Source organism: Gymnogyps californianus, chromosome 2 (genome assembly GCF_018139145.2).
Source record: "Gymnogyps californianus isolate 813 chromosome 2, ASM1813914v2, whole genome shotgun sequence".
NCBI lineage: Eukaryota > Metazoa > Chordata > Aves > Accipitriformes > Cathartidae > Gymnogyps > Gymnogyps californianus.
In genome coordinates, this window is record NC_059472.1 from 53,369,310 (window position 1) to 53,430,257 (window position 60,948).

Genomic DNA, 60,948 nt, shown 5'->3' on the forward strand with positions numbered 1-60,948 from the left:
GGCTGGAGCACTTGCCGGTGAAGACTGAGGCAAAAAAGTCATTGAGTACCTCAGCCTTCTCCATATCCTGGGTAACCAGGTCTCCCCTTTCCTTCCGGAGAGGGCCCACATTTTCCCTAGTCCTCCTGTTATCACCAACATACCTATCGAAACTTTTCTTGTTGCCCTTGATGTCCCTGGCCAGATTTAATTCTATCAGGGCTTTGGCTTTCCTAACCTAATCCCTGGCTGCTTGGACAATTTCTCTGTATTCCTCCCAGACTACCTGTCCTTGCTTCCACCCTCTGTAGGCTTCCTTTTTGTGTTTGAGTTTGTCCAGGAGCTCCTTGTTCCAGGCGCAGGCCTCCTGGCATTTTTGGCTGACCTCCTCTTTGTTGGGATGCATTGCTCCTGAGCTTGGAGGAGGTGATCCTTGAACATTAACCAGCTTTCTTGAGCCCCTCTTCCCTCCAGGGCTGTATCCCATGGTACTCTACCAAGCAGATCCCTGAAGGGCCAAAGTCTGCTCTCCTGAAGGCCAGGGTAGCGCACTTGCTGTGCGCCGTCCTCGCTGCCCTAAGGATCTTGAACTCCACCATTTCATGGTCACTGCAGCCAAGGCTGCCCTTGAGCTTCACTTTCCCCACCAGCCCCTCCTTGTTGGTAAGAACAAGGACCAGCACAGCACCTCTCCTCGTTGGCTCCTCTGTCACTTGGAGAAGGAAGTTATCATCAACGCATTTCAGGAACTTCCTGGATTGTTTATGCCCTGCTGTGTTGTCCCTCCAACAGATATCAGGGTGGTTGAAGTCCCCCCTGAGGACCAGGGCTTGTGAATGTGAGGCTGCTCCTATCTGCCTATAGAGGGCCTCATCTGCTCGGTCTTCCTGGTTGGGTGGGCTGTAGCAGACCCCTGCTATAATGTCACCTGTCCCTGCCCTCCCTTTAATGCTGACCCGTAAGCTCTCGGTCGGCTCCTCATTCAACCCCAGTCAGAGCTCCATGCACTCCAGCTGGTCATTGACACAGAGGGCGAAACCCCCTCCTCGTCTCCCCTGCCTGTCCTTCCTAAAGAGCCTGTATCCTTCCATTCCAACACTCCAGTCATAGGACCCATCCCACCACATCTCCGTGATGCCAATAAGATCACAGCCCTACAAGTGTGCGCATGTCTCTAACTCCTCTTGTTTATTCCCCATGCTACATGCGTTTGCACAGAGGCATTTAATTTGGGCTGCCCATGAAGCTGACTTACTGGCTGGAATTCCTTTGTGCTGCTCTTCAAGTGCTCTCCTGATGACCTGTGATCCTTCTCCAAGCTCTGGACATCTGTTGCTGGCACTGGCATCAAACTGGTAGGATTGGGATGGATTGAGGTTCCCCTCTCCCGGCAACTTTAGTTTAAAGCCCTCTTCGCCAGCTTGGCAAGCCTATGACTGAAGATGCTCTTCCCCTTCTCTGACAGATGGACCCTGTCAGCCCCCAGTAGACCAGGTTTCTCAAAGCAAGTCCCGTGGTCTAAGTAGCCGAACCCCTGGCTGTGGCACCAGTCCTGTAACCATTTGTTGATTCACCAGATTCAACTGGCCCTTTAAAATCCCTTCCCTTTGACCGGGAGGATTGAGGAAAAAACTACCTGCACTCCAGAGTCCCTTACCATCGCTCCCAGGGCTCTGTAATCCTTGATACTCCTCAGACTGCTCCCGGCTGTATCACTGGTGCCCATGTGAAACAACAGCAGTGGATAATAGTCAGTGAACTGTACAAGGCTTGATAGCCTCTCGGTGACATCCCTGATACGAGCCTCCGGTAAGCAGCACAACTCTCTAGAGAGTGCGTCGGGTCAGCAGATGGGTGCCTCCGTACCTCTCAGAAGAGGGTCGCCTACTACTATCGCCCATCGCCTTTTTTTAGTTGTGCTGGTTGTTACACGGGGAGCAGATTGAGCTGTCTTACTCAGCTCCAGCGTCTCTCTTGATGTGACGGGTCTTTCCTCTTCAGTCTGCAGAGCAGTGAAGCAATTCTGCAAGGGCACCTCAGGCTTCAGGGGAAGTCTCTTCCTCCTGCAGGTTCTTGCCGTTGCAAGCTTCCATTCTTCTACATTATTGCCCCCTCTTCCTTCCATGTGTGCCAGTAGGGGAGTTTTTGGCCGTTTGGCCGTGGGCTGTGGGTCCACTGCAGACTGCGCTTGGAACCAGCGATCTAACTCCTTCTCAGCCTCCCTGATGTTATGCAGCCTTCTCACGGCCTCCTGCAGCTCAGCCACCTGCTGCAGGAGGTCCTCCACCTGGGCACACCTTTTGCAGGCAAGTAATGGTGTAGTAAGACATCATTTCAAAAAACTGATTCCATACGTACAACACCCTTTATTTCAAACACATATACACTTGTATTGCCTGCTCAGAGCTACACTATGACTAAAACAAATGGACGATCACATTCAGGAAATCTTTTTAGTCATACATCTTGGCACCATATACTTTGACAAAGAAAATACCTTAGCTTACTAAGAACCTGCCGTAACATTAGTGTCAATACGGAACTGAAGCGAAGTATCTTAAAAAATTTGCTCCAGAATGATCTAAAGCCAACTGAAATAATTGGAAAGACTTTCACAGTCTTTCCTGAACTTAGTCTTTTAATCCCCTCCGGCAATCACAGTCTATCTTGTATTGATACACCCACCTAAATGAAGTTGAAATATTTGTGCATCAGAGAACAATTAGTCTGAGAAAAGCAAGAACAAAAAAATACTTTCAAAGAACAGTTTCTACTAAAAATTTAATATTAATATTTTACCACTAGGCTAAAACACCAGAGAAAACAGCATATTATAACCCTGAATGGTGACATAAGAAATCCATTAAAATCCTAATTAAAGTGCATTCTGCATAACAGCAAGTCTTGGCAGTGCAAGTCATCTACCAAACACTATGAAATGCATTTGGATTTGGAAACAGCATGTGCAATTCTTTTTAAAAAAAGATATAATTTAGCTCAAGAGACAAGGAAGTTTAATAGCATTTGACTTGCCCAACATTTTAAGTTTGCCTGAAATTACTCATTCGTCATATAATCTGGTCCTTATAAATGTTATCCTACCCAAAGCTATCAGGCTATCAAGCTTGGGGTCCCAGTAAACTGGTACTCTACAGACATAGACAAGCCACAGCTTTTTCCAGAAGGGCTTAACACTTGTAGCTCTGATCCAACAAATGCTCTCCACCATAATCTCTTTGGCATTAATAATTTATTATACTTAATGAGACTTCTAACATGCAGAAAATTAGACAAGTCGTTGTGTCTTCAAAGGATCATTTCCTGCCAGGCAAAAGTAAGAAAGCAGCAGACACAAGGTAGAGGAATGATCGTTCTGGCTTAGACAAACAGCTCACTAATTCTTTTTTTAAGGGTATGAATTAATCATCTCCAGTTACCTCTTACAAAGCCATTGTTACTTAGTTTTTATATATAACTGTACATCTCAAATCTTTTTTTCAAGTGTTGCACATCTGTCAATTAGCATTAACATGATTCAAGGCTCTGTTAAGGTCTGTTTGTTTGACAGGCCTTTTAAAAGCTTGAAGTAGTTCATTTCCTCTCAGGTTGCTCCTCAGTACCGAGCCTAACTTCAAATCAGTAAAATCACTCTTCTCTCTCTTAAAACTTCCTTCGTTAATCTCTTTGTCAGCGGCAATTCTATTTCCTTTACACAAATATTAGTCTCTCTTGACACCGTGACAGCCAGTTCCCACAGCAGTAAAAATATGGTCCTTCTCCTCTTCCACTGCTTCTTCCCTTCCTTCTCATCTCATGTGCACCGGACTGGAGCTGGAGTTAAAGGACCTTCTCCAAGAGACTACCCCAGACATCTTTCCTGGGTAAGGCTGACTGGTTCAGACTAAAACCTCATTCAGACATACTCAGAAAATTGCTCTTGCTTGAGCCAGCTCATCTCAGTCACACATAATCAGAAGAGGAAGTTGTTCTTGCCATATAAGAAGGGTTATTGCACCCTTGTGAAGAAATTTTAAGAACAAGGAGATTGAAATATCCTACCAGAGTCAACACCTGTTCCTAAACCTTGAGACTCTGTGGATACGAGCACAAACATAAATTTTCTTCTGGCTCCAAACGCAGATGCTGCTAAAGGCTGGCAAAGCAGTAAGCACGGGCGCTGCAGAGCACTCTCTTGACTTCAGATCTCTCTTCCTCTGAAAAACAGTGAACTGGAGACATTCAAACTATCAACAAAGCTGAGACACAAAAGCTTCCAGAACATCTCTGAAAGCAGCAAATTACCCTTGCAGGAGAGATCTGAAAAAAGATGTCAGCAAAGGACGCTGCGGGTGCTAACTTTAATGGCTTTGTAAATATATTCCCATATTCATCTGCACAGAGGCTAAATCAGCCTGTGCACTTGTTGTGTTGTCTGGGTTTGGTTTTAGTTTTATTTTAAAGTGCAGCATACTCAATAAACCAGATAAAAGGAAGCCATGAGAAAAATGGGAAGATGCTAAACCAAGGTTGAGGTCAGCAAAGTACAGATGCCAATGTAAGAAGGTAGGCCAGTTTTAGAAATAATAGGATATGGATTTACACTAGGAAAACAGAGTATGGTAGGATTAAATAATGCAGATGGGTATAAGACTCAAGTGCATGGATCTTAGATTTTTAGCCCTTTCTTATCTCCAAAAGACATTAATTTTCAGGGTCTGATCTGCTTTCTACTTTTCCATTCAAATATCACAGATCCAGGTCCCACTTCTTCTTTAGGCTGTGGGACCAGTCTGTGTGAAAGGAGAAATGTGGGAGATGAAAATGGTCTTTACCACTGTAGAGACTAAATATTGGCTCAGAACTGGCCACTATTTTCTTAAGGGACTTTGGAGGAAGAGACTGCAACCAAGATACAACATTCATCTGGTTTGTTTCAGCATCTTACACGGCTCCAAGACAGCGCAATTTATAGCATGTGCAGAAATAGGAAAGATCTATTGAGTCACTAACTTTTGCCATATTTTCTGACCAGCATGGAATCAGTGTTACATCTTTTTTGGGTTTGGTTTTTTTTTTTTTTCCTTTTGGGCAGGGAAGGGGATTTAGCATCTGGGATGTTTTTCTTGTGTTATGATTTTTTTAACTACTGCATTTGCAATGTACCAGAAAGAATGTAAGTGTCGATGCTTCTTCTGGTTTCTTCTGCATTTACCTTTTCTCATTAGAATTTATCGTAAAAATCACACATTAGTCTGGGGTAGCAAAAACGTGTCCTTGTTTCTGTCAGAAATATTGCACTCAGTATGCAAAGTTGTTTTTAATCTTCAGATTGGTCTGCATACGTATAGATAGCGCCTTAAGCATTGTTTTTGCAGCCTTAATGGGGAAAATGTACGCACTGGGGCAAAGTAATTGGATTTCAGCTGAGAAGCAGCATTTGAATGAAATCAATAAAGATTCTGTCATCTAATATTTTAAGTTTGGTACAATGTGTATACTGCAGGTCAGTGTAAATTCATTAAAAAGATCAATGTGATGGAATTTGTCTTGGGTGCCTTGAAATATCCTAGGGTGACTTGGGAGGAAGTTGCCAAGGAAACAGGAGATGCAACTCAGAGAAACAGTTAGGTGTTTTAAGTTGATGGCTGAATTCTACTGAGTTTATAAGATAGTATAATATAGGAAGTTGTCATGGAAACAAAAATCAACAAATGGTTAATGAATAGCCAAACTGGGCAATTCCTGCAGGTGGCTGTGCCAAAACAGTTTGGGCTAGAACACCCTTAAAAAATGTGAACTCTCCACAGGTTCTTGGTTGTTGTTTTTTACCCTAGATAAAAAGAGCAAATGGTGCTTAGGCACCAAAATGGCAGATGCATTAGCAAAATTATTAACAGATAGACTTCTTTATAGCTGGGTTAATTTTGGATATTATAAATCATAACTCCTTAACTAGCATCTAGAAGCTCTGCTATAGGTAATAAACCTGCTTTGAATTTCAAATATACTTCTCTTGTATTATTGTTCATATTAAATGAAACATTTTAATTAGAAATACTTTTAAAACTCGGTTTGTGTCTTGATTGGTGTCTTTACTCTGCCAAAGGCTTTTTGTTTGCAGTGACGTTTTGGTTTTGCTTTTTTTTTTCCTGGTTTTCAGTCCCACGTCTACTTTTCTTCAATAATAAATACTTGCTGAAGTTATTTTAATTTCTGCAACACAACATAACAGTCATTTTCCAGGATCATGCAGGCATCAATGTTTTTCTTCCCTTATTATTCCGTTTCAACTTCTCAATTTCCTTTCTTATTAGGTACGATGCATTTCTTAGCTTGTGTACAGTGCTTTAGGGTCTCAACACTAATGTGAAAACTCATAACTTTCTATCAAATTCAAAGAAGAAATCCAAGAACATATACAGTAATACGCAATCCATATTCTTTTTTAATGTATTAGAGGAAACCATGACATCGGCACTCTCAGGGAGATTAGCTGATACAGACACTACAACTGAAGATGCAGAGGGCGTGCTTTCATTCTCTCAGATACAGACAGACTACATCTAATGTATAGACAAGATAGGTAAGGTAACACTTCTGCATGGAAATTCCTTTCCCAAAGCTACTCATAATTTACAATAATTTTACTTCCCCAATGAAATCCCATTTTTAGCCCTCAAATACTTGTTTCTGGGAAGTTTTTCCTATCTAACACTCATCCTAAGAACATCATGCTATTTAATTTGCTAAAAAGCTCCTGGCCATTATGTTCTAGGATCAGCCTGTCACTTGTTAAAAATAACAGCTTTTTGAGATGTTTCACAACATTTTTGTCTGCCTTAAATAGCAAGGAATTAAGATGCCAAATACTGTATAACAGCATTTGTAGCTACCTCATAATTTTAATTTATAGCTACAGTTATAAATTTTACATTATGTCATTTCCCCCAGCTCCACACACACACACACACACACACACAGATTGTACATTTTGAAATGTATCTGTGCTTGCACAGGAATGGGGATAAAGAAAGCTTGTGCCATTTGCTTGGCCAGTAGAAATGCTGTATGCATTTGATGAGGTTTAGCTTTTTCCTGAACATACAAAAACCTTCCCTTTGACCCTTTCACCCCCTCCTCACCATTGTACCCCAAGGGTGACGTAGGTTGGTGGAGCATCCACACACCCTGCGGTCCTGTCTGCCCTCCGCCTGCTGCCCCAGGTTGCTCCTTACCCTGTGCAGCATCGCCTGCACCTGCACTGATGGCTGACAGGAGAAAAAATAGGAAATCCAATCCAAAAATGCTAAATTTTCTAGCCCAGCAAGACCTCTCTGGTTTCATGTATTTGGACCTAGAGAAAGGCAATGTAAGATGGAGTGTTACATTCACATCCGTCCTCACATCAGCCTCACACGGTCCAGACGGATGCTTGGGTAGAAGAAAAAGGAGAATCTAGCTTTCACGATATCATTAAAAGTCGAAAATTCAGCACTTCCCCAGACCTTTGAATAATGATTTCCAGGAGAATCTCAGCTTTTATGTAAGTTTCTAGACTTCATGGTCATGGAGCAAAGGTGTTTAAAAGGTTTAGAAAAAGAGGACAAAGAAACTAACCCATGTATAGGATTTTTTCGTATGCTTTTTTTAACATCTCTGTATTTTTGAGAGGCTTAAGTCATAATACATGAACGGTTGGGAATGGTCAAGAATTAGAACTCTACATGTGAACCATTTTTAGCATGCCCTTGGAAACCACACACAATTTCTTTTACCATCATTCCTCCTAGCAGAAAAACTAAATAGAACGAGGATTTCACCGAGCACCAGATGCTGTCCCTGAGCTATGAAGGGTACAGTAAGATAGAAACAAGCAAAAAATTCATTGTCATTTGCAACGTTGTAGTTAAGCCTACCTTGCCCTTAAATATATTTTGCAACCTGTATGATTTTGTAATTGTACAGCTTTGTGCTAAAGATAATAAAATAACCTTGAATTGTGCTTCATTGCAACACAGTCAATTAACTACTTACATATCGACAAATACTTGAATATATTGTATTGCGTCTGGATGCTATGTTGTACTTCTCTCGTATACTGCATTCAATTAACTCAAGGCTGTTGCTAGTTCCTGAGCATACTGCAGAATCAAGTCCTTTAGAGAAAGGGCATTTGCCTCTTCTGCGTCAACATATTCAAACTTTCAACTTGAATGAATCCTCTGAAAGTTTTATTTCAACTCTATTAGTGCTAGAAAGTCTCTTTTTAAGGCCTGTTGCAGTTTAAGGCAGCTGAGGAAGCAGATCAGACTCTGGCTCATTGCTCATTGCCCAAGGATGGTGCAGTCAGCTGGATAAAGGCAAAAATGTGTCTTTTTCTTTTCCAGGTTTGCTACGAAGTGAAATGTCAGATGTTCTCTGTTTTTTTATAGAATTTATTAGAAGTTATTAACTTCTTGAGATCTTAATTAAAGGGGCACAGGAATAAGAAACTTTATTTTTTATTTTGTTTTCTCAACTATTTGCATTAATTAAGTAACAAGAGAAAAAACCAAAAAGCTCAGTTGTAACAGCAGTATTTGCCCAGCAACTGATTTTACCTGATGCTATGCAAATACAAGCTGAAGAGAAATTGAAGCCCTGGGAACCCTGGGATACACAGTTATGCTACTTTAATAATTGTCTGTCCTTAAATGCTCATATGGGTTAGCACTGGCATCACTGGGGCTTCTTGCATCCTTTGTAATCACCAGTGCTACTAGATTCACTCAGGGATAACAAATTGTGCTTTATCTAACTAATACGACAAGCATTTCAGATTTTGGTTGCTCACAAAAGGCTATTTGCATCCCTCAAAAAATATTCATGCTGAAATACGCACAGAAATTTAATGCATGTACCTGTGAAATTTGCAGCAGGTCTATAAAGGAAAAGGCAAAACTCCTCAAACAATTCCCCATGAATGATCTTTCCAATTGTAAATGTGAAAACTGAACCTTAAAAAAATCAACAGTCCTTTTTTCATTAACATAACTTTCAAAATGAACAGGTTTGTGAGCTTTTTATTCTTGAAAAACACAGCTGAACCAACTAGAGAGGCCAGAGCTGTCTTCCCAGGAGAAGTCTGTTAAATAATAAATATAAAAACCAATAACTTTCAGGCACTTCAAACCAGGCGCAAAATACAGAAAACTCACAGTAGTTAGTCAGTATATCAGAACCAGAGATTCAGGCCGTTTTTATTCACTTGTGCAACTTAGAGCAGCTTGTTTCTCACTGAAGTGCTGTTCACACAAAGCATCACAGCAGAGAAACATTTTAAACATCTTGTGTATGGAACTTCACATTAGGAAAAACAGCTTGTGATATGGCAATTAAACAAAAAAGAAATTAAATATATACATGACACCCTCAAAGGAGGAGCAAAGGAAGGTGTCGTCTTCCAGTGCTTTGAGGAAAATCCTCCCCTTGCTTACATGCTCCTTCAGAAGTTTTCAACTCTCTTCTAATCTGCAGACCTCCCTGCATCTTCCCAGTACGGACTCATGGGCAAATTTAAGCCTATGGCCACAAGACCTAGCAGGGATTGAGCAAGAAAAGGCCCATAAAAGGGTGCAGGTTGGGACAGAGAATCCAGTCAGTCCCTTGGGTAGCATCAAGACACCCGTCTTGCACTGCAGGACGTGAGGGTGCACACCCGTGAGCTAAGTTTATAGCAAAGTCAGTATGGTCTGGCCTCAGTGAGCGGCGGTGGGGAGGGAGCACAGAGGTGAGGCTGTTAAATGCCGGTTGTCATTTGCTGGGGGGCTGCAGCCTCCGGGGTGGACACCTCCAGCAGTGGCACCAGCTTCTCCTCCAGTTGAGAAACCAGACCACCTGGTCTCAAACCCACCTGGGGCGGGGCCTGCCAACCCCACTGGTGGCATCCTTCATCCCGGGGGGAGAAATCCTGACGTCTTTCATTCTCTCCCAGCACTTTACAGCCATTCTCTGTGCCAGACTGGGCAGGGCACAGCTGCATTGCCGAGTTGGACATTCAGAGATCGCCTTTCAGCAGCACCTTGGCTTTAGCCTGTGTCCCTCGCTGGGCCAGCAGACATCTGTTCAGAGCTCAGATAAGCCCAGGTGAAAAGTTTAAGTGCGCTGCTGACAGAGAGTTTTGTACTAAAATGTGGGTGGGAGCCTGAGTTAAGCCTGCAGTGAAGACATGCTCTCAGCCTAGATGATTCATCACAAGAGTGGCAGATCCAACATGCATCAATGCACATTTACTGTCCTAAATCACACTGTTGCTAGTGTCAGGAAAGAAAAACGAATAAAGTAGAGAGAAAATACCAGGTAAGGACAAAACGCCACGAGTGAAAATACATATGTACATCCATAAGCACATGGGCACACCCCACACATACACTGCGTAACGTAATTGCATTTCCCCTGATAACACCTTCAGGGAGATAGTTCAATTTCAGCCATAAAATATAGCTCCAGTTTCTTGGGTATGTCATAGACTTCAAGGGCTGTAGTGTCTAACTACCAGTTGATAGTTTGGGGTTGAAAGAATCACCTTCATTCATTTTGCTGAGAGTAATCATGGTGTGCAAAGCCGCTGATTAAAATGATAACCTAAAAGAGGGCCAGAAGTGAGAGAGAACCTCTCCGCTCCCTCCTGCCTCTACTCGCTTCCCACTCCTCGGCGCTGGATTCCTTAACCTTTGCCACAACTTGCTGGTAAATAGTCTGGGCTAAAATTAGATATATAGCAAAGGGTAGGTGTTACCATCTGCTGCATGTTGTTAATTCTTGATGGCCTGATAACATCTATTTTTGATGTTCTTTATTAGCTTTCTGGGGAGAAGAATAGAGGGATAGGCCTCTAGTGCCACCATCAGTGGTTTTCAGTATTTGCTGCTTTTCTTCAGTTGATAGCCGGCTTTGCTACAACAGAGGGTTTTTAGAAGAACATGCTAGGTAGGACAGGAGACCATGGATACTCATCTTGAGCACACAGTAAAAGAACTGGCAGTGACATCTGGATTTGCTTTCAGTTCATTCGGTGACCAGCACATATTCTTTCATGCAATTGTGGACCGTTTTCTCTGCTGGGATCTTTTTGTTGTTGTTGTAAGCAATAGCCAGATTAGAACTGAGCAATAATAGACTGTCCATCCATCTTGGTTGTCTGGCAAGACAAAACCTCTGCTGGACACTGAGCACATTTAAAAACCTATGCACACTGCAAATATAAGCTTAGACTGGCAATGAGTGACTGATGGCTATATTACCTGTTAAGCAAAATAAAGTTCTCAAGCAAAATAAGTATTATTCTGTTCTATTAATTGGCTGAGGAAGTACCAACTGTACCTGCTAAGCATTTTTATTGTTTAGAGCTAAAGAAATACAATACTCTTGTCTCAGCTGGATTTTCAAGAGTCAGATGACTATGTTTTGTGACATTCAAAATTACGTGAAAGCATAAGTAAATCTCAAGCAAATCTAGGTCTAGCACGACATGAGACCAATTGCTGTGACCACCACAACATACCACAACACTGTCTAATAGAACACTGTCCCTTTAAATTACATTATTTCAGACATTATCCTTCATTGCAGTGTTTTGAAACCATCACTTCTGCTTTTTCTCATCATGTTCTGGACCCTCCATTTTCATTCTTCACCTATAATCACGGTCCCAAAGATGGAGTAAGTAAACCAGAAAAGTGACTTAGCATACATGACTGAGCCTCTTACTCGGTAATGAGCATGTGAAAGGTGGTTCTTTAAAAACAACAGCTGAAGGCCTGAGTTGCCTTTCCTATCTTTTCCATTATACATGGCTAAGCATTTTGCATCATGCACGGCTGAGCATACTGCCAACATAAACTGGGAGGAGAAAATAACTCAGAAATGAGCTCAGATCACACAAGCTAAACACAATCTTCATCACAGGTAAAATTTTCAAGAAGTAAGTGAAAGGTTCATTAAATATTTTAAAGGTTAGTAGTGGAGACTTTCTCTTTTAACACAAGCTTGGCATGCATTACAAGTTTTCACCAGGAATCCTAACCTGTATACTGACCCTTTATTTTGGAATTGAGACTTTATGTAGACTTCTTACTTTTCTCTTGGAGATCCTCACAAAAGCTCCCTCATTGCATGCTACCAGTCATCTCTTCCTAGAGTCCCTGTTGATCATACTCAACAATTCTCTTTCTTCTCCTAGGTGCTAGAGATTCAGTCTGACACCACCCGTGACAGTTAAGTGCTTCCTCCTCTAATGAACCAGACGACGCAGCAGTCCAGCTCTTGCTCCTGTTGAGCTGCTGTCCTGGCTGGGTGCCTCTGCCATCCTGACCCGTCTGCCCAAAGCCCTTCCTGAGAAGGCGTACTTTTGTCCTTCCAACTGCATGAAATATCCAACCAGCCAAGCACTGTTATCATCGGGACTGGCAAGTATATTTGTTTTCAGCATCTCTGTGGTAAGTCAGTGAGACAGATGTACTCTTCAGGGCTAGCGAAGTCGCATTGCCTTTTTATGAATAGCTGAGGTATTTGAAACTGCAAAATAACTTCCCAGAGGAGGCGGGTGAGCCTCAGCCTGAGATGGCTCAGGCCCTCCTGGAAGACTCCCTTCCTGGAAATGTTAGAAGGTAAGAAATGGCAATGGCAACTGTAAATGTCAAAGAAGAGACTTACTACTCACAAATGATACATTAAAGATCCCCATCCAGTGGGAGAACTGTATGTGATATTAAGCTCTCCCCAGACATAGAGCTCTGTTAGGCAGAGCTGGAATACTTGTAACCATGCTGCTTTGGCTTTGCTGCTTGTAACCAATGCTTTGGCTGCTTTTAGAAAGCCTCCTGAAATATTTGGTCTTTTTCAGTCTAAACATATTTATATCTCAACATGAACAAGCTATACTAGGACAAGCAGATAAAAGGAAATGTCTGCAGGTGAAAGTGTTACCATAAAAGAGAGAGCATAGCTCCAACACACCATTTGACCTAGTAGTGAGAATTGCTAGATACTTAGCTCAGTATTTCTAAAACTGTGGTCTGTGATGTTTCTAAGGGTCAATAAAAGATATAAAAGATGTTAAAAATGTTAGATAGCAAGAGCAACTGTAGTTCATTTCTACAGGAGGTGGGATACAAATGCAGATTATAACACGAGGCTGCAACATTCACAAGACAGGGAACTGCAAATACCCTTAACTGCTAGCAGCAGCTCAGTTCCTTCAAGGCAAAGGATTAAGTATAAACACATGCAGCCTGTAATTATGGTTTGGTTTGATGACCCTGCAAGACCCGGAAGGAGCTACTTCTGATGCAGTGAGTAAAAAGGCTGGGGTCACATGGAAAAAGATGAGTCAAAACACTAGTCACAGATGGTTTAGAAAATACTACGCCTGCCTTATAGGGAGCTGTCTGTTGTTTTCCACAGTCTGAATAAGCTGAGAAAATCACAGAAGGGATCATCAGCGATGGGGAAAGTGGACACCAGGAACTGTCAGGCAAAGGGCTACGTCTTTGCTTGTGTAAACTAGCACAATTTCATCAACTCCAGTGAAACTTCTCAAGTTCATACCAGCTGAGGACCGTCACACGTACCTCCAAGAACTGCTATGCAGAAAGGTTAGGAAAGTCTTGCAAAAATGAAGTCGTCACCTACAGTACTCACTGGGAGACAGAAAACTAAATACTTGTATTTGTAAATCTTACTCACATACTCCCTTCTCTCACAAACACACAAATACATAGAGTATTCAAAAGGGTAAGGACTGTTTGCTAATCCCTGGCTATTGCAAAGGAAGATAAGTAATCATCTGTAATCAGATCTATATGAAGCTTCCATTTTGCCATAATAAAACATTCATGTTACAGATGCCCTGACAGATTTTACCATCTTGCCATTTTATTGATTCTTAAATAGGAAAGCTATCATACTTCTGACTGCTTCTCATGAGGAGACTAATTAGGTTATTTCATCATCTGGTTCATCAAAGCAGGAAATACTTAAGTGTCACAGCTGGTCTCAGACTAAATATCTAGTACCAAGATTTTAAATGAAAACTATTACATCTTCACTGGGTAAGCATTTCATAAACGGCTACAGTAAAAAATGATGAAGACAACAGATATCATCTCGCATCTCTGGGCTGCAAAGGGAGTCTTAACTCTACCAGTGCATTTGGATTTATTTTCACTTACTTTTGCCACTACCATCATCAAAGAGGCTTTGCATAATGATCAGATCTGGAAAACTCAGAGAGCTATTTAGATTTCTGGCAAAGAAAGATTTATGACTGAGAATTAAAAACTCAGAAGCAACATCTTCATTTTAAGTGAATCCCCTGTTACTGATGCAACCTTTCCAAGCAGAGTACTCACCACTATGGAGGGATCAACTACAAGGAAGCGCATCCCCTATGGCGAGGACCAATCCCACTGTCTGATCACTATTCACTGCCCATCATTCCTCTCGAATTTGTGGGATATCTTCTTCTTTTGCACACACCGCTTTGTACAATAATCAAATCCTCCTGTAAAGAAACATGTGTGACAAAGCCAGATATTCAATTTTATTGGGCTTCACCTTCTCATATGTGTATGCAGGGGACAAGAATAGACAAGCTACACATTTAAAAGAAGAGTTTGTTCACCATAGTGATTTGAAGTGAAATTGCCAACTATCACCAACAGACAGTTAGCAAAAGGCCTAGGCTTTGGAGGTCTCCTTAAGACCTCAAAAAGAGCAGTGTGATAATGGGTAAATCATTTCCTTTAAAGAGCATTCTCATGAAAATCATATGTAAAAGCAGAGTCTTAGTATAATACCAAAACCTCAGTAACTTTGTTATGGAATAATATAATCCTGTTTCTCTTACAGACCTATAATGTCATTATGTAAATGGCTATACAAAGCCATGATTATATCAACAAAATGAAATTGTTGTGTAAGACAGTTCCCAGTCTCCGTAAATGAGGCTTTTCAGCCCTATAAAAACAGAAAGTTTCCTCCTATAATGTTAGGAGGAATGTTAACATTGTTGATTCCTGTTGCATTTTTCACTTTGAGGGTTATCACAATTAACCTTGAAGATCACAGGACCAAAAAAATAATATGTAAGTGTGAGTTGCATCACGCTGTGAAAATTGTAATAATATTTAGATTCCTCTTACATTCTGCACTTCCTTGACCTTATTAGAAATTTAGAAATCCTTGTAACTTTGCCTGCCCGTTAGTTGGTCAGAAATAGCTCTTTGTAATCTAAACCCTCTTAGGTTTTTTTAATGAGTTAGGCTGTAGGCCTCATAAAATTTTAGATGGAAGTTTTGACTGGGTCACTTTGATGTGGGAAAACGTAATTTTTATGTCAGAACTGTTTCTTTGAAGTTATTTGAACCAATAGATGAACCATGAACCTCAGAAAAGGACACATACTTTCTTTCTGAACTCAGCCTAACTTTTGGAGTGCACAGAGTAATGAAAGATACAAAGGTCACATAGCTGAAACCACACATTGAAAAGTTTGAGGGCAGTAACAATGTCATAAAAATATTTTCAATAAGCTATCTCCTGAATTAATAGTGTATAACTGTTACAAGACAATACTATTAAATAAACCAGTAAAATTTAGCTACAAACTTCAGTTAATGATCCTGTAAAATCATGACCCACGTTGCTGATATTTTTAGCCTATTACATTATTAGCAATTCTTTCAATTTCTAACTTATATATAATAATGTCTGTCTCCTTTAGGTGGACGAGAAAACTAAGACATTTTTCTCTTTTTGACACTCATCTTGCAATTTGCATGAATAACGCAATTGTTTACCTGGATCCTTCTGTAAGCAAAATAGTTTTTAAAAAAGGAAAATATGATGGGGAAAAAAAGGTCAGAAACTAAATTCAGATTTTTGTACTTTCTGCAATTGACCTGTAACTAGCAGTGTGCAATATCCACTGTGCTAACAATGCTGGCCAGGGGAACTGCTCTCACTCTTCTGTGTTGAAAAATGCTACAATCCCCAAAAAGGCTAAGAGACGGATCTTTACAGATTGTAAAGTCTCAAACGTCTGTATGAGCTAGTCCACAATGATAGCTTAGAAAGCCATAAGCACTGCAGTGGCACTAGCTGTGGACTAGACTATGAAAGTGTACAATTCTCATTATTCCACTGCATTTTGGGCATCGGTTTCCATTTTGTCTGTTATTTCCTCTTTACGGTCCCTCATTTTCTTGCACATTAACTGTTAAAGAAATGCTGTTTAAGGAAGGAAAGAGAATGGAAAAAAGAGGAGGTCTAAGACAGGCCAAGGTGAGGAATATCCCACCGGTTCTGGGTGCTTACGGGACTATCAGCTCCACAAGGTTTAATCCGAGGCAAATACAGGCAATGCTACAGACAAAACAAGAATGTCTGACCTGCCTCTCCCTCAGCAGAAGGTGTTGCTTGGTTTTTACAAAAGAAAAGGAAAACTGAATAAGGGTGCCCAATATTCTAACTAGCGAGAAGCAATACTGCTATTTTATTTTAAGACAATTTACTTACTGACAGGGGAAAAAAGAAGACATGTCACTGCATATTGAATGTCAGGGGGAAAAAAACTTACTCAAATATTTGCCTTTGTAACATTTGATTAGTAGTACATTAACCATGAATACTATCTCCCTAGCTGATTTGAAAAAAGTCACCTATATTCAGAGGCAGGGCTATCATTCCATTAGGGTCATCAAATGAGGCCTCGCTTTGTTCTTTTGTTATCAAACAGGTAGCACCAGAAAACTGCTAAATAAAATTCCAGTTGTGGAAAACAATCCTGCCATGGTACTGTTGTTCTCTTTATCTTACTGCTGATTCTTTTCTATCCTCATTCCTACAAATCAGGCTACACAAGGATTAACAGAGAAATCACAGTTTTCTCTCACGTGGCTTGCCCATTTTTATGTCCTTGTGACAGCAGCCGATTTCGCTGTTGCCACAGTTTCAAACCCTCAGCTCCAAGGTTGTGGCTGTGTGGTACTTCAGATGCCTCAGGATGGCTGCGCTTGCGCATTCAATGATGCCATAGCTTTCATTTACTAAGCAGGTCCTCTTTCTTCCCTCACCTCCAGCTACTTGTTTCCAATCTCATGCTACACTCTGTTATGTACAGTTGTTTGTGCAAACAGGTAACAAATCAATTCAAATTGGGTTTTCCTAAACCACACAATTTTATGGCCAAGCCTTCCCAACAGTTACATGAAATCTAAGGCAATTCCAATAACACCAATGAAACTCTGATGTAACAAAATAAAGTTACTGATGTGTAGTAAATGGATGCTTGATTGAAGCAAAGCAGTTGAGAAACAGAAGACAAAAAAGGAGAAAGGAAGAAGAACTAAACAGCAATAACCAGAGCTTATGGAAAGTCAGGCTTATTTTGTTGTAAGTAAATGGCAAACTACTAACTGAAATATGTAAATGTCCTGAAACGAGTAATCGAAATTTCAAATTTTCTCATCACAGGGAGAAGATTAAAAATGCCACATTCTTGAGAAAAACAACACTGGGATTCGAGTGCCAAGACCCCAGTGTCAACGGTGCCTCCCAGCCCTTCTTCTCATAGGACTGATAGGGAGCTAGAAAGCTAGAAAGCCGGAAGGGAGGACCACTGAGGAGGACCGCCTGCAGTTTGGCAGACAGAGTGCTTCCAAGAGAGGATGCCTGGAAACCCCAAGCATTTTGGGTCTCAGCCCCACAAGAGCAAGGCCCATAACTCTTTCATCCCAGGACAGCCCACGTGGCAGGCTCAAAGCCAAAGCTGAAAGCCCAGGCTTTGCAGCACACCAGCGGAGTTCAACAAGTTTAATAAAAAATGTTTGCAAGTGAAAACTAATTTTTTTTAGAAAATTTTCAATTCACCCAAAGAACAGCCCTGACGAGCTGATAGCCTCACATCCTTTATGCCAGCAATGAAAATCCTCATAGCTAGGCCCAGCAAGGTGACCCAGCCTAGTTAGAGCTGCTTTGATGGCATTTTAGTGATCCTAAGGCAAATTGAAGCTGCCATAGAACCAGTGAAACCACCCACCTGCCGAACTCTCTGCGTGCTTCCTGCACTGCCACGATGTGGCCAGGGCCATGGGAACCCACCTTGGCAGCTGCTCTGCTGTTCACTTCTCAGTGTCAATGTTCAAAAAAACACCAAGCAAAAATATATCTATCATGCAGTCCCCAGGCAAGCTTTTAAACCATGCGTGTTATTGGGGCACCTCTAACCAAATAAAAAGTACTTTCTCCCCATAAATTAGTAACATTAGGGCACTGACCAGTAAAAATGCAAAGGTATTCTATTTCTAGCAATGCACAACTCTGGTTGTTATTCAAAGGACAGTACACACCTGATTCACACTACTCCAACAGACCAGCTTTGCATGTACACACAAATACACACACACACACGCAATTCTCTCTGCAAAATACCAGCAGACCAGTCACCCTCCCGGTGCTGTCCGATCACAGCCTTACAAATGCTCTTCTCTCAAAACAGGCTGTAGACTTAGCATCTGTTGCCATGCCCTCCCACATCTGACCACCGGGCCACAAACAGGATTGTACCTGTTCTCTTCTCAGGTGATCACCATTTAATTTGGAGTACCCAAGATACCTTCTCCAGCAGCACAGAGCACTTGTGGTTGAGCCATAGACACAGCTTTCTGAGTGAGAAGATATTCATCGTACTGTTCTATATGAAGCTCCCTTCTCTCCTTGGGAACAACCTGTAAGACTCAATTTAGGAATGCTGTCTTGCAGGAGCATCCTCTCCCAAAGGTCTCTAGTTAGACTGGTCCATGCAAGTTACTTCTGACAACCAAAATCTCCACTCACCTCTCCCAGCATGGTGATTTTTAACTGTTTAACAACTGCAGGCTCAAGCTTTGTCAATGCAACAAAGCAGATTGTGTCCCTAAGCAAGACAAGTCCCTAACAAGACAAAGGCCATGCCTTAGTTGTATGGGTAGCAGCTTATCTACACCTACCAGTTTCTCTTCCTGGTTGTTTTTTCTAACTTCCCACTATTCCTGAAATAACATCAGCATTCAGTTACCACCACTAATGGAAAACACCTAGTCATTTTAGGAAAGGGATTTTATGATGTTGTTTCCTGTAACAGCAGAGCCCTTCATTCACACTAGGTCACAGCATGCACCTCTTCTACCAATATCAGGCCTGACCAAAGTACAGTGGGGCTCCTCCTGATCCTGGGAGTCCTTCCTATGGAGTCAGGGTGTATCCAGCGCACACAGCTAGATCAGAGAAGCATTTTTTAGGTCTTGCAGTTTAGACATTGGGTCTGTGAAACAGCAGCTCCTTTCCGTGGCTGTGTTCTCCGCAAAAAGCAATCCCCACCCAGGTGAGGACTGAAGAGCATAGGATAGCAAGTTACTGCTGCACTAGGACACTCCTAGTCATTACAACCCAAACATGTTACGGTGGCAAAAGCTGTTAGATCAAGCAAGATCCACTAGACTGTCAGACCATTCAGAAAATGCTTAATAGTACTGTTTAATATCTTCATCAATGACATAAACAGTGGGATCGAGTGCACCCTCAGCAAATTTGCAGACGACACCAGTGGTGTGGCTGACATGTCTGAGGGACAGGATGCCATCCAGAGGGACCTGGACAAGCTCGAGAAGTGGGCCCATGTGAACCTCCTGAGGTTCAACAAGGCCAAGTGCAAGGTCCTGCACCTGCGTTGGGGCAACCCCCAGTATCAATACAGGCTGGGGCATGAAGGGGTTGAGAGCAGCCCTGCCGAGAAGGACTTGGGGGTACTGGGGGATGAAAAGCTGGACGTGAGCCGGCAATGCACACTCGCAGCCCAGAAGGCCAACTGTATCCTGGGCTGCAGCAAAAAAAGCACGGCCAGCAGGTCGAGGGAGGTGATTCTGCCCCTCTGCTCTGCTCTGGTGAGACCCCACCTGGAGTACTGCGTCCAGCTCTGGAGTCCTCAGCACAGGAAAGACACGGACCTGTTGGAGCAGGTCCAGAGGAGGGCCACAAAAAGGATCAGAGGGATGGAACACCTCTCCTACAAAGAACAGCTGAGAGAGTTGGGGTTGTTCAGCCTGGAGAAGAGAAGGCTCCGGGGAGACCTTATTGCAGCCTGTCAGTACCTAAAGGGGGCTTCTAAGAAAGATGGGAACAGACTTTTTAGCAGGACCTGTTGCAATAGGACAAGGGGTAATGATTTTAAACTAAAAGAGGGTAGATTCAGACTAGATATAAGGAAGAATTTTTTTATGATGAGGATGGTGAAACACTGGAACAGGTTGCCCAGAGAGGTGGTAGATGCCCCATCCCTGGAAACATTCAAGGTCAGGTTGGACGGGGCTCTGAGCAACCTGATCTAGTTGAAGATGTCCCTGCTCAATGCCCAGGGAGTTGGACTAGATGACCTTTACAGGTCCCTTCCAACCCAAACTATTCTATGATTCTATGAAAATACCTGCCAGCTGGGACACGACGAGACTTCTCTCAGCAACTTGAACAAACCTCATCCCTTGGCTATTCTCTAGCCATCTTCCATTCCCTTACTGTTACGTTAAACCCAAAATAAGCAGTAGGTAAGTCTTAAATGGTACGTTGAGGCTAATGAACACAATTCTCAAAGCATAGTAGCATTTTCCTCCTGTAATTTTATAGTTGTTTATGTAGTTTGGAAATCAATTTTCAAAGTCCGCTCTTGACTGCTGCCGACATGTACCTGAGCTGAATCCTATAAAGAGGTAAGAGCTGCTCACTTACTTCACCTTTTTAATAATGTTTAATCTTGCAAAAGAAACTTTCCTGTTTCCACAGGAGTTCACACCTAGCAATCACTGTTCCAAAAACATATCTTACTGGTATAATTCTTTTTACTTTATAGAAGTTTAAAAATACAAGTAAAGGTCATATGCTAATTTGACATTTCAAAATCATACTCGAACCTGAAGCTTCATAAAAGTAAGTTTGATTATGACAATTGATGTAGTCTACATATAGGAGCAGCTTAAAATTACTTACTGCTTTATGAACTGAGATTTTTTTGCAATAAGACATAACTTTAAAAGGCCTTAAGTAGTGGAGAACACCTAGCCAAAGAATTTTTTTATCATTGTCCTGCTACAATAACAGCAGATGTACCAAATAAAGTACGTTCTGAAAATTCTTGAGCAATCATAGTTCTCACTTCACCAAACCGCCACAAAAAGAATTTAGAACTGAAAAAAACTTCTCTTCTGTCGATGTCGTTAGTAAAATACACACTTCATCTATTTTTCCTTGGAATGTGTGAATTTTAACATACCAAAATAGAAAAGCCAAAAATCTCTTTAAAAATGGGGGGAAAAAACCCTATCATTTCTTAGGAACACTGAAGATGTGCATAATACCTAGGCTGCTACTTACCGTACTCACCTCAACATCTCATTACTATCCTGTATTCCTCCATCCTTATCTTCTCCCTTGTTCTTTCATTTCTTACCAAGTTTATAAACTCTTCAGAGCAGGTCTTCTTTTTTATACAAGGCTTGACAAAACAGAGGGCATCTTTCCACCACAAAAGTAATATAGAGCAATTGATATAGATAGTATTCTTTTATAAAAGGAAACTGGATCTTAAATTGTCCTTTTATATTAGCTGACTTCACTCGTCACTGATTTTTCAGTACACTTTAGATTCTGCCTCAGAGGAATCATCTGACTGACACTGAAAGATCTGATGGCTGGTTCGGGACAGCTGGAATTTTGGACAGCTAGAGAAGTGTAAGAGGCTATTTAAATAATGAATTAAGCATAACAGGCCAATAATTATGTTTAAAAGATGACACTGAAACTATCAACTGCTAATACCACCATGAGATTTCTGAGTTAGCAACAAACTGAGATATATATAGAACCTCCTCCTGAGAAAATCCAGCAGTTTCAGGTTGGCTGCAGATGTAGAACACCACTTCTGTCATATTCACAAGGTTTTCTTCATAGCCAGAGCATTGGAAAAGTAGCAGAGCAAACAGCTGTCCGAGGCACAATTTTGTAACTACTTATGACAGGATCAGGCATTATTTAGATTCCAATCTTCAACATTTGGTTTCCAGTCTGAGAAGCTTACAGGCTGCCTGCACATGCCCTCTACGTACAAACCATACTCAGGAGGCTGGATTCCCAGCTGCTGGAATTAGCTGCTCAGCTTCTGAGCGCGGCAGCTCAGAAGACAGAGGAAGGGCTAGAAGGCCGCAACTTGCAAAGGAACTCCACAGAAAAGACAGATTAAATAGGTCATCAGTTCTTAAACAGCTTGAAGAAGGTCATTGCCTTAGACAGGTTCTGCTGCTTATCTCAAAGGAGGAGAAATGTGGTTTCCTGATCTCTAAGATTGTTCATCCCTTTCCTTTATTTGCAATTAAAAGATAATCTAGAGCCATTCATAGGAGCGGATGTGGAACAGACAGTATCATCATTTCTTGTGCTGTTTTATAGAGTTCAAAGGGAAAACAAGATATGTGCAGCAGTTACAATTTATTCCATACTTGAGTCTCATACACTCATTTAGTACTGGATGAGACCATCTTGGGAGGGCAGGGGAATTCTGCCTGGGAACTCAGAAGCTCCAGGTAGGGGATGTCTTGTAAAACTGCAAGCAAATAAAGAACCTTCTTATCCCTTATAGTTGTAGGTAAGGTTGCTTACGTACTGACACTTTAAAATGCACACTAAATAAAATCATGCAGCAAGAAGTGTTTTGCCTGGTAACTACTTTCACTGTTACATTATTTACTTATTTTGAATATATGTTTAACTGTTAGTGGGGAAAAAAGAAGAAAAAAGAAAAAAGCATTTTCCTTGTTAACGCCACCGCTCCAATAGGCAAAACATGAAATTGAACAGTAATATAGACATTGGGTCTGCAAATAAGACACTGACAAGTTTTTATTTTAATTTTTATTACAAAATTATTAAAAAATAATCTGCTAACATTTAAAGTTTAATTTAAAAACCTTCACAGCTCATCAGGCTACCAAAAGGGAAACGAATGTAAAGAAGATATGCAATGCATTTTGTTCCCCTTTATAAACAGTCAGACCTCAGGAGCTTGCCAACAGGAAAATCAGCTTGTCCGGCAGCTCTGCCTCTACTGCTGCAAATGAGTAAGTGGCAGAAGCTTCATTAAGTCTCCTTTTTTTATTTTTCAAAGCAAATCTAAGGGCAGCAAAGGACACACAAAGTGTACCATTCTTATAAAAAACAAAAAGAGATCATTTTTATGCTAGCTGAAAAATACAGCTCAGTGGCATGGCTTTTTAATGTTCCAAGAACACAAGGAAAGAGAATTTTTAAAATACTTACAATCTGTTAAAATTTCAGTTAAATCTAACAGCTTCATATGCAGAATTTGTAAGATGTTGAGACTGATCATTTACAATGTATTCAAAGAATTAACACCATGTACAGAAAGATGCAATTGCTGACTGTTTTAAAAGTGTAATTTTACATAGAATGTGGTCAGTCAACAATTCATTTGCCAATTAACACAAGCACTGCTCCTTTTATTTCCTCTGAAGTAGACAGACAGATACAAATATGTAGGAAGATACGCTGTCTTCATAATTATTTTAGTTCAAAATCCACTGTTTTGCAAAAAACAATCTTCTTTAAGGAAACACGTAGTTCAGAACTGTTTACTTCCATTGCCACTCTTTAAAAATAATACATTATCATTCTTTAAAAATAATACAAGTGCAACACGGTAGCACTTATGATGATCAGATTTGATAGCTGCAGTGAGTGTACTTTAAAATATCTTTCTTTTCTTGAGGTTTGAAAAAAACAGGGATGGACTTGCACTCTAACAGCACTGTTTAAATATCTCAAGATCATCAAAATAAGGGACCAGCTTGTACAAATGGAGATACCGTTAAACAGATATTCTGTCACTTCAAGAATTTTAACTGAAGTGCAATTGGTTTTATTTCTGTTACCTTCTGAGTGCACCATCAGTAACAAAAGCAAGTTCAAGAGCCTGCTAGGAAGGTGCAGAATTTCAGAATTAAGCTACAAGACCCAACTCAGTTTTCATTCTGCAGAAGAGTGAAATAATCAATGTGCTGAAACTTCAAAACCTCGTTTCCCCAGCTGGTCCAGCCAGGCTGTAGGTTGCGAGCAAACAACTCCAAGCATTCCACATCTGGCTTGATAAACTCTGCCAGAACCGCTGTGCAAGAGAGAAAAAGAAGGTAACAACAGTGACAAAGGTACAAATAACAATAGTAAACAAATAAAACCTCCCCTGTGCTGCTAGTGGATGAAAAACTGAATGTTTCATTAAAAAAGGGAGAGACAGCAAATTAATTTCAGGGATTTCATCAAACAGCTGGACTATTTATAGTGAGAAAGTAATTTTAAATAAGTGCCCTTGAGATTCTGAACAATACTGTCAAGGCCTTCAACAGCCTTGATTTATTGGTTTTCATTTAGAGAAAGGGAATGAGGATTTATTTCAGCCTCTACATAGATGAGTTCTGAATTTTTCACTAATATCAACCAAACACCTCCTAAATACTCATTAGCTCCTATAACACAGGGGCAATATTTCTAATAAATAAATAAATAAATAAACCCTTTCCTTGATTAAGATCACACTCTTTTTCTCTTAAAGAGAACAAAAGCATTTCTTTGATGACAACTGTTAAAAGGTAAAATAAGAAACACCAGTTAAATAAGCATAGCACTAAAAGGGCTATGAAAATGCAGGGACTTCTTTTTCCCCAATATCAACTTGGCAACTGAAGAAATATTTATATAACTGTGTTCTTTCATTCAGTAACATAAATCTCAAATTTCTTCTACAGTTGGGCATTTTTACTGCTTAAATCCAAATAAATAGATGCCCGTCATTAACATCAGCTGTGTCACCAATTATGACTGGTATTCTTGGAGTGATAGAAAAAGATCTTGCATTTTGCCTGAAAAGTATTCTTGCAAACAGTTCATTGTTAAACGTGTTACTTGTCATACAGAGCCATTTAGTTTGTGGCTGGGTCAAATTCTTAACTAGGTTTCAGGAAATAGCTACAAAGATATTATGTATAAAAATATGAATAAGCAAAGGTTTAAGGAGTACCCAACATAAACGAGGCAGAAAGACTGAAAAACATATCTATACTAAAAATTACATGTTAAGTTTTTATTTTTGTTACTGAGGACAAAAGAAGAAAAACTATGAAACCACTTCCTTTTCCAAAGGCTATCTTGGTCATTTTTGATCAGATCTCCCAGTGGTTTCTGAATTTCTGTAGCTTAAAAATACAGCTCATAAATGCAACATTTATGTTGCTTGACTCAGTCTCTTCAGACATGATCACTGCAGAAAGCAAAAATACATCCAATCAGCATACATCAAAGTATGAGAGGGAATGGTTTGGGGTTTTTTTTGATGCAATCTAAGTTCTGTCTTTTTGCATCAAGTTTGCCTGTCACAGACTCCTTGCGTGAGACCCCAGCTGATCTTGTCGTGAATTGCTCCTGTTGCAGAGAGATGAGCATCGGCTTCACTTTCTAGTGAGTGTTAACCAACCCCACATGCATTTCCTACCTACATGATCGCCTCTTCCAAAGCTTCAATCCATTCAAAACTTTTTCACAAATCCTTTGTAATGGGTGCTTCTAGACTTTCTTGTATTTTGGCATGACACATAAATCTATTCTCCTTCCCCCAATCTTTAACAAATGTCAAATAAATGTCTCAGATGGGTTATCAACAAGGCAGCTTTTAATCTAAAAAATGCTGCTACCAGCAGGAATCTTATTTTAAAAACCTGCTTCTTTTAGATGCAAGCTAAAAATGTTTAAACAAATCTAACATTTGCAAAGAAGAGTCTGGGAGGCTTAGAGGAAAACGTACCTTCTGACAGAAAACTTGCTGCACTGAACATTGCTGTTTGGTGTCACAGGAGTTCATCTAATTAGACACCACTTATGAGTAGCTGCTTTTATACCATTTTGCAAACCCACCATATTAAAATGTGGTAAAATTTATTGTTCTTTTTCCATGCTCTATTTAGTTAAGGATTTCTTGTGCACAATTTGCTGCCACCATGATCAGAGGGATAGAACACCTCTCCTATGAGGACAGGCTAAGAGAGTTGGGGTTGTTCAGCCTGGAGAAGGCTCTGGGGAGACCTTACTGTGGCCTGTCAGTACTTAAAGGGGGCTCCTAAGAAAGATGGGGACAGACTTTTTAGCAGGACCTGTTGCAATAGGACAAGGGGTAATGGTTTTAAACTAAAAGAGGGTAGATTCAGACTAGATATAAGGACGAAATTTTTTATGATGAGGGTCGTGAAACACTGGAACAGGTTGCTCAGAGAGCTGGTAGACGCCCCATCCCTGGAAACATTCAAGGTCAGGTTGGACAGGGCTCTGAGCAACCTGATCTAGCTGAAGATGTGTGCCGATTTTGGCTGGGGTAGAGTTAATTTTCTTCATAGTAGCTAGTGTTGGCGCTGTGTTTTGGATTTGTGCTGGAAACAGTGTTGATAACACAGGGATGTTTTCGTTATTGCTGAGCAGTGCTTACACAGAGTCAAGGCCTTTTCTGCTCCTCACCCCACCCCACCAGCGAGTAGGCTGGGGGTGCACAAGAAGTTGGGAGGGGAAGCAGCCGGAACAGCTGACCCCAAATGACCAAAGGGATATTCCATACCATAGGATGTCATGCTCAGCATATAAAGCTGGGGGAAAAAGAAGGAAGGGGGAGGACGTTTGGAGTGATGGCGTTTGTCTTCCTGAGTAACCGTTATGCGTAATGGAGCCCTGCTTTCCTGGCGATGGTTGAGCACCTGCCTGCTGATGGGAAGCAGTGAATGAATTCCTTGTTTTGCTTTGCTTGCGTGCACAGCTTTTGCTTTACTTATTAAATTGTCTTTATCTCAACCCATGAGTTCTCACTTTTACCCTTCCGATTCTCTCCCCCATCCCACCAGGGGGGAGTGAGTGAGCAGCTGTGTGATGCTTAGCTGCCAGCTGGGGTTAAACCACAACAAGATGTCCCTGCTCATTGCAGGGGCATTGGACTAGATGACCCTTAAAGGTCCCTTCCAACCCAAAATATTATATGATTCTATGACTTTAACAAAGGTCTTCCAAAAATCTATTGTCTTGATCATCTAAGAAAGTCCATGTTGCAGGAAGTTGCACTTTTTCCACAGAAGAGAAGGGACAGACTATGGAAAGCAAAGCTCAAAAGCTTTCAATAAGCTCTCTGTGAGCAGATCCTGACATATGTAGGATATCTTTTTGACCCTGATGGGCATAAGATCATGCAGAGCTTACTGCAGAGTCAGGCTTTGTATGACTTTTTCCCCCCCTCCACAAAAACAAAATAGAACAATTTTATGCTTTATATACGCTTCTAAGTAGAGGAAGCAATTATTTAGGTGACAAAATTTCATTAAGAGAACATTAGTAATGTTGACATTTGTTCTTAAAATGTATAGATTAAAAATATCATCACAGCACTAAGTCCAGTAATCAAAAGCAGTTTTACTAAGCACCAAAAACTTCCATGCCTAAGAGAACAAATTTTAAAAGCACAGTTAGGAGATTCAACCAACCTCAAAGATTGGTTTGCCAGAAAGCAAAAAAAAGAGGTAGCCAAAAAACAGGTCAGTTCAGCAGAAGCAGGAAGCTTGTACCCATCTTTCAATCTATTTGGTTACAGAATTTAAAACGGAAGTCCCCAGGAATCTCCCCCTCTCCTGCTGCCAGAAAGAGGGTCTTTTTTAAAGTCAGAGTTTTTTTTTTAAAAACAGAGACAGATTACATATAATTCAAGATCACATTAAGTATGATTTTTCATTGCTAGGTTGTAGGTATTTACATAATCACATCAGGCAGTAACTTGCACTGCAACGGAAATTACCATATCAAGAGGGCAATAACGTGGTTGTATTTTGTTGGGAAAAAATCTCATTACACTGGTTTCCTTAAAATAGGAAAAGTCAGTGTTCAAGTTATAAATTATAGCTACTTTGTTAGGCTTTTATATCACCAGAAGGCTATCTTAACACACATGGATCTGACTTGCAGACCTTAAGTAAACTCTGGGATTTTTTCTTCTGAAAACAGGTTAGAGGATCTACATCAGTAGAAAGAATAAATATTAAGTTTTTCTACCACAGGAATAGATTAAAAAAAACCCCACACAACTACTTCTATCCACTTACAGATACCACTGACAATAAGCAGCTTAAATAGATTATTCTTTATCACTTGCAGGTGTCATACACACTATGACAGCAACTCAGGCACCTATACTTGGGCATCTCATGCCCTAGGACACATGAAACTAGCACAAAGCCAGCTAGTAGATATAACACTGGTCTTCCAGAAAATCTACTTCCTTCTGAAGCGTGATCCGGCAATCCGGTACCTGCCATACCTGCCTACTCTTAATCCCAAACATGTATTGAAGATGCATGCTGCTAAAAATGTTTAAATAAGCAAAAGGAGGAATCATTTTTGAAACAAGCAACAGTTTCCCCTTATCTTTTGAACTTCCATTACCTAAATGGCAAGTTCTGCATGGCAAATTGGATACACAAAGTGAAAACGACTGTCGGCTTTTCACTGTCTGATTTGAGCCATGCAAAGCACAAAGCACATGACTGAACTCATTTCATAGTAATCCTTCAAAAGAGTTTGCAATGTAGAGGTTTTTATTGCCCAGTTTGTCTAATCTCTGAACAGAGTAGGACCAGAAAAAGATCTGAAACTCAGCACAAAGAAGGCTTTACATCTTTGCGTCTTTCCTAAGCTTCAAGTTAAACCTAGATGTTGATGCACCTATCAATTAGTCTAACAGTAAGGACTCACAAGGTGCATAAGGAAACAAAAGGCATTTACTTCTTTTTACTTCCAAGAACACTTTTATAACGTGGCCTAACAAGCCAGGGTTGCTACAGGAGGAGGGAGTTCCCAAGATTTCCCATTGCACTCTTCTGCTGGAGATACTCAAAGTGGCTAGAACATAGCTAAGAATTAATTCCAATATTTTTAGGCATACTCCTATATGACAATATTATTTTCTAACAATAAACGTACATCCTTAAAAACTGGAGGAGAAATGGCTATAACAAGAAGAATCTATAAAATAGGAAAAGGAAAAAAGGCGTTTGAAGTTCTACACTACTTCACATCATCTGTGTAACAGAATACCTTCTATGTCTTCTAAGAGCAACACTGAATTGAATTAGGAAGAAAACCTGCTGTTATTTGAATCAAAACCAGGAGTAATAAAATTTCATTTTAACGCATTTGCATAAAGAGGCTTAAGTACATTTACAATGACATATTAAAGCTCTAAGCATTGAACACAGCACATGCATCACCAAAAACCCCTACAGTCGCAATTTCATGGTTAAATGCACTGTAGGAACCCAAACATCTCTTTTTGATGGCTTACTTTAATTTACATCTTTCTCTTCCCCCAGAGAGATAAACTGTTATAATCAGTCATTAAGTGGCTACATACGTACCAACATACAACTTTTATAGTAGTAATAGGAAATAAAGTGCCAGACAGCATCACTAAATACTAATATTTTTGGCTTTGTTACTACTTAAACAAAGCATAAAGAATGCGTGTGACTCATCAAGTGTCCGTCTCCCTCACTGCCAAATCTCTGCTTCTGTTCAAATTTCTTCTGAACCACTCTAGGATGTAGCTCAGCTGCTCTCTACTGGCCACTTGAGAATATTGTCCAGTCATGAAAGCAATACCCTTTTACAACACTAAAGTCAAAGCATCAGCAATTAGCTTTTGTTTTACGGTCTACCTTTTCATTCCATAACCATGTTCTGAATGGAGCTGCCAAAACTGTAGGATACACGTGGATTTTTATAAAAACCTTGTAAATCACTGATATTGCTCAACAGCAAATTCATTTTTCAAATAGAAACATAAATGCTGCACAAAGGTATCAAATCCCAGCATTCAAGTAAAGATTCAAGAAATATATACATTTGCACGGACAATTTCTTTCAAAACCCATTCAGGATCATCATTTATAAAGGATTCCTCAATATGGTTTCTAAATTCTGTCCTACAAAAGAATTGTTCTGGGACCATTCTGGCACTAGAATTCCCTATAATACATAGAAACTGCTGTTTTGCACCCTTGGATACCTCACAAGTTTCCTGTTTGTGTCTGAGTGTGCTGCTAAGTATTGGTTTTCTGAAGAGGCCCTAGGTGGCTGCCTCACAAATCACTACCCTACCATTCATTAGCTTAAATCAACACACATACTTCTTGCTGTAGCCTAATTCTTAAAGAAGTGGCTTCAGAACTGCAAAAAGATCCTCCTAGAATTGCCTTTTTTTTTTAATTTTATTTTTAGCTAACCAAAGTATGGTGTCTTCTACTAGTTTTTGAACAGATATATATACACGTTAATTTAATAAATACAAGCCCAAAATATAAATTTTAGAGCCTCCTTGAACGTATAACAACTGTCCAGATCAGCTTCCTAACTGAAGTTGTTCTGTTAGTTGGGAACAGAAAAAGGAAAGCATGTCAGCGAAGCAAACTGTGATTCCTCTCCTCTCCAACAGCATTATGCATTTCTTCTACTTGCCTTTTCTGATGTGATTACATAGCACCACGTGCACCTGGAATATTTGCAGATTCATCATGAGTTTTCCCCTTGGGGGAGAATGAAACCATTTTTGTGAGAGGTATTAAATATGTTTCTTACCATGGCATTGTAAGGCACTCAGGTGCTATAATGATGAAAGAAGTACAACTTTCTATTGATGAAATCAGTCAAAGCAAGAGTGCTCCAGAACAATGTGCAAAAGGTAACATATCACACAGAAATCTTCAAATCCTTTGGACTAAACTCTGAAAAGCTGAATTCATACCCACACTAACTGGCTGGCTGGAGTTACTGCGTCAATTTCAGTAAATTAAATACAGCTCCTCAGAAATAAGCAGGGCATGCCTTATTTGTTGCCTATTGTTAACAGTTTTAAAATAATTAATTTTTTCTATTCAAAGGCACAACTGTATTGCAGGTGTATAAGCAACTCATGCAGAAATAAAAGCATTTCTTTCATGATGACATAATAAAGAAAGAGGTTTCTGCTTTTATTAAGTACAAGATATCCTGTTTTATATATTCCCAAAGTTCTGCCACCCCACACCCCCACATCCACCCACCCACCCCCCCCCGCAATATACTTCAGGTCATTTGCCATAACTTCATACATACAGTATCTGTAAACTGGTCCTGCAACTTTTAAAAAACAAATTTAAAAAAATGCAGCTTTTTTTTTTTTTACATGTCTACCCAAAATATTCACACAATAATGCTTGAAGTTCTACTTTTCATATTCATTTTTAGAGACCAAGACTTAGGTGCCTGACAACATTTTTAGAAATATTGAGGAACCACAAGTCCTGTTGAGTAAAATTGCTTCGCATATGGGAAATTAAGGCACTTCATATATAAAGGTATCTTATTCTAGGTACATCATTTCAGACATCCAAGTGCAATGCCGTACAGAAACATTATGCAACAAAACAAAACAAAACGTACCAGTAAGAGGGGGTTTATGTGAATGCAGACTGCAGGGTACGCTGACAATTAACTTATGTTCTGGAATTGGAAGTACATCTTCAGATTTCCTGTCATATAAATCAGAACAAGAATAGTAGTATGACAATGAATGCCACCACATGTGATGCTGCAGCTCTCACAGAGCTACTTCAGATGGGAGCTATCACACAGAATGTTCATTCACAGTCAAACTTCAGATAAGTCTAAGGGAAGTTAAATGTTGCTTAGCCATAATATATAAAAGGACAGTTTGTGAAATCACTGAGGCTTTAGACAAAATGTGGTTAACAATAGCCATACAAAGCCATTGAGAACAAACAACGTAGTCCTGTATGTTTTCATGTGTAGAAAAACACCAGCATCCCCAAAACGGCACCAGCCTGTGCCAAGGACTCATGCTCCAAGAGAACCTGTCAGCAAAGGAAGCCCTGTCCACAAGGCTTTTATCTGAGCCAGTTCCCCAACACAGACATATAGAAGGAACAGACAAAGGTTTCCATCCTTGAATCTCACTAAAGCACTCCCTTATCCCAAAGCTAATAAGGTTATTTTTAGATCCACAATCAGCCAAAAGATGACAACAAGAAAAGATTTTGGGACATTATATTGTATTATGAACAAGTGATATATATAAACAGAATCCTAGCAGCCTCAAAAAAGACATTTACCATAACTATCCTGGCATACCTTAAGGTTTCCTTCATGTCTCCTTGAACTCTCCCCAAAACAAGAACTTCATAGGGCTTTTTGTGTAAAGAATCCAAAGGCAACACAAATTCTCCAGCTCTAGTAATCTGTCACAAAGGAGTTGAAAAATTGGATATGAAAACCTTCCACTGTCTATTTTTAAGATATTTTCCTTGATAAAAAGGAAGATACTGATGATACCATACCTTTCAAATGCAAAAGCACATGGTAGTAAATAGACAAATTATAAGAATATAAAGTGTCATAGTGCAAGCCCTCTCAGTCTCCAAGAAAGCAACAAAACAAATTCAGAACTTACTTTTACCCAGTGCCACTCAGCAAGTGTTTTCACAGACCAATGAGGATAAAGTTCATCTTTAACAAAATGTAAGTGCTTCTGTCTGTTAGTCACCCACGTGACTACAAGACAATTCGGAGCAGCTAGCGCTAGTACAGGAATCTGCTTGATTTGCCATGAAGACAAGTGGCTGTATCTATATGCCAATACAGTGAGAAAACAAGTTAATATATACCAAATATAAAAATTACAAAGCAACACAAATGGATAAAGAAATTACACAGCCAAGACGTTTCAAGAATAATCTCCTGACGAGTCATAAAAATGGATCAAGACTGACACCCAGTGGCCAAATCTGATGGATTCTGATATAAAATCATTAGTGTATATACTTAAGTTTTACAGAGCAGAACCTTTAACTACGTATTTCTACTGTTCTCCGAAATAAAGTATTACAAGTTGTGATTCTGAACAAGTCTAAAAGCTCATGTTTAATTTAAGAACTATCATATGTAATTCAATACTCTCATCTTTATGCCAGAACAAAGCTATTTAGTGAAAAGCAGCTCTTTAGTCAATGTAACATTATTCACTTTTCATAATAAGCAATCTCCCTTCTGAATGAAAATGACAAAGGAGTCATTTACAAGGGCAAGGGCAACACTAATTTGACTGGCAAGTTAAAAGGTCATAAAAGAGTAATCACTTCTCCAATTATTTGCAGAAGTTATTAATTATTTTTAGATTACCATTCATGGTAAAAGTTCTCTAGGTTATTCAGAACAGTTCTGCACATTTTTGAGCTAACTGTATGCTACATCAGTGAATACAGTATGCTTTCCAGATTCTGTCCTGTTCTACCATTTTTCTCATGATGCTATTCTACACTATTAGTGAGTTGCAATTCATGGAACCTACACATTGCAGCATCAAAAACACTGGCACACTGCCTACTGGAATCAACAGCCACCGTCTGGGTACCTGGGATCCCTATACAATGCAACAGTGAGAACAATAGTGAGAAACAGGTAACAAGGATAAAATCCAAAACACCTCCTGGACTAGACTGCCCAGAGAAAACAAGATTCACAACCCATGTGTGAAATGCTTAACAAAGATTAGCTGTCAACAAGGTAACTAACAGCAGTGATAGCTCTTCCACCTTTTGCCTCTATTTTGTAAGGGAGAGAGGATCTTGCTGGCTAATTCATGCTTGTGAATAACTACAATTTTCCTTTGAGTAACTTACATAGTTAAGAAAGACACCTGAAGGAGTTTAACTCTGAATTTCTAGAGGTTTCTGTGGGGCTTCCAAAGCAAAACCTACTAATCAACTGGCATAAGCCTGATGTTACTCAGTGGAGAAGGAAGCCCATAAAATTTTAAGTTAATGACTTCATAAACTACAGTACTCAGAAAGTTCCTATTGCACTTGAGGATTTTAGGGCTGCATTATCACTTTCTCTCTTCTACCCATCAGACCAAAGCTCAAACTACAGCTCAAATTAAAAAAAAAAAACCCAAAAAAAAAACAAACCTAAAATTTCTAAATAGGACCTCTGTCCTCTAAATACTTACACATTTATCTAGCTTTATGCCCACTGAAGTAACTCTAGTAATTTCAAATTAATATCTGCATGATCTGGGTCTTACAAAACAGTTGACTCCAGGCTTTCCTTGTAAGTCTCAAGGACTAACATTCTCTCACCAGTTAGGTAATTTAAGACCTACTCTTGCAAATATTTTGTATGCAAAGTATCCAAGCCATTTCAGTGAAATCCCCACAACATTTCATAGACTTGAAGGTAGGCATTTGCCAAAATATTTGGTAGTTTAAGCCACAGTCTCACAGTTATATTGGTCTTGGATTGCATCAGTATATTAAAATGTTAATTACCCTTTGTAAGCTAAGATGACAAAGTTTGTTTGATTTTACTATAAAATTTACCTGTTACTCCTTTTAACGGACTTGTTCTCCCATGGTGGATCAATCACAATTACATCATATTTTTTCTTGTCTGGGAAGTGAAATTACAAAAAAAAAGCCAGTAAATTAGTTTCAAAATAAATCTACTAGTTAAAACTGATAAAGGCTTAGCTACCCACATACAGACAACATTTAAAAAGCCAACCATGCAGCAAAACTGCAACTTTCTTCTGTTCTTTCTGAATAAGAAGTTACAAGGCTTCTAGCATGCTTGGTTTAACTCAGATAATGATATACTTCAGAGATTTTTAGGCTGATTACCTAAGGAAAGGACATTTATGTGATCTGTGTCAGGTCCCTCCAAGAAATTTTGAACATCTTGGGGACTTTCAGAAAAAAACGATAGCAGAGTGGAAATCTCAAAGATGAAAATTTCTCCAAGTTTCCTAACAGAAGCTAGGTAATAAGGCACTCAGCTGAGTGAAAGACTGCAGCCCTGAACACAAGATTCCTGTCCTGTTTGATCTTTCAGCAGGCCAACTGGGACACGCAGAGCTCCAAACCAGCCCTGGAAAACTGTGTTTTGCACTACTGGAGGTGAATAGAGACAGAGAGCTAGACCCAGTGTATGAAATGGAAATTAATGGACAAGAGGAAGAGAACTGAAAGAGTTTTCATGAGAGAAGCTGGGTTTACTTTAGTTGGAGGATAGAAGATACAGGACATATCCATGAAAAAACAGGACTGTTTTATTTTTTCCACAGAACATATTTGTCCCTCCACTGAGTCAGATGCTAATTATTCAAATAGCTAATAAAAACAACAGCTTAATATTTAATGTCCATTAAATGTGCTTTCTACATCTTATTCCTTTATTAACACTGGAGGTCTTATCCTGACAGTGGGCTGACCAGCAAGAAATACCTCTCTTTTGGCAGGTGAAAGGGAAGAAGAAAAATAATAATTAAAATGGACAGTAGACTTCCTCAAAAAAAAAAAAGATCTGAAGTCATGGCATTATATTAACATTCACTGCTGGTTACTTCAAAAGCATTTTCTCAAATTTCTTGGACTCCTCTCTGACCTCTGGGAGAACCCAAACTTACTATCTGCACAGTCGTGCATAGTGATAGCACAGTGATAGTGATCTTCTTTCTTTCATAAAGCTGAAAACACCTAACTGGCTAAATTCTGGACTTCAAATATAAAATTATTATTTGGATAATAAGATTCCACCTCCTGCATGTCTTCTTAATAAAAAAAAAAAAAAAAAAATCAGTGAACATCTAAGTTGCATATTAGAAGGGAGGAAACATAGGTAACTAACAAATCCAAAATTACTGATTAGAGGGTAGAGCAGTAATCTGCAGCTCTTGCTCACAGGCAACATCTTTTCTATAAGACTGTCTGATGAAGCTTACCTGCTGCTAATAATAATAATGAAGGTCAAATTGAAAGCTAATGGAATGGTGAAGTACAGTGAAGACTGCCGCATATTGTCAGCTTAAAGCTTTCTGCATGGCCCCTTAAGGCTGGGGATACTGGCTTGGATAGCTTTTGATTTACTTTTACAGTGGAGTTATTAATTCTAAAATCCCACCATTTCCCTGTCACTGATTTTGGCTTAAGCCAATACTCTCAGCTGTGAAATGCAGCAGCTGAGAAGTCAACTCATGTTTGCTACTCATAGTCTTGCTAAAGTGGTGTTCACCTCCAGCTGGGTGCAGCAGCCTCTCAAACTGTTGTCTTCTCTGGGGGACACTGGGGTTGGTTTCACAATCAGTTTATGCCAATCTAAATAGACCCTGCCGCTGAACAGGATCAACCCTTGCTTTAAGGTGCATCATCTCATCCCTCTCCCATGGTCTAATCTAGCTAAAAACCAAGACAGCAGGAACACCACCCCAGCAGCAGCATGGACTTATCTATGTTAAAGCCTCATCCTGTGGGATAGGGACCCAGCAGCATAGCTAGTCCCAATTTAATTCATCTACATGACTTCTATACTGACAGTGGCTCAAAACATGCTCACAAACTGTCATATTTTGGCTGAGATTTTTAAAGGAGCCTCCTGGAGATAGATAATCCCCCCATGACATGAGCTCCTAACCACTCAAGATTCCTTTGAAAACCTTCATCTATTTTGACAAAGTTAGAAATACCACTTTGAAAGTTTGCAGCAACATTTCCTATCAGTGTGATGCTGTATATTAAAATCTGTTCATTGAGTCCTTAGTCATCTTGACGTTAACTGCCCTTCTCAGGCAGGAGAGAAGTGGTAAATTCTAATGCCTAAAGATACTTACAGTTCAGCAGGGGCTGTAAACATGAAATATCAGATAAAAGGAAACTGCTTTTTGGTGGCACCAAGTACTTCTGCCCCATTAACACAACTATCTTTGCAGAGTTCGAGCTGTTTTCTGTAACACACGAAAGCAGGTCCTGCTCTGGAATAGAGGTTTCATCATCTAGCACATGTACGGCTTGATGGTCACTTTCATTCACAGCTGGAAACTGCTTTGCCATTTCACATAATTCAGCCAACCCACAGCCAATGTGTCCAGGAACGACATTCTTCCTGCAACTGAGTTCTGTAGTAGTGCGGTGAAGAAAACCACTTTTGAGTCCTTCTTGGACTAAATGCAAAGTGCCTTCCCAAATGAGCTTCCTGACCTGTACGGTCATAAAGAAATGAGAGAAAAAGAAATGATCTTTCAAGTATCCCCTTGATCAGGGAATGCAACAGAAATCAAAACATTTTCCATCTGCAGAGTGGGAATAGGATCCTTGCCAAATACTGAGATCATTGACTCAAAAGCTACAAGGGCATGATAATAAGGCCATGCTAACTTTTGTTGTTGTTTTTTTGGTAAAGTTACAATAATCAGAAGCCTGAAGAAAGAAAGGGTGAGAGACTACTGAATAAAACATTTCACAGACAACAGAGGTGGAATATTATTGTTCCAAACAAACATAAATTTCAAAGCAATAATTTGAAGTTAAAATTCTAACCTAATTTCAAGCTACTGTGCCCATAAACATATTTTAATTGAGATGTATACTGAGATCTAAAAATCAGTATTTTTCCTCATTTTAATTCATTTTGAAAAACAATAGTTTATGCATTTTAAAAGTAATACGGAAGTACAATCAGTAAATCAAATTAAATTAGTAGAATTTGGTTTTGTAACTTTTCTAAGTGACACACCTCTCAACCTGCCAGTGAGTCCAGGAAGACAAGATTCTTGGATCTATATACACTCTCATTCACTTCAGCACCCCCCCTTTGCAAAATTTAGAGACCTGGTTTATTCCCAAATTATTGAGCCTTTATGAGTTTTAATTATCAATGAGGCATTTTCGTTCATTTAGAATAGCAATATTGCCAGTTACAGCAGCTTTATCAAAGGTTTTGAATACTTATTATGGTTTCTAAACTCCTGATTATGGAATCCTCAACTTTACAAGACGTTTTTACAAAATACTCTTTATTACAATTTCCAAATTAATGTGGGTGTGTCCTGGTTTTGGCTGGGATAGAGTTAATTTTCCTTCTTAGTAGCTGGTATAGTGCTGTGTTTTGGATTTAGTGTGAGAATACTGTTGATAACATGCTGATGTTTTAGTTGTTGCTAAGTAGCGCTTATCTGAAGCCAAGTATTTTTCAGTTTCCCATGCTCTGCCAGCAAGCAGGTGTGCAAGAAGCTGGGAGGGAGCACAGCCAGGACAGCTGACCCGATCTAGCCAAAGGGGTATTCCATACCATGGAACGTCATGCCCAGTATATAAATGGGGGGGAGTTGCCCGGGAGGCACAGATCGCGGCTCTGGCATCAGTCAGTGGGTGGTGAGCAATTGCATTATGCATCACTTGTCTTTTCTTGGGTGTTATTTCTTTTTTGTTGTTGTTATATTCCTGTTCATTAGAATTATTATTATATTATTATTATTCTTAGTTAGTAGTGTATTATATTTTACTTTAGTTAAACTGTTCTTATCTCAGCCCACGAGTTTTACCTTTTCTTTCCCCCCTCCTCCCCATCCCACTGAGAGCGGGGAGAGGGAAGCGGCTGCATGGTGCTTAATTGCTGGCTGGGGTTAAACCACGACAGGGGGGAAGGAAATTTTTTTTTAATAATTTCTTTAATAGCACCACCATCTAGATATCTGAGGGGACAGAGTCATAATTTTTTAGTACCTAGGTTTGTGACAGTAAAAGTTCATACCGCTTTAACAGAATTAATAAATGTATCTTTAGAAATGCTACAAGTTGTACAGCTGAATTAATGTAGATGGCTTTTCTTCTTACACCCATGTGTTAATTCGCAGGTGGACAAAGCCTCTCAACTATCAAGCAATTTAAACAGTAGTTTTAACAAATGGCTGCTGAAGGAATTCAGCATATTTTGTACTATTCCTTATGTTGACTCTGAAATTCATAAATAGATTCAACGCCTACTTTCACTGGCAGACACAAATTTGGGGTATTTTTTGGAAAACAATTCTAAAGATATGAATAAGCACCAAAATAATCTGAATTGACTTGCAGAGCTACAACCTTTAACACTACAAATACAGTAAAAAACAATACATTCTAATCTGTGAATGGTATTAGAGGCTAACTTGGATCACAAATTTTTCAAAACTGTGTCTTTTTTGCATATTCACCAAAAACCATTTGAAGTTACACAGGCCTCCAAGACATCAAACTTCGCTTCATTTCTTTCCTTATTCCTACTGTTGAATGACTTTATTTTAAACCTCTGTTTGATGTTGAAAGTCAAAGTTCTCTCCTTTAAGGCAATTCTGCACATGCATAGCTTATTCACAACAATAATTACAGGACATCTAAACTGTATCATAGCAAACTGTACACATTTACTACAAAATTGTTGCCATGTAAAAGAAGAAAAATCTAGGCATTTAAATATAGTCCAAGAGGAACAGAATTAAACAAAAAGCCCAATATGACTAACACCTTTGTCATTCTGTCAAAGAAAGCAAGTGTAGGTCCTAATTCAGGTTCACATCACTATTTAGGAAAGCAGTAAGAATACATCAAACTTCATCCACAGACCACATTTCTAGGATTTACTAACATGCTTCAGTGTAATTCACTTGTAACTTCACCAGTACATCACTGACATGAACCTAAATAGACACTTGAATGCTAATTCATTCACGATGCTTTAGTATGACAATGTAAAATGTTAGAGGGAAAAATTCTCTCTCATTAGCAGAACAAGACATCTTGGAGCACATTTGGTCAGAGAAACTCTGAATAACTTCAGCACAGTGTCCTGATATACAAAAGATGAGCCGATCTTCAGAACAGGTTACATTGTTTATTTCAAATCAGTCACTTCCTGTTCCACTAATATTCAACTCGTCACTATATAATGCTCAGTTATCCATAACAGTAAAAGGTATTTTGTGAACACAGCTTCCAGCTCTTCGAAATGTCTCAGCTGCAGTTTCATGTCTGGTTTGTCTCACATATATCTACACAGAAGACATTCTCTGCATGCACTTATTTATTTAAGGACTGGAGAGATGACCTTCCCATTAATGGAACAAGCTACAAGAACAGAACTTGTTTGCAACCAGATCTTGCACTCCGTACATGCCCAAAGTCAGGTATCACATACTTGCAAAATATACTTTTGTTCAGGCTTACCTTTGAATGGTATTCTAAAGCATCCAGTTCACCTTGGTTGAACACACATTTCCTTTTACGTTTCTGCAGAATGTGCAAACAATGAAAAAAAAAACCCCACCCGTATTACTCCATGATGAAAGGAAAAACATAATTAAACATACCTGAATTACAAATTAACTTTTAAAAGCAGAAGAAACTTTCCATCTCATTCTTGTTCTATCACAAGTATAAGTCCAATAAGCAAAAAGATGATCTCAAAATACCTAGGCTACTGTAGGTATTCTCAAGGTACATAGGCTTAAAGCTGTGTTATGTTACTCATGGCACTGGGATCTGAAGGCACCTAGTGCATGTCACAGTTCATGTTCATGTCTCCTTTGGGCCCATACTAGAAGGTATTTTTTCAGCTGCCAAGTGCAGTTTACCAATAACAGGAGAAAATTAACTACTTCTTCGCGATTACATTTGTTGGTTTAGACCTGCAACTTTTTTTTTGTCCGTAAGGAACAGTACTGAACTGTCTACATATTGAAAGTAAATTCATACTGTCCTTCCCTCCTTGTTAATCTGCACAATCTTGACAGCTACCACAGTTTCAGCTCAAGTGCCTGACCACAACCAATGCCAGAAGATTTTGTGAGCAGCCCACCACTTCTGAGTCACAGGATGCACATTACTGACATAAGAGACACAAGAATATCCTCATGAGTGCTTACATTTTCCATGCATCTTGAAATCTGTTGTGGAAAAGTTCCTGCTCTCCTACATAACCTCAGGAAACTGAAATGTGCAGGACAATGTTAGTGGTATATTACTTATCTGGGCATTACTGTAGTTTACTGTATTATGGAGAACATACCTTCCTAGCACTAGCAACAGAATCTCTGACGCCACTCTTGGTTCGTTCTTGGTGTTCCTCTCTGTTGCTGTTGGCCTTTATTTCTGTGAGACTCACCTCAGGGCAGCCCTGCCACAGCTGCTCCTCAGGAGCTGCAGCTATATGGGGCTTAGAAACATCGAAGAACTCCTCTCGAAACACGTATATCATTTTTGTTGTTCTACCTTCTGTTTCTATCGCATCTCCAGGACTAGGAATAAGACCATCTCTTGATGAGGAGGCGGCAGCAAAGGTAGAAGCAGCATAACAATCTCCAGTAGATGTGACAGAAGTATTGAGAGTGATACCACCAGGGTATGCAAAGGAGTCACAAATCTCATAGCCACACTGGTTGATGAAAGAGAGATGATCCACGAGCCATCCCGCTGTCAGCCGATGTACCACGGACATCATAGCTCCCCTTTTCAGGAAGAAAAATCAACTCCCTGAAACTGTAGCTGGTAATCATACACACTTCCTGGAGCAAACTCCTCCTGTGGGAATTTTTTTAAGAGTTCACTTTTCAGAGTTATCACTGTTTAATAAAGTAGCACCTATCTTCTGACAGACATTTCCATGCGTACACAGGACACACTGTAGAAACTTCTGACTTCAGCTGGTTTCCCCATTATGATTTCTGCTTCATCCCTACTTCACTCTTTTATAGTAAGCAAGTTTTAAATAAGTTTCTATAATTTTATACAGTATAGATTTACTCTAAGATGACTCTTTCAACAAGTTAGAGAATAGCACTATGACACAGCAGTTATATAAACCAAGACTTCATATGACAGCACTCAAGAGCAGTAACACAACCAGCGCAGTAACACAACCGTGCCCGCAGGCACACGGGGCCTGGGAGCTCGGGTTTTACCCCAGAACCACCACCCGCACCCCACCCTCCGGCCCGGCCCGCCACGTCCCACTACCGCTCGGCGGTAAGAGCGGCCTGACAGCGCAGCACCCTCCTCACCGCCGCGGCGGGCGCAAGCCCCGCGGAGCCGGAGCGGAGGAGCTGCTGCAGCCTGTGCGCGGGGCTCGGCTCGGCACGGCGGTTCCAAGCCGTTACGGGGGCGGATAGAGGAGGGGGCTGTCCTCCGGCCCTATCCCTCGCTGCGGGGGAAGGAAAGCCCCGGGGCTCGCCATAGCACGGCAGCGCCTCACACACTTACCGCCGCTGCTCCGGCCCCCGCGAGCGCCGCCATCTTCTTGTACGGCCACGACCTTTTCTCCTAAGAGCTTCCGGGGGAATCAGGCGGTTTGTGGGTGAGCGGCCAGGCAAGCGGAAGTGACGATGCGCCCCGCGCGTCCTTTCACTCCTTATCCTGCTTCTTCGCCGCTCCGCTGTGACGTAGCCCGCTGCGGCGCGTTGCGTGACGTCGCCGGCGGGCGGATTTGAAATTGAGAAGGCGGCGTCGGCGCTGTTAACGGTAACGGCTGGGCTGTTAGGACGGGTCTCTCCGTGGTGTGGGCCTGCCCCGCTGAGGGGGGCGGGCGGGCGGGCAGCAGCAACAACCCCGGGGCTGGCGGGCTGGCGTCTGTGAGGCGGGCCGCGTACCGGGGGAAAGCTGGGGCTGTAAGGGGGCCGGGCCCGGTGGCGGTAGGGAGTGTCGGGCTGTTGGTGTCGGCGTGTAAACGCCACTGGGTTCTCTGTTTGCCTTTGGTGCGGTGTAAACGTGCTGTTAATGCAAGTGGATGTAGTTGTGCCTAGTTCTGCCGCGCTGCTACCTTTTTTTCTGCTGGCGTGTTGAGTCTAGCAAACTCTGCTCTTAAACTAGTCATTTAGTGTGGTTATGAAAACAATTTACTCTGTCTGTGGTGGATCCCTGGTAAAGTAATGGAAGAATGCAGCTTCTTCCCCAGAGAAAATGAGGTCACAGATAAACTGCCTTATGAAGTGGGCCTAAACTAAACCTCAGTCATGGTTTGCGAGAAGTGGAACTGGAATTGTGATTGTGAAACACAGTTTGTATTGATAATGTGTTTTGGTAATGTTTGTAATGAAGGTTTTTTGATTAGTTATAATTCAGTTGTTTGAGCCCACCCCACAAATAAAATAGATCCTCTGTAAAGGGCAAAAATTGGCTTTTTTTTTTTTTTTTTGCAGAGTTAATTCTATTTACCTCAAAATCCCACTTAATACCACTGTGGGGACAGTTCAATACTTCCAGTTTGATTTATATTTTGTGTGTAGTCTGAAGATAGCCATATTATCTCAGAATAGGCTTTCCAGTTACTGTGCTATAATACTGTCAGATTATTTGCAAAATCAATAAGCAGGCTCAGAATTAGTGGCTAAAGAATAGGTGAATGGCTAAAGTGCTAGAAACAGTAGTCATGTTAGTGTGGTCTTCTTCCCAGCTGATTGGACTGAAAAACTTCTTAAGCCGTTTTGCTTTTGGAGCCTATAGGTTAGAAATGACCAGATACAAATAAAGGCAAAATACTAGGTTTGGAACAAGCACTGGCACTTTCATCAATAAAACAGTTAATTTGAAAGGCTGTGGCTGCTGCTATGTAGTTCTGGAGTCTGACATACACTGGTTTTTTCTATTGATTTTTTTTTTTTTTTTTTAGGAGAACCCAGTATTTCTGGAAACTGTCTGTCACACTGGTTGGTCCAAAATACAGTTCTACTTGCTTATTCTGACCCTTTAGAAAGTCATTGTGGTGTTTAAAAAAGCAAATACTCTTAGATCCTGTATTTTCCAATACTGACAGATTGTGATTTACAGTTTAGTCACAATGAGACGAAGCTCAAGTATTGCCGGAAGCAGTGGTCGGCAATCTATGATGGCACTGAGAGTGCAGGACAACAACAAGATGGGTCTTCAAACACCTCAGACGTAAGTGTTTCTGATCGTCTTGCTAAGAATAGGTATATAAAGCTAACTCTGAAGAGATTTACTGTAGTGTGTTTGAGTGTGTGAGTAGTAACTGAAAAAAAAAAAAATGGGAGCAGCGAGAAGAAAACTCCTTGCAGCCAAGGATATTTGCACAAGTGCTCCAGTTCTGCAAAAAACTTTCTTTAATCTATTTGTACACCCATGACACATTGCAAATTGTAACACTTTTTCTTACATATTTCTTAGGAGGTGGCTGAGTGAGTGTGTGTATAAAATGTATACTTGTAAATCTTCTTGCAGAAGTAGTTTTGATAATGGACAAATAATGCATTAGAATCAGTTGACTTTTCTAAGATGCTGCTATGCTGAAGATGCTTAGGCTTATATGCAAGTGTTTATAGTTTTCTTACATGAGCAAAAGATGAAATGGTAGAAATAGTCTCTTGAATCCTTCTCCCTGTCCCTCAGGAAGGACAGAGGTACGTTTGGGAAGCTGAGCATGAGCAAACCTACACCTGGAACTTCGGAAAGAAAAGTCAGCTTTTTTGGGAAGAGGTATTGATAGTTTTAGATCTCTGTACTGTAAATAAAAACAACACATAATTTTGTAATTTTTCTCTCTTGACAGATTTTCATCATAGGGAATAACGGATCTGAGCCCAGCAGACCTTCAGGTCTGCCTTCTTCCACTCTTTGATCACTAAACAATAATGCTGTGGAGTAGGAATTGCTTCGAGAGCTGTTCTTCCTCTTGGGAACGATATGCACTGCAGACCTTGAGAGCTGCTCAATACATTTGCCTATTTAAGGAAGAACAATATCTCCAGTACATTCTGCCTTAGCATCTTCTTCTAAGATGCAAATCTTCCAAAATTCTATAATCTTTCAGCTTAGTTCATTGCTTTCTCTGTTCTGATGTCTTGCGGGTATCTCCTTTCATAGGACCCCACTGTTGCAGGGATCTATTCCTTTTAAATATTCCTTAAATATTTTAGTCTTTATTTTCAGTCATCTACATCATTTTGTTTCTTCATTTCTGGGGTATTTTTCTGCTCTATAAAACTTTATTTCTTTCAATAGACTGAAGAAAATATTCATCTAGGATGCAATAATCCCTCTATTGTATGTGTGCGTCATGGCTTCCAGGTTGATGTTGTTTTTCCAATCATCCTAAATAAAGAGAAACCTTCAGGAATCCCTTCGCATAACAAATGCAAAAGAAACATAAAAATAGCAATTGTAGTGACTTAAACATTGAGAGTTCTTATTTATATGTATTGTCACAAGAACTGTATTTATTTTTTGTTCCTAGAACTAGTGGGGCTGGAGGTTCACGCAACAGTCAGTACGGTGTGTTTGGTACAGAAAAGATCAAGGATCCCAGGCCACTTCATGACAAGGCATTCATCCAACAATGTATCAAGCAGCTTTGTGAGGTAACTTATTAACTTGTTCTAAACGTACATTACTAGGCATAAAAGATACTAATCAAAATATTTATTTTTCATGGTTTCAACTTTAGATTTTATTTAGTGACTAATATGCTATGTTTCTTTTTCTCAGTTTCTTGTTGAGAATGGTTACGCCCATAATGTTTCCATGAAATCACTACAGTCTCCATCAGTTAAGGACTTTTTAAAAATCTTCACTTTTATCTATGGATTTCTCTGCCCTTCTTATGAACTGCCTGACTCAAAATTTGAAGAGGAAATTCCCAGAGTTTTTAAAGAGCTTGGGTAAGATCATTATTGTTAGTCTGTTGTGCTAAATAGATATGATACAGCTAGAAATTTAAAAGCGAATTCTGCATGATAGCTGGGGAGAATGGATAGGCTTCTTTATTCAGATGAGACTCTGAAACGACAACGTTGTGATTATTTTGTTTCACTTTTGTTTAGCTCTAAGTTTACTCTCTGATTCTCAGACCCTACTATACATTTTATATTTGAACTTGCAGAACTATAGGGTCTTGGAAGCTTGCTTTGTTAATGTAAAATCTAATTAATTATCTTTATTTGTATTAAACTTTGAAAGACAGACACACATTTTTTTGACAGATTCGTCTAGTTCATTCTGTTAAAATCCAAGAACTAAAAAACAATTTCAGAATGTTGGATCCAGTTCATTTAGTTAAAAAATCATTTTTCTTGTAACTTCTCTCATTCTGCTTTCAAAGCAGGGGGTAGAAATAACAAAAATGACCACTGAGGTGAGAAAAACACTAAGTAGCTGGGTGTTTTATTTCTAATCTTGTTCAGTAAGTGTTTGGAATCATTAATGCACCAACACTTTCTGAGAAAGAAAATCCTCTGCCTGTTGATAATGGTGACTTTTCAGTCTCATTAAAAAAAAAAAGTGAAGTGTATTTTACTTCTGTAGATTGACACCATCATGGGCTCAAAAGCGACAGGGCTCCTAGATGTGGGTATAAATCTGTTCACTTCTCAGTATTTTAATAAAATTTTGTTTTAACCTATAACATGTCAAAATTCTGACCTAGCTGAAATGTTGAAAAGGAAGTTGCTCTCAAGAGGCTTTACTCTGCTGCACCAAGAGTGTAATGCTGGATAAAAAGACTTATTTTGAGAACTCACTTTAAGTTGTCTTTGAGAGTTAGAAAATGGACCTAAATAATTAATTTTAAAAAATTCTTGGGCTGAATGGCTCATGAGCACTTATTTAGAACTGTCAATTTATCAGTAGCTTCTTGTCCTGTCTTCTTAAAATAACTTTGGGCAGCTGTCAGTCTAAAGATGGAATAAAATCTGCACTTCTGTGTTCCCTGATCTGTAGAAGACTTTGAGATAATGTCTGTAATTAGCAGTATAGCCTTTGCGTGTTCCATATTTATGGGTAATATTAATACTTTGATGTGCAGCTGTTCTGAAATTCTTTTCTGGAATTGCATGACATTAAGCTGATTGTCAGCTGCTTTTCTGTTTTGAAAGTGTATTTGACCCAAGAAGCAAAAACCTTGCCCTCTTAGAACAGGACTCCTGTGTATCAGTTTGTTTTCATATGTTAGGAAATTCTTCACACTTGCACACCCAGTTTGGAAGTCTAAACATCATCCATTGGACTATTACTCCCTCCTTTGCATTTGTTGCCTTTCCTTTGAGGTCTTTGTCTCATCATGAATCGCCTCATGCTCACAGGGCACTCACTCCTTTTTCCTTAGTACTACAGTGCCTATCTCTCCTCTCATAGTAGCTTCAGAAGGAGAAAGACAGATCTGGCTGCTACCAAGACCAAGGCAACATACTAAGCTGAATAGGAAGGGGCTAAGGAGTGTATGAAGGAATAGTTTACACTTGTTTTGTACAAGGCCTTAATTGTTCCTAATCTTTGGATATGCAAAAAAAGTCCATTTTTTCAATCATTTCTTCAATAGCTAGCCAGTCGAGGGAGATGATTGTCCCACTCTACACCGCACTGGTGTGGCCTCACCTTGAGTACTGTGTGCAGTTTTGGGCGCCTCAATATAAGAAGGACATTGAACTATTAGAGTTTGTCCAGAGGAGGGTGACCAACATGGTGAAAGGTCTTGAGGGCAAGACTTACGAGGAGTGGCTGAGGTCACTTGGTTTGTTCAGCTTGGAGAAGAAAAGGCTGAGGGGTGACCCCATTGCAGTCTACAACTTCCTTAAGGGGGGCAGTGGAGGGGGAGGTGCTGATCTCCTCTCTCTGGTGACCGGTGATAGGACATGAGGAAATGGAATGAAGCTGCATCAGGGAAAGTTCAGATTGGACATTAGGCTCTTCACTGAGAGGGTGGTCAGTCACTGGAACAGGCTTCCCAGGGAAGTGGTCACAGCACCAAGGCTAGCAGAGTTCAAGGAGTGTCTGGACGATGCTCTTGGTCATGTGGTTTAGTTTTAGGTAGTCCTGCAAGGAGCAGGGAGTTGGACTTGATGATCCTTATGGGTCCCTTCCAACTTGAGATATTCTATGAATCACAAAATGAGAAACCCATGATAATTGAATAAAATAGTGCTGTAAGAACTCAGCTTATCTCCCTTTGATGTACAGTATAAAGTACAATTGAGTTTGTTCTTTCTTCTGTGCATTGATCTACATTTAAAAATGTACTGGTTTTTCATCACTGTTTGCCACAGCTATTAAAATGTATTTTCTTTTGCTTTGTAGATACCCCTTTCCTTTGTCAAAAAGCTCCATGTACACAGTGGGAGCACCACACACGTGGCCTCAGATCGTGACAGCTTTGGTGTGGTTAATTGATTGTGTCAAGGTAGCATTTGTTGTCTTTAAGCCAAATATTTCCACTTTTCAGGCTGGAATGTTAGTTTCAATACAGATCTTCTAAATGCTTTCTAAAAATCTTGTTGTTTGACATTTATGTAAAGAAAAGGGTAGGTGTTCTTACCTGCCATCTGGGAGCTAGCCCTTAGCCTTACTTTTAGTAACTTTTAAACTGAGTTTTTAATGTTATATTATGGTAATATTTTTTAACTGTGTGCACTGGATAAATTTGTGTATGAGAGGGGGAAAAAATGACAACTTATACATAAAAATGTGAAAAGTTAAGGGGTATAATCATGTATCTTCAGTGTAGATCATCTTGTGATGTCTGCCATCTTCTCCTAAATTTGAAGTCTAAGGATGGAGTTTTCAATAGCAATTACTCAAGTATCCTGTGATTGTTGTACAGAGTGGGGGGTTTTGTGCTTGGGTGGGAGTTTTTTGTTTGTTTTTTTAATAGTGGTAACTCTCTGTTGTTGCTAGCTCAAGTCTGAGTGAAATTTGGAATCCGTGACAGAAGTTCACTACTGCTGAATTGGGCACACATGAAAATCTTGTCCTTTATGTTGAAAAGACACATTTGGCTTAGCAAGGCAATTTGGCAGTGTTGAATGTCCAGTTAATACCTCTTCATCTGTGCTTTTAGTCAACTAAACACAGGCTCATTACCCTGATGTGATTGGTCACATTCTGAAGCAGCACCATTACACCCTGCTTGCTGAAATCCTCATCCAATGTTACTCTGCTTCTTATCACAAACATGAAACTAATATGAAAACTAATGGGGATATTCACACTTGCTCTTTGTATGTACACCTGTGCCTTTCAGTTGTATGCTGCCATGAGGGAAAATGCACCATCGTTTGATGATGGACAGAGCTGGGGAGGAGAGACGGATGATGGAATTGTACATAATAAGGTACCATAAAAAGTAAATTATTATCAGAATTGTTCAACTGAATTTTGCCATATGCTGTAACAACACAATTTAAATATATGACACAACAATTTTAACTGTACTTATATATTGTGTTCAGTTTTATATTCACAGAGTTATCTAGGAAGTATAGCAGCATTATATAAAAAGCCTGATCAACTAGTTTCCTGAGCAGGCATCATGGCCAGTCTATTTGTGAAGACTGGGTATTAAATTGAAATGCGTTATTCTCCGAGTTGCTACTGTTTCTGTTCTCCTTGTGGAGAAAGGGAGTCATTATGCTGTTTATTGCCTTAGTAGGGTCTCAGGTATATTTCTCTTTAGCACTTGAGTCTTCTAAGGTTAACAGCAGTACAGTGTAAAGACAGTGACTTCGTTATAAATGTGGTGGCTCCTGCTGATATCTACTCAGTTTACCTTTTAAAAATTTGTTGTAATGTTTAATTTCCAAGCCACAAATTAGGGTGGCAATGTAATTCAGGCACTCAAAAATCCAGCAGCTTGCTTGCTTTCTAATTTATCATAGATTGAGTACTATTTGGATTTATCTCGCTGTTAACTCGCAGCAGATGTTTGGAAGGGGTTGTATGATGTGCCAGAACATTTAATTAGGAAATTGCAAAAATCAAATTAAATCAGAATTTTGGACTAAGGTTACAAACCTGACAGTTGACAATTAAAAATGCTTTTAAACTAAATGTGTGCTTATACACTGATGCATATGTATATATGTTCAAACAAAATTTACAGTACTGGTGTAATTGCTTCTGAAAGATCTGTAATTTAAAGTCTCCAGTAAATTCTTTTTGGGTAACCTTTTTTAATTCTAGATCAGTTCTCTGACATATGCTCATCTGAAGTATAGCAGTCATATTTACTAAAGAGGTCTGTTAAACAGACCTACAGTTTCCATAAACTAGCCTGGGAGGATCACATGCTTCAAGATAATAAATTCTTAAATATTGTATCTACTATCCTTTTTAGGTATCCCAGAAAAATGTATCAAGTATTTCCAGACCTTTCTTAATGTGAATTCTAGATGCTTCCTTCTGCCTGGATATAATCTGTTGACATGTTTAAAGGGAGGAAAAAAAAGTTGATTTTTACAGAAGTGCAGTCAAACCAGTGAAAGATATTTTTGGTGTCTGTTTAATTCCGTTGGTTGAGTAGATTTAGACTATCTAGATATTTTACAGCCCTTTGAATTGTTGAAATGAAAACTTTTTAAATTGGTTTCAGCTTTTCATGGACTACTCTGTGAAGTGCTATGAGCTCTTCATGAAAGGGAGAGATACTTTTGAAGAATTGGATGCAGAAGTGCAGTCAAAATTAAGTAAGTTTTCATGTTTTAATGAAGTATTTAATTGTGTTACTGGTTTCTCTTCTCCTAGCACCAGTTTTGCTCAGTTTACAAGTGAAAGTGATCTCAGGTAAGGGAACCTGAAATTCCCAAGTACCTCTCAGTTACTTTGACTTAATTCTCTTCTTTTTATGCATTGCTACAAGTACAGACAGACGGGTCATGCTCTGCTGTCAGCTGTACCTGTGTGACCCTATTGTTTTCAGTGGCTTTGTGACAGAAAAGCAGTATAAGGTTCTTCAGATGCAAATTCCATCTATGCAGATGATTCTTGTTTCTGTCTGACAAAGTTAACAATTAAAAAAATATTACCAGAGGATGCACATCTGATGAGTAAGACAGTTCAGCTTCTAAAAGCTCTGAAAACAGTCTGCAAGAGTTCCAAACTGTTGTGAAGGTTCGCATATGTGATTCAGTATGCACCTGTGTTTGTCTTCAGGGAGATGGAAAACTATTTATTTTTTTGACTCATTCATTTCATCATCTACAAAAATACAAACAGAATATGAGAACAAAGAGGAAGAAGAGTTCTCACTTTCTGTGCCCTCCTATGAAAAGCCAGACTAAGGACACTTCTGTTGCAAGCTGGAGCCATCAGTTGGAGAGGAAACAAGCTACCAGACTGTTACTAGATATTATCAGGAAAAAGTAATCATGCCATTGTTTAGCAAAGACTGAGGGAAGTAAGGGAAAAGATGTCTCAAGAGGCAAGGAAGTATGTGGATGAGAAAGGAGTATACAAATCAGACTACCTTGTGAAGCTGGAACAGATGAAACTTATCTAACAACCACTAATCTGTAGTGTGGGCTGTATGAGAGTTTGGAAACTCTGACCTCACAGGAGTGATTTTGAGCTCTTTTCTGGTATCAGAACTGAAAAACTAATTTCTTTTCTTGTTTTGGGTTTTTTGTCTATTTGCTTTGTAATGAAAGTGTTTTTTGATGGGTTTGTTGGTTAGTTTTGGGGGGTTTTTTAGTTTAAAATAATTGTCCAGATAAATGGGTATTTACTGTGCTGAAGCTAAAGCACAGATACTCAGATTAGGTGATGATATTCAGTGAGATTGATTTGTAACCACCCCCGTCCTTTTATTTTTTCCCCCAGAGGATTTATTTAATATAGATGAATTCCAGATAGAAGGTTTAGCAGCTGACAACAAAAGACTTCATGAAGAGATTGCAAGACTAGAAAAAGAAAAGGAAAGCGAGCCGGTTAGTAAATTGTGTCTATGCTTGTTTGTATGGTGGAGCTGAATTTTCTATTATTGACCATTATTGTCATTATTAAAAGAAGATACTGATGATATGTTACAACAAATGGAAAATTATTTTCAGTGCTCTATGAGATTTGAATGAGGCCAGGTTATTACAGACTCTATACCATTATAGTACAAGGCATTTAGTGTGGAGTCTTCAGTCACTATTTGTTTGATATTGTGTAGATATTTTCAGGTAATGAGATATTGCATTGGCTGCAGTATTAAAAAAAAAGTGGTTTAAGTATTTTATTTTTTCTGAACTTCAACATTATCTTTTACAAAAGTGTTGGTATGAGAACTTAGGGGATGAGAGCATGGGATTCAGTGGTAACAATATATTTTGGGGAAAATATTTTGTTTGAAAAGATGGATTCTGCTTTTAATATATCATGAGTTTAAAAATAGTTTAGTGGCTGTGCAGCTGGCAAATTGAGACTCCTGCCTACTGTGCAAAATGTGCTGCTTGTATTCCCAGCTTTCCTTGCCCTTAGTTTTATCTGCCCTTTGTGTATTATTATACTTAGGTTGTGAATTACCTGTAGTAAGAACTTTCTTAATGCAATGCCTAATGCAAATCAAAGACTAAATGCTGAAATGCAAGAATTAAGGTACAAAACATCTTTTCAGCCTTTTTTGTTATTATTTTAAAGATGCTTAACTTGATTCAGCTGTCAGAGATAAAAATTTATTGAAGTTCTTTAATTTTATATTTATACTAGTGAAGTTGACCAATTACTCTATTGTCTTGTCTGGAAAGTAAGATCGTTATTTTAGATTAATATAATAGTGGTTCTTTCCATCCATTTACTAGGATCGTAGAGTATCACTACGAAACCTGAAATCGTCTCTTCAAGCAGATGTCCAGAAATACCAGGCTTATTTGGCTAATCTGGAATCTCATATAGCTATCCTTGATCAAAAAATGGAAGGTGTTAATGAGGAAGTTGAGACAGCAGGTAAGAAGGCCTTGGTCACAAATGGGATAATGAAGCTAGAAATAGGTTTAAAATAATTGTAATTCTCAGCTTCAGGACAGGGAGATACTTAGTGTATGATGATGCTACAAATAAACTTTCCAAAATGGATTGCTAATAAAGAGATTTTTTGGCCGATAGCTGTTTGTACGCTAGAGTAATGAAACACAGATATTAATTACTCATAAAAATACAGAGAGATCAGGTTTAACTATATAGGCTGGTATTTTACATCCATTTCACAAATGTTTTGTGAACTTAGAAATGGAAGTAGAAGCAATGAAGCAGGAGAATGCCCGGCTCCAGCACATCTTTGATAACCAAAAGTACTCAGTTGCGGACATTGAGAGAATAAATCATGAGAGAAATGAGTTGCAGCAAACCATTAACAAGCTCACTAAGGAAGTGGAAGCAGAAGAACATCAGCTGTGGAATGAAGAGCTAAAATATGCCAGGAATAAAGAAGCGGTACGTGAAAACCCTACTACACTGAGAGGTGGCTATCAGTTTTCATCATGCAAGCTTAAACCTGGGACTTGAACTATTGTTAACTTCTTTCCTAAATAATCTAACAGCAGCATAGATATGTCTTAACAGGGTAAAGTGACAAGAATGGCTTCTGTTTATAATCTCTCTGAAAAATGTTGGGGTTTTTTTTTTTGCCCCTTTTCTATTTTGAGCATAATGGAAATGTATTCTTTTCATTTTTTTTTTTTCTGCATCATAAGGGACATAGCTAGAATATGCACCATTGTCAGCTCTCACTGCTATAGCATCAAGAGCTTTGATAACATTAGCTTGAAACTGCTTCGATAACACAAGCAATTTCAGGCTAATGTTAAGATTTCATAGCAAGGAAGTAATGCAAAACTAGTGCTTTGAATCAATATCTGTGCATGCATTTAGGGCCAGATTGGTCCCTTATGTGGAAGTTCTAATAGGTTTCAAGGGCCACATTCAATTCCCTCAAACAGAATGAAAAGATGTGGTCCTGTAAGTGGTGGGATTTAAAAGCTTCTGCTTTGCTAGATGGAGAACTAAAAAAAAAAGTTTCAAATATGTTTTGCATTTGGCAGGGTTACGCTTTATCAAGCACTTGGTATTACCTTAAATTCTTCATACTGTGCAAGTATGAAGTACATAAAACTGGAAAAAATACTTATGTTTGGTGTTTGCATATGAATGGCACTCATTAATCAGAACATAGAGCATTTTATAAGCTTTGTCTAGAGGTATGCTCAAGTTAGTTTGTTATTAGGATGTGTGACTATATGGCATTTCCTGTTAAAACCAATGAGGGAAGGCATATCAACATGATGACTGATCGTTGTTTTAGTTATTTGTATTATTTCCAAGCATGCTTTTCCTCCCCTATCAACTAATCCCCAAAAAGTTGAGGCAGGAAAAAATATGGCAGATGAGTAGGGAAAACCACAGGTGAAACCATTCAGTCTCACCCATACAGACTGAGAAACCTTGCAGAGCAAACTCTGAAAGAATCATAAAACAGCACTTAATCCAACCAATGCGAACTGCTGGACTGTCAATACATACAGCTCTTGCATACTGTGGCATGACATGGAATCATGTTTGTACAGAGCAACTCAGAAACCTGTTTAAAGTACTATATGAATACTTTTTGCAAAGCTTTTCACTTCTATTTCTTCTACAATTTTTGCCCTTTTCTCCTCTGAACAGATCGAAATGCAACTGGCAGAGTATCATAAACTGGCTCGAAAGCTGAAATTAATTCCAGTAAGTGCTGAGAATTCCAAAGGCCACGACTTTGAGATTCAGTTTAATCCTGAGGCAGGACCAAATTGCCTAGTCAAATACAGGACTCAGATCAAGGTGAGCAGAGTCAACACAATGTTTCTGTTACTACTCACAAAAAACTATGTTTCTTTGGAAATGTTGGAAAGGTCTCTCTTAACCTCTCCATGAAACTTCATTGAAAAGCTTGTGTGATGCATTGCTGCAACTATATTATAGTATAGGAAGGAAATTTGGTATTGGAGGGTTCAGCAGCCTAAACAAAAACGGGAGAGGAAAAAGATGTACTGGGGTACATCTTAGTTCAAACTAACAAATTGCATTAGCCAGATCTTCTTGTATGTGTATTACAGGCTCCCCTTATGGAGATCATAAACCAGACTGAGGAAGAAATTAGGAAAGCTACTCAAAGGAAAATGACTTTGGAAGATACTTTGGAACAGGTGTGTTGGTTAATGAAGATTAGGACTAAGATACCACAATGTTATCTGCTGGTCTCATTTGACTTTTTGCATGGGTGAAGTGTGGTGTGGTGGGTTGGTTTTTGTTTGGATGTAAGGGTTGTTTTTTTTTTTTTTTGTTTGGGTTGGTTTTGTTGCGGTTTTTTGTTGGGTTGGGGTTTTGGGGGAGGGGGGGAGAGGTGGGAGAAAGCTGTGAGAAGATTGCTTTAATTATGGTGGAACCTAAAAGTTTTTGTGAGAGTTAGGATCTCCTTCTGTTGGTTGAAATAACGTGTGTCCCCTGCATTGAAGATTATGCAGCTATTTGACCATAAACATTGGAAAGATTTGTTTTTAATAAATTGCCCATTCCAGTATGTGTGGCTTACCATCACTGACAAGCTGTCATCAGGGAGATTTTTAGCAATAGTAGGTTCAGGATGGATTGGAAGAAGGAGAATTTTATTTCCCCATTCTTCTTCCCCTACCTCAGTTTTTATTGCTGAGCATGACAGTATATGGTATGGAATATCCTTTTGGTCACTTTTGGTCAGCTGACCTAGCTGTGCGCCTTCCCAGCCTCTTGTCTGCCCCTACCCTACTCACTGAGGGGCTGCGGGAGGGAAAGAAAGCCTTGATGCTGTGCAAGTGCTATTCAGCAATAGCCAAAACATTGGTGTGTTACCAACACTGTTTTAGCCACTCATCCAAAACAAAGCACCATACAGGCTGCTATGAAGAAAGTTAATGCCATCCCAGCCTGGCCCAGTTTAAACATTTCTGGGCTACCATGTTTTGTTTGTGATGGCATGGATTTATATGTCGGAATTCTTTTTGAATTATATTTTCTTGGTCATGTTTTCATTCTAGGTGAATGTAATGGTAGTGGACAAGAAAAGCAGTGTGAAAATGCTGAAAGAAGAAGCTGAAAAGCTGGATGATCTTTACCATCAGAAGCTTAAGGTAGAGCTTTTTTATAGGTTGATTACAATTTATCCTTAATGATATCCTTATCCTTAATCTTTGTATTTATACATAAGTTTTTGGTTTGCATTGTTGTTTGTTTGGACCTCTGCCCTTGCGTCCTTCCATTCCTCTTGCAGGATTCCCTCATTCTTTTCAGAAGTATTTGAGTGCTACCTTAAGTGAGTCAGTTTTCACTTTCTCGTAAGAGAATCTGGCATTATACTTTGACAGATCCTGTAAATCATAAGCTACTACATCCAGTAATAAAAGCAGCTGCGATCATCTCCTGACCTCAGGATGTCTCAAAGCATGTGCTTGAAGGAGATTTTAGTGTTAACAGAATCTGCCTTGTCTATTCATTTTGTATATAATAAATACAGTTTTTAGTGAACATGTTTAATCACATTAAAAACTAAGGAAAACATTATTTGACTAAAAGCACATTAAATGTTTTAATAATATAAACCTGTTTGTTTTCTTTGTTTTTTCTTCCCCAGTGGGAGAGCAGTCCCTCTCAGTTAACAACTAAATGGCTGCTTCAGTACCTCCCAACTTCTCTAACAGCATGGCTTTGGTGGGGCTGTGCTGCCCAGGAGCAAAATGCTTTTTGAACTAAGCTAGTGTTTAACATACCTGCTCTTTCAAATCCAAACTCCTGTGCTATAACAATGAAACAGGGTTATTTCATTGCTAATACCTGCTTAGGTGGCTGAAGGCAATTCATTTAGTTTATTGCTTTCAAAAACACCTGAAACTTAGCTTTTGATCTATGCTGTTGCATATGCTTTTCTCTTAAGGTGAGCTCGTAAAATACTTCGTTGCAACTGAATGGTTATAATAAGACATAGTCATGTAATTCCTTGTGTAATTTTTAAAATGCTATCCATGAGACTTCAGTATTAAAACTACTTTTGAAGGATGATGTTTCAGTAATTTACCAGAATTGCATGTTTAGGTGATGGTAGAATTTAGTTTGGTTTTGTGCATTTAATTGTGCTAAGTATAGTGTCAACAGTGTCATTCTCCTTGGAGAGATGATGACTTACATTTTGTACTCATCTTTCAGACACAAAAGGGAAAAACAATTTTCTTACTCGGATGTGATTTCATTTTTTTAACCTAGAAACAGTTGTTTGATGTTCCATTTCTAAGCTATTTAAAGTATGTAAATAACACTTTTTTGGATGAACCTTGAAGGGAAAATAGCTGCAACACAGACCTTAAAATACGGTTAGAGAAATAAAGGGAAGGTTAGTCTGGTTTTGGGTGGAAGACAATACAGCGAATACCTAAAACTGTAGGTTTGGGGGGTTGTCCTTGGGTTTTTTAGTTCTGAGTTTGGAGTTACTTGTGTGAATTCTGAGTTCAAGTATCAGGATGTAATCAGGTAATATAAAGGAGAAAAAAATCCTAATTATTCCTGAGTTATGCAATTTATTTTTATTTTTATTTTTTCCTCTTTCCTTATGTTTACAGGAGGCAGAAGAAGAGGAGCAAAAATGTGCAAATGAACTGGAATTGTTAGAGAAGCATAAACAATTACTTGAGAGTGGTGTCAATGAAGGTCTCAGTGAAGCCACAAATGAATTGCATGATCTTCAACGACAGTAAGGCCCATAACTTCAAGTTGTTTGTGTAGTTTATTTTGAGTTTTATGTGTTTTAAGGATAAAGACATTTTCTTGAATCCTAACATAAAATTGTTTGGTGAGCAGGTATCCATCTCAGTATATTAATTTCACAAATTCACAATTGAAAGATGTTTCTCCTCGACACTTAATATTTTGCTAGAATATTTGTCTGCTGTATCAGAATTCCTGTTTTGCATGTAATTTTTTTCATATACATGGTTGTAGTAAGGAAATTAGTTTGTTTCCAAACTTATGTGACAACTACATTTTACAGCCTAAAGTCTGGAAAGACTATTCTGACTCTAGGTACTTTTGTTTCTTACCGGTTAGCACAATATGGTCCTTCTAAGTTGAGTATTAATATATAAATCTAACTTGGTTCAAGTTAATACTAATAGAAAAAATTATGGCTAAACATGACAATATATCAGACTTGGTGAAGTGATTGTTTTAGATGTCAGAATTTTATAATTACGGACGTGACTTTCTGAGTGTCTTTACTTTTTAGATATCAAGTTGTTATGCAAACAACAACAGAAGAGACCAGGAAAGCTGGTGATAACTTAAATCGTCTTTTAGAAGTGATTGCTACTCATGTAGTATCTATAGAGGTAAGCTAAAATTTGATATTCAGAATTAAATCTTTCTAGAGACATTTGCAACTGCAGTTACACACATGGAAATTAGAACTTACTCTTTCCAATGAAGTATCAGTTATTTAGGGCTGCTGCACTGAGTCTGTGGATACTAATTAAATAAATTTGTTGACAAAACCTTTGGTATAAATAATCAGAATTGATCATTAAATTTCAGTAGTAACATCCTGTCACGTTTAATCTGCTTCTGGTAGACGTCTTTCAGAGAAGTGTTTAACTGAAATCACTTAACCTGTGCAATGACTGCTTAAAATGCTTTAGCAGAACCACTGCAATAGACAATGATAGTTCTAATAAACTTTCTGTAACTCTGTTCTAGAAATATCTTGATGAACAGAACGCGAAAATTGACAGGGACTATGAAGAATTCATGTCTGAAGATCTATTGTCAACGTTGACCAGAATTCTAGACAGTTATAAAAAGAAGGCTGAAAGTCTTTAATTACCAAAAAGGTGAAGATGAAAATTTTATGTTTCTGAAGCTCTGGTATGGTGCCTTCTAAAAGGATGGGTACTTCCTGTGTTTAGCAGTGAAACTGGTTTTGAGTGTAAGGAAACATTTATGAACTTCCTTTTATTGACACAATTACATTAAAGAATTAAAAAATATATTTGCCTTTTCTTAAAGGCTTTGCTTACACTTCCTCCTTGCAATATATTATACACTATTACAAACATCTGTGACAAGACAACTGTGGAACAACTTAATTTCATTTTTTCTTTATAATCAAATCATTTGTGCTCTTCTAGGAACATTAGTAAGACAAGAGTACAGTTAACCTGTTAAAATAACAAGCCAGAGTGGACTTAAAGATGGAACTGCAAGTGACAGCACAAATGCAGAGGGTACTGACAACTTGAAATACTGCTACCTAAAAATAACTAGTGGTTTTTGTAAACTTGTAAGATTGCTAACTGAGAAAAGAGTTATGCTTTCCTTTCTGGAGTATAGTTTGTGCATTTCATAATATATGTATGTATTTAGCACACATGCATGACAGTGCGCATCCTTCCCCAAGCCTTTCTTTTAGTAGCAAGACCAAATGTAAACGTCTTCCAGTCTCCTGCTTGTTCAGTTATCTATGAAACTGCCCAGACACCCCTCTTACATGAGTAAGATTTTTTTTTTTAACAAAAAACTCTTTGAAAAGATCAGTAGTAGTTATACAGTAGTCTTGTAAATAGCCTAGAGAAAGAAAGTCAGTTTGAAAACAAAGTTCTGTCTCTAACTGCTCATAGTCCCAGATGAAGCCTCACTGTACTTCTGAATATGTATACCGGAGAGAGCTCTCTGGTATACAGAGTAAGTAGGACAACATATGAATTCTGGCAATATAGCTAATCAGTTGTAGATATGGCTAATGTTGGATACATCAAAATTGTCTAAAATGAGTCTGCATTCTTGTTAGACCAGTAGGACAGACTCTATTTGATTTTTCTTCCTCAGGAAAGTAGCAGTAAAATTAGTGTATGGGGAGCTCCAGTCCAAATACATTGAAGAAAATGTAACCCCATCTCTTGAACATGTACTTCTTTGTTCAGTGCTATGTGGAAGTAGTATCTTATCTACGCTGTATATACCTTTGTGTTTAAAAAAAAAAAATTTTAAAAAAATCAGCATTTATGTCTTGGATAGTTTAGTTTATGATGGTATTTCCTAATAAAAGTATTGAAGTATTTGAGTGTTTTTAAGAGTTCAGTGATAAATATCACTGATTCAAATATACAATGATAGAAACCACTTTGCAATCTGTTCAAAAGTTTTTAGCAGCTGATAGCTAAATGAAGTTGCTCCTTAATTCTATAAATAGACTAATATTTGAAATGCAGATCCCTAGGATATACAACAAACTTAAGATGGACCATCTGAACACAGACTGCAAATAAAAACTGAATTGTCTTTAATTCTAGGCTATTTTTGCAGAGCATATATAAAACTCAGTTGTCCTCAACATAGTGTGTGAATCTTCTGGCTCTGGTATGAGTATTTTGTTTCAGATATTATGATAATGATGGCATTATTTAAGCTTCTAACTTCCTGTTCTTCTGTTGTACTTGAGAAGTTTAATTTGACAGCTATAAAAGTTTTCTGACAGGTGGGTAGTATTTCTGCTTTCTTCTGTTGTCCTCTTTCATTTTACTTTTACAAACTCTTACTTTTTTTTCCTGTAACAACCTCATCCTTAACAAATCTCAGTTCCTTCTCTTTAGAAGCTTTTTTCTTTTGTGATCTTTCTAATATTTTTGTTACCCAAAGCAATATTCTAATTAAGCAAAACTGTGAACCATACAGAATAATCATGTTCCTTTAAAATATGTGCTTTTTTAGGGGCTATGCTCTCTCTTGGCTGCCTGATACCTTTTTTGTCTCTGCTTCTATAACTGACTGTTCTTGTGTTTATTAGTATCTGCAGGTTCTTTGCCATGTGGAGTAGTCAGTTGACTGAGTAAATGAAAGCAAAATAAATGTAATTTCCAAGGACTAATACGAACCCAATGGTAATGGGTTAAAGAATCAAGGTCACAACAACCTTCCTTCATGTACTAGCAAATGTAATATTCTGAAATTAAAGTAGTCTGAGTAATAAAAAGTCCACATTTGTAATGTTGGCAACATGTTTTTGTTATTGGGCTGAACTATTGGTCTGTATGTCAGTTAAACTGAATTGACTTTAGAACCAGCTCAGGCTTTGACTTAGCTTCTGTAAAATACTATGGGGATTTTTGTCATAATATAACATAGATAAACATCAGCCAATGTTTAAGTAATA

At 39.1% G+C, this 60,948-nt stretch overlaps 2 protein-coding genes across 3 annotated transcripts; one reads left to right on the forward strand and one right to left on the reverse strand.

Moving 5' to 3' along the window:
- Positions 1-22,946: 22,946 nt before the first annotated feature.
- METTL4 (methyltransferase 4, N6-adenosine) lies at positions 22,947-42,289 on the reverse strand. The gene is made up of 9 exons (XM_050892149.1): positions 42,249-42,289; positions 41,059-41,570; positions 40,218-40,280; positions 36,848-37,214; positions 34,563-34,632; positions 32,636-32,810; positions 32,317-32,423; positions 31,609-31,697; positions 22,947-24,223 (listed from the first exon to the last, which is right to left on the reverse strand). Exons 2-9 carry the CDS (start codon positions 41,488-41,490, stop codon positions 24,078-24,080), a joined length of 1,449 nt encoding a protein of 482 aa, XP_050748106.1. The 5' UTR covers positions 41,491-41,570; positions 42,249-42,289; the 3' UTR covers positions 22,947-24,077.
- Positions 42,290-42,626: 337 nt separating this feature from the next.
- NDC80 (NDC80 kinetochore complex component) lies at positions 42,627-59,862 on the forward strand. Of its 2 annotated transcripts, none has more exons than XM_050892148.1 (17): positions 42,627-42,652; positions 43,812-43,922; positions 44,391-44,477; positions 45,235-45,358; positions 45,486-45,658; positions 48,069-48,171; positions 49,012-49,101; positions 50,359-50,452; positions 51,585-51,691; positions 52,550-52,694; positions 52,975-53,180; positions 54,411-54,563; positions 54,839-54,928; positions 55,796-55,888; positions 57,368-57,498; positions 58,030-58,132; positions 58,497-59,862. In XM_050892148.1, exons 2-17 carry the CDS (start codon positions 43,822-43,824, stop codon positions 58,617-58,619), a joined length of 1,923 nt encoding a protein of 640 aa, XP_050748105.1. In that variant the 5' UTR covers positions 42,627-42,652; positions 43,812-43,821; the 3' UTR covers positions 58,620-59,862. The 2 variants fall into 2 exon arrangements, with proteins under 2 accessions (XP_050748105.1, XP_050748104.1); XM_050892147.1 differs by lacking the exon at positions 42,627-42,652 and adding an exon at positions 43,669-43,690.
- Positions 59,863-60,948: the final 1,086 nt, after the last annotated feature.

Coding starts and splice junctions, on each gene's coding strand:
- NDC80 (XM_050892148.1), top strand. CDS start 43,822: ATGAGACGAAGCTCAAGTATTGCCGGAAGCAGTGGTCGGCAATCTATG. Junction 45,359..45,485: donor GTATCAAGCAGCTTTGTGAG/GTAACTTATTAA, acceptor TCTTTTTCTCAG/TTTCTTGTTGAGAATGGTTA. Junction 45,659..48,068: donor AGAGTTTTTAAAGAGCTTGG/GTAAGATCATTA, acceptor TTTGCTTTGTAG/ATACCCCTTTCCTTTGTCAA.
- METTL4 (XM_050892149.1), bottom strand. CDS start 41,490: ATGATGTCCGTGGTACATCGGCTGACAGCGGGATGGCTCGTGGATCAT. Junction 34,633..36,847: donor TTTACAGCCCCTGCTGAACT/GTAAGTATCTTT, acceptor TTCACTTCCCAG/ACAAGAAAAAATATGATGTA. Junction 31,698..32,316: donor GACATGAAGGAAACCTTAAG/GTATGCCAGGAT, acceptor TTTATATGACAG/GAAATCTGAAGATGTACTTC.